This window comes from Caretta caretta, chromosome 6, assembly GCF_965140235.1.
Source record: "Caretta caretta isolate rCarCar2 chromosome 6, rCarCar1.hap1, whole genome shotgun sequence".
NCBI lineage: Eukaryota > Metazoa > Chordata > Testudines > Cheloniidae > Caretta > Caretta caretta.
In genome coordinates, this window is record NC_134211.1 from 7,846,496 (window position 1) to 7,917,626 (window position 71,131).

At 49.7% G+C, this 71,131-nt stretch overlaps 2 protein-coding genes and 1 long non-coding RNA gene across 3 annotated transcripts; 2 read left to right on the forward strand and 1 right to left on the reverse strand.

The window, feature by feature from the left end:
• Positions 1 to 17,584: 17,584 nt before the first annotated feature.
• Positions 17,585 to 56,659, reverse strand: LOC125638250 (uncharacterized). The gene is made up of 13 exons (XM_075129073.1): positions 56,585 to 56,659; positions 54,104 to 54,169; positions 53,401 to 53,943; positions 51,597 to 51,717; positions 51,217 to 51,333; positions 49,908 to 50,875; positions 46,690 to 46,819; positions 46,320 to 46,433; positions 45,138 to 45,942; positions 44,934 to 45,096; positions 35,935 to 36,223; positions 26,068 to 27,429; positions 17,585 to 17,692 (listed from the first exon to the last, which is right to left on the reverse strand). Exons 2-12 carry the CDS (start codon positions 54,167 to 54,169, stop codon positions 26,396 to 26,398), a joined length of 4,350 nt encoding a protein of 1,449 aa, XP_074985174.1. The 5' UTR covers positions 56,585 to 56,659; the 3' UTR covers positions 17,585 to 17,692; positions 26,068 to 26,395.
• On the forward strand, positions 27,978 to 34,402 carry LOC125637872 (uncharacterized). Its single transcript, XR_012669147.1, has 2 exons — positions 27,978 to 29,019; positions 30,441 to 34,402. It is a non-coding gene; the product is annotated as an uncharacterized LOC125637872 (long non-coding RNA).
• On the forward strand, positions 36,072 to 37,956 carry LOC142068329 (uncharacterized). The gene has a single exon (XM_075130127.1). The coding sequence runs from the start codon at positions 36,596 to 36,598 to the stop codon at positions 37,529 to 37,531; it is 936 nt and encodes a 311-aa protein (XP_074986228.1). The 5' UTR covers positions 36,072 to 36,595; the 3' UTR covers positions 37,532 to 37,956.
• Positions 56,660 to 71,131: the final 14,472 nt, after the last annotated feature.

Sequence of the window (71,131 nt, forward strand, 5' to 3'; positions counted from 1 at the left end):
CATGAGATGTGGATGGCATGCAGTCCTTCTGCACCATCTGCTGCCAGCCAAAGATGTAAAAGATAGATGGAGTGGATCAAAACAAGAAATAGACCAGATTTGTTTTGTACTCATTTGTTCCCCCCCTCCCCTGTCTAGGGGACTCATTCCTCTTAGGTCACACTGCAATCACTCACAGAGACGGTGCAGCGAGGTAAATCTAGCCATGTATCAATCAGAGGCCAGGCTAACCTCCTTGTTCCAATAAGAACAATAACTTAGGTGCACCATTTCTTATTGGAACCCTCCGTGAAGTCCTGCTTGAAATACTCCTTGATGTAAAGACACCCCCTTTGTTGATTTTATCTCCCTGAAGCCAACCCTGTAAGCCGTGTCCCCAGTCGCCCCTCCCTGCGTCAGAGCAACGGCAAACAATCGTGCATCTGAGTTGAGAGTGCTGTCCAGAACAGTCACAATGGAGCACTCTGATGGGGCTAAAACATTGTTGCGGGTGGTTCTGGGTACATATTGTCAGGCCCCCGTTCCCTCACTCCCTCCGTGAAAGCAAGGGCAGACAATCGTTTCGCGCCTTTTCTCCTGAGTTACCTGTGCAGACGCCATACCATGGCAAGCATGGAGCCCGCTCAGGTAACCGTCACCGTTTGTCTCCTAGGTGCTGGCAGACGTGGTACGGCATTGCTACACAGTAGCAGCAACCCATTGCCTTCTGGCAGCAGACGGTACAGTACGACTGGTAGCTGTCATCGTCATGTCCGAGGTGCTCCTGGCCACGTCGGCTGGGAGCTCCTGGGCAGACATGGGCGCAGGGACTAAATTTGGTGTGACTTGACTAGGACTTTATTGCCTCTGCAAGCGGTGATCGAAGGGAGGAGGGGAGGGTGGTTAGCTTACAGGAAAGTAGAGTGAACCAAGGGGCTTTAGTCTTTAGTCCTGCAGTCAGTCCTATTGAACTGTCTTATGGTGAGCGGGCAGGCGATACGGATTGCTAGCAGTCCTATTGCATCATCTTCTGCCGGGCAGGCAAGAGATGAGGATGGCTAGCAGTCGTACTGCACCATCTTCTGCTGAGCAGCCATGAGATGTGGATGGCATGCAGTCCTTCTGCACCGTCTGCTGCCAGCCAAAGATGTAAAAGATAGATGGAGTGGATCAAAACAAGAAATAGACCAGATTCGTTTTGTACTCATTTGCCTCCTCCCCCATCTAGGGGACTCATTCCTCTAGGTCACACTGCAGTCACTCACAGAGAAGGTGCAGTGAGGTAAATCTAGCCATGTATCAATCAGAGGCCAGGCTAACCTCCTTGTTCCAATAAGAACAATAACTTAGGTGCACCATTTCTTATTGGAACCCTCCGTAAAGTCCTGCCTGAAATACTCCTTGACGTTTTAGCTCCCTGAAGCCAACCCTATAAGCCGTGTCATCAGTCGCCCCTCCCTCCATCAGACCAACGGCAAACAATCGTTCCGCGCCTTTTTTCTATGCAGACGCCATACCACGGCAAGCATGGAGCCCGCTCAGCTCACTTTGGCAATTAGGAGCACATTAAACACCACACACATTATCCAGCAGTATATGCAGCACCAGAACCTGGCAAAGCGATACCGGGTGAGGAGGCAACGTCAGCGCGGTCATGTTAGTGATCAGGACATGGACACAGATTTCTCTGAAAGCATGGGCCCTGCCAATGCAGGCATCATGGTGCTAATGGGGCAGGTTCATGCTGTGGAACGCCGATTCTGGGCTTGGGAAACAAGCACAGACTGGTGGGACCGCATAGTGTTGCAGGTCTGGGACGATTCCCAGTGGCTGCGAAACTTTCGCATGCGTAAGGGCACTTTCATGGAACTTTGTGACTTGCTTTCCCCTGCTCTGAGGCGCATGAATACCAAGATGAGAGCAGCCCTCACAGTCGAGAAGCGAGTGGCGATAGCCCTGTGGAAGCTTGCAATGCCAGACAGCTACCGGTCAGTTGGGAATCAATTTGGAGTGGGCAAATCTACTGTGGGGGCTGCTGTGATGCAAGTAGCCAACACAATCAAAGATCTGCTGATATCAAGGATACTGACCCTGGGAAATGTGCAGGTCATAGTGGATGGCTTTGCTGCAATGGGATTCTCTAACTGTGGTGGGGCCATAGACGGAACCCATATCCCTATCTTGGCACCGGAGCACCAAGCCGCCGAGTACATAAACCGCAAGGGGTACTTTTCAATAGTTCTGCAAGCTCTGGTGGATCACAAGGGACGTTTCACCAACATCAACGTGGGATGGCCGGGAAAGGTACGTGACGCTCGCATCCTCAGGAACTCTGGTCTGTTTCAAAAGCTGCAGGAAGGGACTTTATTCCCAGACCAGAAAATAACTGTTGGGGATGTTGAAATGCCTATATGTATCCTTGGGGACCCAGCCTACCCCTTAATGCCATGGCTCATGAAGCCGTACACAGGCAGCCTGGACAGTAGTCAGGAGCTGTTCAACTACAGGCTGAGCAAGTGCAGAATGGTGGTAGAATGTGCATTTGGACGTTTAAAGGCGCGCTGGCGCAGTTTACTGACTTGCTTAGACCTCAGCAAAACCAATATTCCCACTGTTATTACTGCTTGCTGTGTGCTCCACAATGTCTGTGAGAGTAAGGGGGAGATGTTTATGGTGGGGTGGGAGGTTGAGGCAAATCGCCTGGCTGCTGGTTACGCGCAGCCAGATACCAGGGCGGTTAGAAGAGCACAGGAGGGCGCGGTACGCATCAGAGAAGCTTTGAAAACCAGTTTCATGACTGGCCAGGCTACGGTGTGAAAGTTCTGTTTGTTTCTCCTTGATGAAACCCCCCGCCCCTTGGTTCACTCTACTTCCCTGTAAGCTAACCACCCTCCCCTCCTCCCTTCGATCACCGCTTGCAGAGGCAATAAAGTCATTGTTGCTTCACATTCATGCATTCTTTATTCATTCATCACACAAATAGGGGGATGACTACCAAGGTAGCCCACGAGGGATGGTGGAGGAGGGAAGGAAAATGCCACACAGCACTTTAAAAGTTTACAACTTTAAAATTTATTGAATGCAAGTCTTCTTTTTTGGGGGCAATCCTCTGTGGCAGAGTGGCTGGTTGGCCGGTGGCCCCCCCCCACCGCGTTCTTGGACATCTGGGTGAGGAGGCTATGGAGCTTGGGGAGGAGGGTGGTTGGTTACACAGGGACTGTAGTGGCAGTCAGTGCTCCAGCTGCCTTTGCTGCAGCTCAACCATACACTGGAGCATACTGGTTTGGTCCTCCAGCAGCCTCAGCATTGAATCCTGCCTCCTCTCATCACGCTGCCACCACATTTGAGCTTCAGCCCTGTCTTCAGCCCGCCACTTACTCTCTTCAGCCCGCCACCTCTCCTCCCGGTCATTTTGTGCTTTCCTGCACTCTGACATTATTTGCCTCCACGCATTCGTCTGTGCTCTGTCAGTGTGGGAGGACAGCATGAGCTCAGAGAACATTTCATCACGAGTGTGTTTTTTTTTCTTTCTAATCTTCACTAGCCTCTGGGAAGGAGAAGACCCTATGATCATTGAACCACATGCAGCTGGTGGAGGAAAAAAAGGGACAGCGGTATTTAAAAAGACACATTTTATAAAACAGTGGCTACACTCTTTCAGGGTAAACCTTGCTGTTAACATTACATACATAGCACATGTGCTTTCGTTACAAGGTCGCATTTTGCCTCCCCCCACCGCGTGGCTACCCCCTCAACCCTCCCTCTTCCCTGTGGCTAACAGCGGGGAACATTTCTGATTAGCCACAGGCAAACAGCCCAGCAGCAATGGGGTCCTCTGAGTGTCCCCTGAAGAAAAGCACTCTATTTCAACCAGATGACCATGAATTATATCTCACTCTCCTGAGGATAACACAGAGAGATAAAGAATGGATGTTGTTTGAACGCCAGCAAACATACACTGCAATGCTTTATTGTACAATGATTCCCGAGTACGTGTTACTGGCCTGGAGTGGTAAAGTGTCCTACCATGAAGGACACAATAAGGCTGCCCTCCCCAGAAACCTTTTGCAAAGGCTTTGGGAGTATATACAGGAGAGCCGCGAATGCCAGGGCAAAGTAATCCTTTCACATGCTTGCTTTTAAACCATGTATAGTATTTTAAAAGGTACACTCACCGGAGGTCCCTTCTCCACCTGCTGGGTCCAGGAGGCAGCCTTGGGTGGGTTCGGGGGGTACTGGCTCCAGGTCCAGGGTGAGAAACAGTTCCTGGCTGTCGGGAAAACCGGTTTCTCCGCTTGCTTGCTGTGAGCTATCTACAACCTCATCATCATCATCATCATCTTCGTCCCCAAAACCTGCTTCCATATTGCCTCCATCTCCATTGAAGGAGTCAAACAACACGGCTGGGGTAGTGGTGGCTGAACCCCCTAAAATGGCATGCAGCTCATCATAGAAGCGGCATGTTTGGGGCTCTGACCCGGAGCGGCCATTCGCCTCTCTGGTTTTCTGGTAGGCTTGCCTCAGCTCCTTCAGTTTCACGCAGCACTGCTTCGGGTCCCTGTTATGGCCTCTGTCCTTCATGCCCTGGGAGATTTTGACAAAGGTTTTGGCATTTCGAAAACTGGAACGGAGTTCTGATAGCACGGATTCCTCTCCCCTTACACCGATCAGATCCCGTACCTCCCGTTCGGTCTATGCTGGAGCTCTTTTGCGATTCTGGGACTCCATCATGGTCACCTGTGCTGATGAGCTCTGCATGGTCACCTGCAGCTTGCCACGCTGGCCAAACAGGAAATGAGATTCAAAAGTTCGCGCTTCTTTTCCTGTCTACCTGGCCAGTGCATCTGAGTTGAGAGTGCTGTCCAGAGCGGTCAAAATGGAGCACTCTGGGATAGCTCCCAGAGGCCAATACCGTCGAATTGTGTCCACAGTACCCCAAATTCGAGCCGGCAAGGCCGATTTAAGCGCTAATCCACTTGTCAGGGGTGGAGTAAGGAAATCAATTTTAAGAGCCCTTTAAGTCGAAATAAAGGGCTTCATCGTGTGGACGGGTGCAGGTTTACATCGATTTAATGCTGCTAAATTCGACCTAAAGTCCTAGTGTAGACCAGGGCTTACTCAGCCACTTTTACTGAAAATTTCGACACCAACATCTTGGTGCGTCATCATATGCTGTTCCAGCAGATGAGCAGGGGTCAGTGCATTCATTACCTGCGCTGATTTGTGTTACACAATGCTTGCAGAGCATGTTGGAAAGATTTTAAGCTATTAACAGTTCTGTCTGTTCGATGCAGAAGTAATCATTCCCACTAGAAAGCTAGGCCAAAATACTCACTGTGGGCAGATTCTACCACCCCTCTACCCCCACATTCTGTAGTTCTCTTCCTCTGCAGGTAGATCCATTGGAATGATTTTTTTCTTTTTTCTTTTCTTTTTTTTTTACAGAAACGATCTGTCAAATCTGACATGATTTCATTAAATGTTTTGTTTGTCATGGGTGCACAGGCTTGGTGCTCTGGAATGGCTCTGAATGAAGTTCAGACAGGACCCTCTTGCAGCATGACAACTCCTCAGGGCACACTCTCACTTGGCTTCAGCACCTCCTTGGATCTCTTCCAACCTTGGAGCATTCAGCACCCCTGTTTGTGCCATGAGCTCCCCACACTGGGGAAGTCTTACATGCCCCCAAAAGGGCCATGTACCCCAACTTCACAGTCAGCAGTGACTCTCAGCCAGCTAGGTAAAACAGAAGGGTTTATAGTCGTCTGGAACACAGTGTAGAACAGATCTTGTTAGCACAGAAAGCAGGAAGGTTCAGCAAAGTCCATCCATTAAATCGTCAGCTTCAGACTTGTCATAGCCACAGGAACTCAAACTTTGTACAGTTTGACTTGTGCAGCAGGCAGGCTGCCCTGGGGTTCTGGCCAGAGAGAAGGACTCCCCCACACGGCACTCACCCAAGCCCAGACTCCATTCATCCCACCTGCAGAACCAGATTGCAGTATCCAGCCTGACTCATAAAAGACCTCCCCCGTCAGCCTCTGCTTGAACCAAAGCCCATCAGAAGAAAGACTTACAAAAAGCAATAAAATGGCAGTAGGAGGCAAACCTAAGCCCCTCCAGACAAGGTTGACAGGATTAAGGAAACTCCCCTAACCTCATTTGCATCAAAGATGGGACAGGGAGGCATCTCCGTTAGCATACAGCATGGAGAACAGAGATTCCAAGGCAAGAACCGCACTGAACTCTGGGACCAGGAAAGCAGGGAAGCACTGCAACCTGGGGATCTCTGCTCCAGATGTGAATGAATCCATGCCTGCACACACCCGCTTATCAGACCAATTCCAGCAATAAATCCTCTATTGGTATCCAAAATACTGAAGCTGCCTAATTGCATTATGAGCTCCCTGGAAGGAGCACCACCAACAGACAGGAACGATCAGTTCCTATTGTCTAGCCTGAACAAAACAACTTTGGTATACTCCCTTGAATCATCAGTTTACCCAGACAAATTTAGTGTTATTTCCCTGCAAAAACCCAGACTCACTCTCAAGTATGGGCTCTGATGCCTGGATCCAAATTTTGTATCAGTTCCATTCGGACTTCATCTTCTCCTGACTGGTTGTGCTGGGGGCTCTGCCTGTCTCCAGCACTCCGGACACCACCTGGGAACCCTGATTGAGTCACGCTTCACGGAATGGTGAGAACCCACCCCTCTCTTTCTCTCGGTACAGCCTTCTGACCATGACTTGTGGGATCAGTTATAGTTTGCTAAACCTAACTTTCCGAATCAAATTTAAGTTAGATTTAATATTATAACTGTTTTGTTTGGCTTCTCAAACATGTCAGAAACAAACCAGGAGCTTGATGGTTTGTTTCTGACATGTATCCTGAACAAAGGGCAGGTTGAATTAGGGTTTATCCAACCTGTAACAAAACCCTCCCCTCTCAGAAAGGAAATAATTTAACAAATTACCATTGATACAGTCTTCGGTATCTACATATTGACATAGCACCTTTCTGTCAGGATGGTTTTCACACCAACTCCAATTTGATCTTACAAAACATTGCATAGGAGATGGGAGTTTTCCGGCCATGAGCAGACAGCATCCCCTCCCCATACTACAGTAAAAGCTGTCTTCCAAGATGGCTGTGTTTGCCAATGATTTTCCAGTCATACCCCACACTGATATCTAGGTCTGCTATTTGGGAAGCTTTTTGTTGTTCTGGAGTCCACTCCTGCAAACCCCCCATTCACTGATCCAACAGTTGAGCCAGGAGTACTTGCATTTCTGCAAGTTATGGGGACAGTGAGGAAACAAGCATTTCTTCCTATCACGCCCATCCCCCTGTGGCACCAATTCCTTGCTCTCTGCTTGGGGCAGTGTTTGCCGTTCCCATCTCAACAAGGCCATCTAGCCATGTGCCCAGCCCTGTGTGGGATTGAGAAATCGTAGCTCTGCAGTGCTGCTAACCACACAGCAAGTTGCCCCTCAGGATTCCTGACTCTAAAGAGCCATTTCAGAGACGCATGCTCTGTCCTGATCATAAACATCCTCCCATCCAAACCATGCTGAAAACATTGTATCGATTTTTCCACTGCCAGGAGCTCCCTTGGGCTCGTGCCATCATTTCTCTCTGGCAAACTTGGACTTTAAATAATCAGAGCCTGGTGTGATGGGTTCTCTCATCGGGACCCCCTTGGGACTGTCACTGAGTATGCTGAGATACCACTGAGCTTAACCTTTCTGCCAACCTGGGCACCCCTCAACTCTGTCTTGCTGAGCCACACCCGCCAGGCCTCTTCCAGCACAGACTCAGGGACTGGGCCACACCCCTCTGCAGAATACAGACACTGAGATCAACTCTGGGAAGACTCAGTTAAAGGGACGTGCCTGAGCACCCCAATGCACAGCTTTTCTGGGAGCCTGAACTCCAGATAAATTTGTGTCAGACTGTATAAAGTTTCATACAGCATAAGTTCATATTATTCGCCCTCTTTCTTGAAGTAAAGAGAGATATGCACAGAGTGCCTCCCAGGTAACAATTATTTAAACTGGGTTTATTAATAAACAAGAGTGGTTTTATTAAGTATAAAAGGTAGGATTTAAGTGATCATAAGAGGTAACAAACAGAACAAAGAAAGTTACTAAGCAAAATAAAACAAACACGCAAGGCTAAGCTTAATACACTAAGAAACTGGTTACATGTAATCTCATCCTCAAATCATAGAATCATAGAATATCAGGGTTGGAAGGGACCTCAGGAGGTCATCTAGTCCAACCCCCTGCTCAAAGCAGGACCAATCCCCAACTAAATCATCCCAGCCAGGGCTTTGTCAAGCCTGACCTTAAAAATATCTAAGGAAGGAGATTCCACCACCTCCCTAGGTGTTCTAATAAGCTTCTTTCACAGACTAGACTCATTTCTAGTCTGGGCCCAATCCTTCCCCCTGTTCAGTCTCTGTTAATTCCAGCAGACATCTTAGGTGGTAAGCAGGGTTATCCTCCTCACTCCTTCTCTGTCCTGCTTCACACCCTTATATAGATTTGGCAAAAGGCAGAAATCCTTTGTCTCTTTGTTTAAACTTTTCTCACGCCTCATGGAAAAATATAAAATCCAAGGCTGGGAGGTCTGGAGAGACAGTCCAACCTGGTGCAGAGCAGAGGCCCAGGGAGTAGAGCTGGAGATGGTGTTTTTTAAACACTGATGGTTGCATGCCCCGGTCTATCACATTACTGTAATCGAGCCAAGAGGTGGTGAATAGATGTGGAACCCTTCTACCAGGTGGAGCCAGCACCAGCCAGGGCCAGGTTCAATATCTAAGGATTCCTTTCCATCAATACAACACAGAACTGACTCGAGCTCTCACCCAGTAACCTGGGAAATTTACACACTGGGCACCTCTGAAAGGCAATACTTCCCCATGGGCAAGCACCCAGTCTGAGTGTAGAAAAGAAACTTTTAATAAAAGGAGGGAAGTAACCTGGAATTAATTTGGGAAAACACCACAGACAGGGTTCATAAACATAAACCATGAGTAAAAGCCCCACCCCAAGTATGTTGGGCAGAGTCTTTTTCCCCTCAGGTTCTTAAGTCCAGCAACCCAAAAGTCCCCTTCCCATGCCTGACCCTTCTCTTGACCCCACTCACAGTTGCTGTCTTTGGTCAGTGCAGACCCAGAGTTCAGAGGTGCATCTGCAGAGTTCACCTCCCACCCTGGGTGTGGGGTAAAGAGGCATCTTACTCACTCTGCTGGCTGCTCGCTGGCCACCTGCTCACTGCTCTCCACCGCCGCCCTGCTGGCTTCCCCTCTCCGCCGCCACCCTGCTGGCTGCTCATCGCACCTCTTTGGCACCACCCTGCTGGCCACCTACTCCCTGCTCCCCCGGGGCAGTCTCTTAGTGCTTTTCGCTCTGTGTAATCCGGGCCGAAACACAGTCTTGCCACAAGTGATTTTACTTCTGATTAAGCAAATTAAAAACAACACAGTTGAACAGTGGGAAGAAATAGGGTGACCCAGTCTTACCACAAACCCTTTAGAACATGCAACCTACTGGTTGAGAGTCCTGTCCCCCCATCTCTTACTTTCATTGGGCTCTGACATTCAAGCCCTTGTCTGACTGAGGTTCTTTCACTGAGAGTGACTCCCTCCCTTGGGACAGGTTAAGCACGGTCCTGCTTTTCTGTATTCCCACAATAATTACAATAGTGGTGACCATATTTCACTACCCCTGCATTCAGTACTAACATAATTTGTGACCCAACACCAGCCAAGTTGATTACAGTGAGTAAAACACCACTCCATCAGCTGAATATCTAGCAAATCTAAGCAAAGCAGGAGCAAAGTGTATTTACATAAACATACCCAGGGTCTCTCCCCCATCCCCAGCCAGCTGTCAGCATCCTGGGAAATGCCCAATTTAGGTAGCTGTCTGGGGAAGTCAAAGTGCCGCAGACTGGCTGAGTACCACCCTGGAGGGAGGGACTCAGACTGGCCTGGAGACTACTGTGTGCCCTGATTCAAGGGATTTGGGTTTGATTCCTGGCTCTGTCCAAGACCCTTTCTCTCTGTGCCTACTTGGTGCCATGGCAGAAAGGAAGCGCTTCTGTGGATCTCAACAGCAGGAGGAGATCTCATCCCTTCCTGCTGCCAAAGTACCAGCCCCAGCCTCGCAAGTCAGAGGGGAATATTTATTGCATGAGGATCTTTATTTAATCTTTGTTGGTAGAGGATCTATGACACACACAGCTGCATAGATCTCAATCCACCACTGCTTGTGGAGTCAGTTTCCCGCTCCCTGGGGATACCCACAGTTGTGAGGAACCTGCCCTTAGCGTGAAGCAGCTGTGGCCATGCTGGCCGGGGGTCAGCTCCCTGACTCTCCAAGCCACGGGCAACACACGCCCTCCCCTCTCAGCCCAAGAAGGCTCTGCTGTCTCTCCTCAGCTTAGGGAGAAGCACAATCCTTCGAGCCTCCCCCGGGAGTGCCCAGCCCCTGGTCCCCTGGACACTCACCAAATCACCAGGCCTGCAGTTCCCATAGCAACAGTACACCCAGCGCACTGGTTACCCCTTGAAGTACAGCTCCGTGTGACACACAGCATCTACAGTCTTTTATAGAGGAAGCCGTTCTAAGTATAACGAAGGGCAGAGAGTCAAAGGGTAGCAAACAGGACACAACGGGTGACAGGTGCACTAAAATCCTAACATGTTCCACAGCTTAAGTGCAACTAACAAGATCCCCCCTTGGCTAAGAAGGTAGTGCTGTCCCCAAAGTCCTCTGCCAGCATGGTTGAAACCCTCTTTCCATGAATCAACACTGGCAACTTGTCTTCCCAAATGAAGGATGCCAGGGTGTCTTTCTGCACCCCCGGATATACCAGCTCTGACCTTTGCTCTCCACCTGAAAACATGGTCTTCCCACATATCACACACACACACTTTACCTCTTCTTGTTAATTTTCCTTGTGTAGTCATAAGAACATAAGAATGGCCATACTGGGTCAGACCAAAGGTCCATCCAGCCCAGTATCTTGTTTCCCAATGCCAGGTGTGGAAGTGCTTCTTTTAATATCCTGAGGTTTGTGCTTCTGGTTCAAAAGGATCCCACCGCTCTGCCACCATGTCAGGGTTCCCTCCCCACTCTGAACTCTGGGGTACGGATGTGGGAACTCACATGAAAGACCCCCAAGCTTATTTCTACCAGCTTAGATTAAAAACTTCTCCAAGGCACAAATCCTTCCTTGTCTTTGGATGAATACTGCTGCCACCACCAAGTGAGTTAGACAAAGATTCAGGAAAAGGACCACTTGGAGTTCCTGTTTCCCCAAAATATCCCCCCAAGCCCCTTCACCCCCTTTCCTGGGGAGGCTTGAGAATAATCTACCAACCAGATAGGTAAACAAGGTGAGCACAAACCAGACCCTTGGGTTTTTAGGACACTAAAAACCAATCAGATTCTTAAAAAAACAAAAACAGAACTTTATTATAAAGAAAAAGAAGTAAAAGAAGCACTTCTGTAAAATCAGGATGGAAGGTAATTTTACAGGGTAATACGATACAAAACACAGAGGATTCCTGTCTAGGCAAAACTTTAAAGTTACAAAAACAGAGATAAACCTCCCTCTTAGCACAGGGAAAATTCACAAGCTAAAAAAAAGATACTCTAACGCATTTCCTTGCTATTACTTACTATTTCAAGATATAATTTTAGATGTATCATTCAGTAGGATATGGATTACTTGCTTGGTCTCAATCTTTGTCTCCTGAGAGAACAACAACAGCCCAAAACAAAAACCTTCCTCCAAAGATTTGAAAGTATCTTCTCTCCTTATTGGTCCTTTTGGTCAGGTGTCAACCAGGTTATCTGAGCTTCTTAACCTTTTACAGGTAAAGGAGGGATTTTATGCTACCCTTAGCTGTATGTTTATGACATAAACATTTGAAAATGAGAAACTGACCAATTTTAAAACCCTCTGGCCACGAAATTTCTCAAAATGGACTGGGAATGTGGTAGGCCCTAGCGATAAGTGTCTCCCACCTCCTGACTGGAGAAGTGTGTCTCAAGGCATGCTGCCTCTAAGATAACTGCCTTTAACAACAAGGCCTAGAGAGCATAATACCCAGGACATATACCAGGGCCCCAGGAAGGAGCTATATTCCATCACCGCAGCCCAGCCCACATCCCACTGGTGGGGTTCCCCCACCCGCAACCCAGACAGCTCCGAGGCAGCACAGGGAAATCCCTGCAGTTAGTATTCCCTGGTGGTTGCAGCATGACTACTGGTCCTTTGTTGTTTCAATCTTGGGGCAGAGCATCCTCTGCTAGGAGATTAGAGGAATGTAAATTATCAAGGAAGTAGCAGGCTACTGTTTCTGCCGATTCCCATCTTGCAGGCAATACTGGGACAGGATTTCAGAAGAGAAGGTTTATGGCGGACCCTCAGCAGCCATCCTGGCCAGACGGAGCTCTCCTGATACAAGAGGAGGTGGAGGGTTGAGCTAGACAGCTCCAGAACTTGTCCCCTTTTGCAGGGTTAAAAATGGACAAGTGGCTTCCTATTGTACTGTGAGCCATCCAGGCCGCTGCCTCCTGACACCCCTCACCCCCACCCCGCAGGGTCTGCAGCCCATATGCCCCCAAAGGGTCTCCAGGAACATTTCCCCATGTTGCCCCCAGCAGAGAATGGGGCTAAAATCAGGGAGTGTACTCTGTACAGAGCCCTCCCAGATAGAGCTGGGCAAATAATAGAATGAGGGGGAGGGGGTTCCCTGGCAATTCCAGGAAAAACAAACAGGAAAATTTTCAGTTCAGGTCATACTGAACATGAAGTTTTCCAGCTAATTGAAGACTTTTTGATCCTCCCAAAATCATTCAATGTCAGGCTTTTGTTAAAGCAAAGGAAACGATTCCCAAAAACGGCCAGAGAAGGAGGAAGAGGGGGTGGCTCAGGGGTAATGCCACATGTCCTGAACATCGGAAGGGACTGGGGGAGGGGAAGGGATATTATCATCTGGAGAGGAATGTCTGTGGAATGTCATCTGAGGAATGTCATCACCTGCTGAACATCAGGAGATACTGGGGAGTGTTGCAGGGGCTGAATATCTGAAGATGCCTGAAGTGATGATCTAGTGAGCCCCCAGAGAGTCCCTATGGGCTTTGGCAAGCTGAGAGTTCCTGCTCATCACACATATTGTCTGGACTCTTATCAGACCATGTGGGATGGCTCCGGGGTGGAACCTGTGCCAGTTCATCACTGTATAAGCAGGAAAACCTCAAATAGGAGTAGAGAGGTTATTTTACCCCTATATTTGGCACTGCTGCCACCTCTGCTGGAATCCTGTGCCTAGTTCCGGTACCCAAAATTCAAGAAAGAAATTGATAAATTGCAGAGGACAGAAAAAACCCATAAGAATGATTGAACTGATAGACTCAAGGAGCTCAATCTATTCAGCTTAACAAAGAGAAGGTTGTGGGGTGACTTGATCCTAGTCTATAAGTATTTACATGGGGAACAAATATTTAATAATGGGCTCTTCAATCTAGCAGACAAAGGTTTAACATGATCCAATGGCTGGAAGCTGAATCTAGACAAATTCAGACTGGAAATAAGACATACATTTTTAACAAGAAGATGTGAGTCATTACCCGGTAGACCAACTTGAAAAGGGTCAGACTGGATTCTTTATCACTGACCGTTTTAAAATCAGAATTGGACGCTTTTCTAAAAGCTCTGCTCTAGGAATTATTTCAAGGAAGTTCTCAGGCCTGTTACACAGGAGGTCAGGCTGGATGATCACAATGATCTCTTCTGGCCTTGGAATCTAGGGATCTATGAACAAAACCACGGCTCTACAATACAGCTCCAGCACCCTTCTAGCTCGGGTGCTTCTCCACCTTGTTTCATTCCCAGGTATGGTTCCAGTTGGAGACATCAGCGGGTTTAACCCTCCATCCTTCCCCAGAGTTCAGCCCTCTCTGGCCCTCTGGCTTCAGCCGTCCTGCCGAGAGAACCAGCACCCTCCTGCTGCTGCTCTCAGCCTTCAGCCCTCTCCGGCCATGGATCTGTGGTCTGGGGCTGCATAGGGCCCTGGGGGACAGGGCCGCTCTGCGTTCCCGAGCTTCTGCTGTCCTGCCCCCTAGCACTGTTCTGGAGAGGGATCCCTGCTCTGCGCTGGCTCAGCAGGGCCTAGGGGCAGGGTGTCGGGGAGTAGGTCTGTGAGGGGATGCTGGGATGTGAGGGGGTGGGAGATGCTGGGCAGTGCGGGAGGTTTGTGTATTTTGGGATGCTGGGCAGTGGGGGGGGGGGTCTGTGTGAGGCGCAGTGTAGTTGTGATGGTGGGACTGTGGGGAAGGGTACTGGGCAGTGGGGGAGATCTTTGCATGTTAGGGTGCTGGGCAGTGGGGGGTCTGTGGGGGGTGCTGGGCAGAGGTGGTGGGGCTGAGGGTGTGGGGGGGTGCTGGGCAGGGGTGACGGTGTTCAGGGCACTGTGCATTTGTGGGGGGGGTGCTGGGCATAGTGGGTCTAGGGGTGCTGGGTGGGAGGGCTGTGTGGCATGGCATGGACCCACCCCCACGGGGAAGGGGCACACTGGCAGCACAGGGCTGCGGCTTGTAAACAGTGCTCTTGAACTGGATGAAGCAGGGTTGCCCCCGCCGTGCCGTGCCCCATTGTCCTACTAAGACATCCCAGAATGACGTTTGCTTTTTTTGCAACAGCGTTACACTGTTGACTCATATTTAGCTTGTGGTGCACTATTACCCCCCAGATCCCTTTCCGCAGTACTCCTTCCAAGGCAGTTATTTCCCATTCAGTATGTGTGCATCTGATTGCTCCTTCCTAAGTGGAGTACATTGCATTTGTCCTTATTGAATTTCATCCTATTGACAATGTTGAGACCCATATCTTATCAGGACAATACTGATTAACAACTTGTGAGGTTTTGAATTATACCTTACAAGGCATACTTCGTACAAAGATTATAACAATAATATGGAGGGTGTGAATACAGGAACGTATTCTGTCACAGCCTCATTACCACATGCAGCAGGGAGTTCCTCAGTTTAAAGCTGCAGGGCAGAGACATTGATTTTTTTCCTTTTCAATCAGTTTTAGAAGTTCTCAAGCAGCAAATTTTGATGATTAGCGATGGAAATATTTTGCCAGCAGCTTGCGCGTGTGTGATGAATTCAACATTTACCAATAAAAATCCAGTCCTTCCAAGCATAATTATAAAGCTCCACTTCTTGAATCTCAACCTCTATTGCCATTAAATAATTGTCTGACCTTCACCTATGGCCTGACTCCCAACACATACAAATTCCCACAACCGTGATTATTTAAACTGATAAAAATGGGGGAGGGAAGGATGCTTAAAACAAGTAACTTTCCACATCAAAATTTAAATCAATAGAACTCTTAAAAAAAAATGCCTATAAACTAACTTTAATGTTCTCCATCAAAATGATAAAAAAGTAAGCAGAATTCTGCCCAGCATAATTTGAGTAACAATTAGCTCGAGTTGACACTAGGATCTCTTTTAATGGTTGGGGGATGGGCAGTGGCCGGTCTTTCTGCGTCTTGGGGGTGGCAAACACAAGGAGGCGGAAGTGGATCTAGAGCAACTAAGAGGGAGGCAAAGCCGGGGGGCGTTGGCGTCTGGGGGGCTACTGTTTTGGGGCATCGGAAGCAGGGGGGTTGCCAGCGGTTGCGCTCCGGGTCGGGCCAGCCCCCTCGCCCTCCATCATCTGCTTGTACTGGCGCTGGAAGAAACCGAACTGGAAGGAGACAAAGAGGGGAGATGGTGAGAGACAGACAGAGACAGGCTCATGGCGGAGGATGGGGAGAGACAGGCTGTGGGAACCTCCAAAGGAAAGATCCTTGCCCCTTCTCCACCAGCTGGGAGAGCTACAGGCCCCACCCCCAGGGTGATGGGCGGTGGGGGAGAGGTCCAAGCGCTGCCCCACTCACCTTGTAGAGGGCTGCAGTGATGAGAACCAGCAGGACCAGGCCCCTCACGCTGCTGCCCACGATGATGGGCAGGTAGTTAAGACCTCGGAGCGCTCCACCAACGTCTGCACCTGGGGGAGAGGAGCTGTGAGATGGGGACCCAGGAGTCCTGAAATTATCAAACCAAACCCCACTTCCTCCCAGAGCAGGGACAGAACCCACGAGTCCTGGCTCCCAGCTCTAACCACTAGCCAATGCTCTCTCTATCCCGGGCACAGTCACTCTGGTACCTGGCACTGGACGAATCCCTCCTTCTGGGTGTATTTCTTCTCCTCGTATTCAATCCGGGCCTCGTTCACGAGACTCACTTTCTGCTGCTGAGTCTGGAACAGAGAAATTCACCGTCCCTGACCAGAAATGACACAAACCAGCCCGGAGCATCAACCCAGAGGGACCCAGAGCAATTTACGGGCTGTTCACACAGTGGCAATCCCTTGCCCGGGACTGAGATGCAGCCACCCTCAGGGGTGAGGCGTGGGGGCTGTTCACATGTTGGGGGATCCCTCACCTGGTGCTGAGAGGCAGAGGCAGCTCTCGTACCTGGGAGACCCACTGGAAGCTGATGTTCCCTTTGATCATGAACTCCAGCGGCTGGTGCATTTCCAGGGAGGTGATTCTGCACCGGATCTTCTTACAGGTGGCCACGGAGAAGTCCTGGGTGCAGAAGGATATCGCCGGGTGAGGCAGGGGGCGTGCAGGGGCTCAGCATGGTCATGAGGCTCTGGGTCTGTCTATAGCACGGGGCCCTGTCCCTCCCCCAGCCCAGCCCCACATGCACGGTCTGTGTTAGCGCAGAGGGGAAGGGGCTGGTGGGATCCGCACTGGCCTGTACTCACCAGCAGGGGGCGCTCGCTCATCCGCTTCACAAAGTCCTTCGAACCCGGGGTTCCAGCCTCACTTACGCACTGAGCCAGCTGGGGCTGGGGAGGGAGAGAGACACGGTGTTAACAGGGGCAGGAATGGGCCATGGGACCTTTCACCTCTACAGGGCCCCAGCACAGGGGGCTGGCTGGCTGGCTCAGGAGCTGGGGAAGGGGCAGCGGTGAATGTAACCTGGTAAGGGCCGGTGTGATGTACTGATAAGAAAAAAGCCGGGCTGGTCCGGTCCGGTCTGCTGTACCAGAAAGCTATTTATAGCCGGCACGGCATACCGGAAAGACACCGTACCGCCCCCAGCTCCTCCATGGAGCTAAGCCTCCTCCAGCTCGTCACATACAGCAGCAGCCTTGCGGAAGGAGATGCAGCTCTGTGGAAGCGTAGGGGGCTGGGAGGGGCAGCGGGGAAAGGCGTAGATGCCGATAGCTCCTCCGGATGCTGTACCGCTCCCAGCCCCCTCTCCCCCCAGGTAACGGGGATGGGGAGGGGAAAAGCGTGGGGATCCTGGGCTGGGGACAGGACAGAGTCACAGGGAGGGTCATGTGGGGAGGTGACATGCCCCCACCCCCAATACTGGGAAAAATTAATTTTACTTTCACCACTGGGAAGGGGTCTTCCCCCCCCCAGGCAGCCTGTCCCAGCAGGGGGCGCTGTAGGGCCGAGCAGGCATCACTGGGCCCATCTCACACACACAAGGGCAGGGAGAGGCAGGTACCTTGGAGGGGACGACCTCAGAGGCGTCCCACACCCGGACCCCGCTCAGCTCCACGGGGAACTGGATCGTGACCGAGAGGGGGACACTTCGCTGCCGCAGGTTCTTGACCTGAAATAAAAACAGACTCGTCATAGGGCACTGCAGGAAGAGAACCCAGGAGCCCTGATCCCCAGCCCCCACTCTAACCCTCAGACCCCACTCCCCTGCCAGAGCTGGGGATAGAACCCAGGAGTCCTGGCTCCCTGCTGCCGGCCTCACCTCGTACTGATGTGTCTCTGGCACACTTGCCCCTGCCTCCTCAGTGGACAAGTTGATGTACTTGATTGAGTCCTTGAGGCTTGGGGAAGCACAGGATGGAAAGAAGGAGAGAGACGAGAGTGTGATGGATGGGGCTAGAGAGCGGCAATAGGTTGGGGCACTGTGCTGCAGGGAAGGGCTCAGTAGGGGGCGCTGTGCTGCAAGAAACAGGGTGAGGACCCAGTAGGGGGCGCTCTCCCTTTGCAGTCAGCACTGACACCTATGACCAAGTCCAGCGCTAGGGAGCTCTGTGCTGCAGGGCACAGGGGGACCAGCAGGGGGCGCTCTCCCCTCTGTCTCCGCACTAACCTACCTCGTGAGGATGATGAAGATGCCATTCTGCAATATCAAGTTGGGAGTAAGAGGAACCGTGATGGCTGGTTGTATCGACAGCCTGACCGGTTCTGGAAAGCAGTATTGTCCGTGCCATACTGGTGCAATGAGAATCACAGAAGCTGAGTCTTGTCTGAGCTTCATTAAAGTTCTTGGAATCAGTGGAATTGATGGTTAAGCATAATGAAGGCCAAAGATCCTGAGGTTGGGGGTGAGTAAAAATATTCACGTGCCTAAGAAGGAATCTGGCACCTCTTTTCTGTTCTCATGGCAGTGGGCATCAGAGAGGAGGGAGTCTGCCAAAGGATCATGGTAAGCTCCCAGATGGCCTCATGAATAAGCAAAACCACTCTAGCAGGCCCAGCAATATGTCAAATATGAACTAACTTATATGGATTGCCATTAACCAATTCTACCTGTGCACCTAGGGCTGCCCTTTTCATAAGTTTCTGGTGCACCTTATAATTGTCAGGAACCGGGAGGATGATTCAGAGACAGTGGCCTCTGTGATGCCGGCAGGCCAGGTGCCAGCCCATGACAAGGCCCCTAAGTCTCAACTGAACACTGACCTGGAAATGAATCTGGCTCACCTGTACGAACTTTTAAACACAAGGCCAAAATTAGGATGGAGTGAACACCCGAGCATGCCGATCGGCAGTTCAGAGCCCTAAGGTGGAAACCAGACGTGGCATTTTCCCGACACGCCGACCACACTGTGAAACATTGGGATGCCTGGATATCAGGAGCAAGCATTAAATCTCTGGAAGATCTGTCTCTCCTAATGCAAATGGAGCCGTTCTTAGAGGATGTTCCTGAGGAGATAGAAAGGTACATCCTAGATGGGAAGCCCAAAACTGCAATTGAGGCGGGGGAGATCAGAGCCAAATGGGTGGAGGTGGTGGAGAAGAAGAAAGCTAGTAGCAGTTGGAGCGGATACCAGAAGGGGCAACCCGACCAGACACCCCACCATCTGGGTCAGCCCAAGGCCCCACCTTGCAAGGAGGAGCCTCTCCCAGAAAAGTTTCCCAGAATCAGCTGGGTAAAAATGTCCCCGGATTCTAAGTCAACGTAGTCCTTGAAATGTGAAAAATACTGTTGAGTTCTCCATGTAATTGGTAGTAAAATTAGAGGTGCGTGTATCTTATTAACTCTGTTTCCTAAACCTCCAGGAGGAAATCCCAGTCAGTGTGGACCTGACCTGAACCAGGCTGGCCAGCACCGTCTGTGATTTGGGGGGCATGTGATAAATGAAGGGGGGAGGGGTAGCTCCCTTTTATGGACACCCAGCCAGCCAGTTAGCTATAAAATCCATGTTAGTAGCTGTTTTCTACTTGCTTTACCTGTGAAGGGTTAAAAAAGCCCATAGGTAAAAAGGAAGGGAGTGAGCAACTGACCAAAAGAGCCAATGGGAGGGCTAGAACTTTTTAAAATGGGGGGGGGGAGGGAGAAACTTTCCCTTTGTCAGTGGTAAAGCTATGCTGTAAAAAGCTGTGAACCAGGTATGAAAATCACCAGATCATACCTAGAACTACTCAATTTGAAACCCCAGATATGTAAGTAGATCAGGAAATGTCTAGGAAGGCGCAATTAGATTCTCTCTTTTATTTCTGTAAGGCTTGTGGACTCCTCTGTGCTAACCCCCAAAATCCTTTTGTTTTGCTGGTAACCATTAAGCTGGACCTCAAAAAAAAAAAAAAAACAATTCTTGATGCTTAATTATTAGATTTGCTCTTTTTAAATCTAGCAATAGCCTAAGTTCCAGGTGTATTTTCTTTCTTTTGGTTTTTAATAAAATTTACCTTTGTTAATAACAGGATTGGGTTTTTTGTGTCCTAAGAGGTTTGTGCAGATGTTGTTTCATTTGCTGGTGACAACAGCTAATTTCATTTGTTTTCTCTCTCAGCTCTTCCCCGGAGGGGTGGGGAAGAGGGCATGAGGGTACCCCACAGGGAGGAATTCCCCAGTGCACCTTCCTAGGTTCAAAGCGTTTTTTTGTATTTGGGTGGTGGCAGCATCTACCCATCCAAGGTCAGAGAGAAGCTGTAACCTTGGGAGTTTAATACCAGCCTGGAGTGCCAGTATCCATTTTTAGAATCCTTGTGGGCCCTCACCTTCTGCACTCGAAGTGCCAGGGTGGGGAATCAGCCTTGACAGAGGGCCTGAGCTTCACAAACTGTTAATTCCCCCTTTGAAAAATTGCCATTTATAGTTGTGACAGCGAGGACGTGTGGCCTCCCTCTGAGGCTGACAGGGAGGGACGCCCATGCATTCCTACAGCGGGATAAAGCAGTGCTGTCCTGTCTTGTACAGTAGCACAAGCTGCTTAAAAAACACATACGTGCGAAGAGCTTTCCACTTTGATTTATCATCAATAGGCACAGGTGCTTTTAACTTGAGCTGTTTGACCCCATCTTCCCCTCAGTCCATTTCAGTGTCTCCCAGGACACTGCATTTCTGATGCTTGCAGATGAACCTATGCTTTCAATTTTCACTGGCTCCCGTTGTGAGGCCTGGGAGTGTCAGTTCAAAGTTTTCTTCACTGCAGATGTGTGTTTCCAAAGCAGTAAGAACACCGAAATATCACTTTTAATCGGCGGACCACAAAGGTGGGTTTCATAATTGCTATTTTATTTTAAAACCTCAGAAACAGATGCAAAATTATTTTCCCAAGGTCACACAGTGAGTGAATGCACAATGGGGCCATAATTAAGGATATTTCTCATGGCAGTTTTTAGGGGGAAAATCTGATGTGAAGAGGGCAAAGTTACAGAAATGTTACTTTAAACTATGTCCCTAGTGCCAAATAGTGCTTTGCATTTCAAGGCTGCTTCATGGAGCAGCTAGTCCTGAAACCCCCAAAGGGAGAGGCAATTCTTGATGAAGTGGCGCACAGTATCTGGTCCAAAAGATTAAAGAGTATGATGGCTCAGTGATAGCAACCATGATGTAATTAAATTTCACAACCTTGTTGGGGGGGGGAAAATACCAAAGAAACCCACCACAATAGCACTTAACTTCCAAAAGGGGAACTACACAAAAATGAGGAGGAAATGGAAATAAAAATAAAGAGTGAAATGCCTGCAAGCTGCATGTAAACTATTTAAAACGCCATAAGAGGCCCAAACTAAACATATTCCCCAAATAAAAAAAAACAGGGAAAAACGTGACCACTGCTAAAGAGCAGAGTAAAAAGGGTTCTTAGAGGCCAAACAGCATCCTTTAAAAATTGGAACTCAAATCCTACTGAAGAAAATAGAAAGGAACAAAAACTCTGGCAAATCAAGTGTAAAAGTATAAGCAGGAAGGCCAAAAATGAATTTGAAGGCTAACAAGCAAAACACTAACAGCAAAAAGTTGTTTAGAAGTAGGAAGGCTGCCAAACAATCAGTGGGGCCACTGGACCATCAGGGTGCTAAGGGAGCACCCAATTAGCTTCTCCGCAATGGCCAGAAGACAAGGCCATTGCGGAGAAGCTAATTATATGTATTGGTCTTCACAGCTGAGGATGTGAGGGAGATTCCCATACCTGATCCAATCTTGTTAGGTGACAAATCTGAGGAACTGTCCCAGATTGAGATGTCAGAGTTTTTGGAATAAATTGATTAATTAAACAGTAATAAGTCCCCAGGACCAGATGCGATCCACCCAAGAGTTCTGGAGCAACTTATATAGGAAATCCCAGAACTACTAACTGTGGTACATAACCTATTATGACGTCCCAGGACTTGACCTCAGGCTTACACATCCCCAAACAGCTGTCACATCCTGGCTTCCACCCAATGGCTATTGACGTCAAGTGGGCTGAAAAGCTACTGGGGTTATAGGCATCACCCACGAGCGCTCTGACTGGAGTACTGCCCAGCTCCGCTGATTGGTCCTACTACGCTATTTAAGCCAGGAGGCGGAACAGGACATTTGTCTGAGCAACAAGGTCGTTTCCTGTTGTGGCTGCATTGGACCCTGCTTGTGCCTATCTCCTGCACTCATCCCTGCTCCTGGCTTCACTCTTGTTCCCACCATGCTCCTGCTCTGTGCTTGATCCTTGTGTCTCCTCCTGCCCTTATGCCTCACCTCCAATCCTCAGTGACCCGTCCTGGCTTTGACCCCATCCTCTGACTCCTGATCCTGGCTCTGGAATTTGGTATCCAACCTTGGCTCTGACCTTCAGCTTCAATTCCTAGTTCTGACTCTGGCTTGACCCCTGGCTCTGGTAACTGGTAGTTGACTGGTGCTGACCCTTGGCTTCGTTCCCCAACCTGGATGCCTGCTCCACCCACTAGATCTCACTCCTGCTCTTCTAGGCCAGGCCATGTACACTCCACTCCATGACACCTATCCATTAAATCAGCCTCTGTAGCAGAAGACTGGAGGATAGCTAATTTAACATTTTTATTTTATTTTTTTAAAAGAAAAGGCTCTAGAGGTGATCCAGGCAATTACAGGCTGGTAAGCCTAACTTCAGTACCAGACACACTGGTCAAAACTATAGTAAAGCACAGAATTATCAGACACACACATGAGCGTGAATTGATGGGGAAGAGTCAACGTGGTTTTTGTAAAGGGAAATCATGCCTCACCAATCTATTAGAATTCTTTGAGGGAGTCACCAAGCATGTGGACAAGGGTGACCCAGTTGATATAGTGTACAGTAACTCCTCACTTAAAGTCGTCCTGGTTAACGTTGTTACATTGCTGATCAATTAGAGACCATGCTCATTTAAAGTTGCACAATGCTCCCTTATAACGTCATTTGGCAGCTGCCTGCTTTGTCCACTGCTTGCAGGAAGAGCAGCCCGTTGCAGCGAGCTGGTGGGGGCTTGAAACCAGGGTGGACCGACAGCCCCCCTAAATTCCCTGTGCAGCAGCCACCCAGCATGCTATCCATTGCCAGCAGTTCAGCTGTCCCTCCCCCGGACTGCCATGTGCTGCTCCTGCCCTCTGCCTTGGAGCTGCTCCCAGGAGCCTCCTACCTGCTTTGTGGGGGGGGGAAGGGGGGGGAGGAAAGAGGGATGCTAAAGTCAGGATGTGTCCCCTCCCTGCTACTTTACCCCATTTCCACAGAGGGGGGCGGGGGGGGGGAGGGAGAGACACAACAAGGCTCAGGACAGAGGGAGCTTGCTGGTAGTAGCTGCTGTCTCAACTTTCTGATCTACTTAAAAAGGCAATGTACTTAGAGTGGCATCAGCATACTTAAAGGGGCAATGTGCATCTCTCTCACACACAGGGTGTGTGTCTCTGTCTCTCTCTGCCATGCTGTCTCCCCTCCCTTGTAGGGTGTGAGGCTACATTAACAACAGTGTGTTAACCCTTGAGAGCTCAGCCGAGTGCTAGCTCATCATTGAGCAGTAAGGCATTCCCTGGGAAATATCCACCCTCTGACTTCACCACCTCAACCAAGCTTCACAATCATCATTGCTGTGCACAGTATTAACTTGTTTGTTTGTTTAAAACTTTTATATACAGTATTTTGTCTGACCAAAAAAAAAATTCCCTGAACCTAACTCCCCCTATTTATATTAATTCTTATAGGGAACTTGGATTCGCTTAACATCGTTTCGTGTAAAGTAGCATTTTTCAGAAACATAACTACAGCGTTAAGCAAGGAGTTACTGTACTTGGACTTTCAGAAAGCCTTTGACAAGTTCCCACACCAAAGGCTGTTAAGCAAACTAAGCAGTCATGGGACAAGAGGGAAGGTCCTCTCCTGGATCAGTAAGTGATTAAAAGACAGGAAACAAAGGGTAAACATAAATGGTCAGTTTTCCCAGTGGAGAGAGGTTAAACAACAGGGTCCCCCAAAGATCTGTCCTGGGACCAGTGCTATTCAACATATTCATAAATGATCTGGAAAAAAAGACGAAACATTGAGGGGGCAAAGTTTGCAGAGGATACAAAGTTATTCAAGGTAGTCAAGTCCAAAACCGACTCTGAAGGGATCTCAAAAAGCTGGGTGACTGAGGAACAAAATGGCAGATTGAATTCAATGTTGGCAAGTGCAAAGTAACATGCACATTGGAAAACAGAATCCCCAACTGTATGTACAAAGTGATGGAGTGTGCACCCCAAAACAGATCACCAGTCTCCATAATGGGACACTCTGACGCACCCCAAGACAACAATCCCAAAACACAAGGAAATGGCTGCAAGACATGCAGGTAGGTGAACAATCAAACCATGTAACAACCATCACCCAGTGAAGTTAGGCGGGCAGACAGACAGACACACGAACATTGAGTTCAGGGAAAAGGAACCAGAAAACTAAAAGAAGGCAGGAAGCAATTATCAGGAAGACCCCCTGTCATAAATATAAAGGGAAGGGTAAACACCTTTAAAATCCCTCCTGGCCAGAGGAAAAATCCTCTCACCTGTAAAGGGTTAAGAAGCTTGGATAACCTCCCTGGCACCTGACCAAAATGACCAATGAGGAGACAAGATATTTTCAAAGCTGGGGAGAGGGAGAAACAAAGGCTCTGTGTGTGTGTGTGATGCAGGAACAGGAATGGAGTCTTAGAACTTAGTAAGTAATCTAGCTAGGTATGCATTAGATTATGATTCCTTTAAATGGCTGAGAAAGTAAGCTGTGCTGAATGGAACAGATATTCCTGGTTTTGTGTCTTTTTGTAACTTACGGTTTTGCCTAGAGGGATTCTCTATGTTTTAAATCTAATTACTCTGTAAGGTATTTACCATCCTGATTTTACAGAGGCGATTCTTTTTACTTCTATTAAAAGTCTTCTTGTAAGGAAATTGAATGCCTTTTCATTGTTCTTAAGATCCAAGGGTTTGGGTCTGTGGTCACCTATGCAAATTGGTGAGGATTTTTATCAAACCTTTCCCAGGAAGGGGGGTGCAAGGTTTTGGGTGAGGATTTTGGGGAGAAAGATGCTTCCAAATGGCTCTTTCCCAATAATGAACCCGGTGAGATGTTTGGTGGTGGCAGCGAAAGTCCAAGGGCAAAAGGTAAAATAGTTTGTACCTTGGGGAATTTTTAACCTAAGCTGGTAAAAGTCAGCTTAGGAGGTTTTCATGCAGGTCCCCACATCTGTACCCTAGAGTTCAGAGTGGGGAAGGAACCTTGACACCCGCCCTCCCCCGCATAAACACACAGGGTCCATATTAACTATTACCACTCAAGAAAGAGATCTTGGAGTCATCAGGGCTAGTTCTCAGTCACAGTCGAAGGTGTAAAACAGCCTTAAGGATTAGTAACTGCGACTGGCAACAATTTCCTACCTCTGCACCAGAAGATGGGAAAGGCGAGAGGTAGCAAATACTGGTAGCAAATTCCTACAGATAACAGTTTCTCATACCCTATAAGAAAAGGAGTACTTGTGGCACCTTAGAGACTAACCAATTTATTTGAGCATGAGCTTTCGAGAGCTACAGCTCACTTCATCGGATGCATACTGTGGAAACTGCAGAAGACATTATATACACAGAGACCATGAAACAATACCTCCTCCCACCCCACGCTCCTGCTGGTAATAGCTTATCTAAAGTGATCATCAAGTTGGGCCATTTCCAGCACAAATCCAGGTTCTCTCACCCTCCACCCCCCCACACACAAACTCACTCTCCTGCTGGTAATAGCCCATCCAAAGTGACGGCACCCCATATGGTACAGATCAATACTGCACAGGAATTGACCCACAACAGGGACAAGATTGGCCTCACAGACACACTTGATCTCTACCCCCACCCACCTTTACGATAGCATGAAGAAAAGAATTACATTCTACCAGGAAAAAAAAAAAAAAAAACACAACTTCACGTTCAAGCTGAATTTTTAACAACCCAGACTGGACAAGAACAAAATGGCTCTTGCAAAAATAAGAGATAGAAAAGAAACTCACTATCCGTCCCACTCCTCCGCCGCACCAGAAGTCCTGTTCTGAGCTCTGAATGACGCTTACCTCCACATTTATTTCTCAGGCCTGTCTCTGCTGTGGATCTTCTGATGAATAACAAGGTACATCCTGGGATTAAAGCTCTTCCATCAGTTGGGGCGTTTATAGGTAGCCCCCCACGTGCATTCTCTGGTACCTACTAAGCTCCGAGCTGAGACAGAAGCTCTGGTTACAGTTGGCGCATTTATAGCGTCTCTCCACTGCATGGGTTCTCTGTCTAAAGAGCCCAGAGTGATCACAGTAGCGTCTCCCAGAATTGGGTCACCTGTCGGGTTTACTCCTGAGCGTGGGTCCTCAGATGCCTGCTAAAATTTGGCCAGCCACTAAAGCTCTTCCCACAGTGGGGACATTTATAGGGTCTCTCTCCTGTGTGGATCCTCCGGTGGACAACAAGGCTGGAACTCACACTGAAGCTCTTCCCACACTCATCGCATCTATAGGGCCGCTCCCCGGTGTGGGTTCTCAGATGCTGGGCATGGGTGGAGCTCTGACTAAAGCCCTTCCCGCAATGGACACACTTGTAGGGTCGCGCGCCTGTGTGGATGCGCTCATGCCGGGTCAGGACAGAGGGATCGCTGAAACACTTCCCGCAGTGGGCGCATTTGTGGGGTTTCTCCCCCGTGTGGATCCGCTCATGCTGGATCAGGACTGAGAGAACGGCAAAGGCCTTCGCGCACTGGAGGCATTTGTAAGGTCGTTCCCCTGTGTGGATCCTCATGTGTCGAATGAGCATGGAGCGGCGGCCAAAAGTCTTCTCGCGCTCGGGGCATTTATAGGGTCTCTCACCTGTGTGAACCCGCTGATGATTGGTCAGCGAGGAGCTGTGGCAGAATACTTTCCCACAGATAGGGCATTTGTAGGGTTTCAAGCCTGTGTGGATCCTCTCGTGCTCTAGGAGCTTGGAGCTCTCAGAGAAGCTCTTCCCACACTCATCACACCTGTAGGGCCTCTCGCCCGTGTGGGTCCTGGAATGCTTCATCAGGGTCGCGCTGTGCCCGAAGCTCTTCCCACACTGGGCACACGTGTAGGGTCGCTCCCCCGTGTGGCTCCTCTGATGGCGAAGGAGGTTGGAGCTGTCGGCAAAGCTCTTCCCGCACTGGAGGCATTTGTAGGGTCGCTCCCCCGTGTGGGTTCGCTGGTGCCTCCTTAGGGTCGAGCTCTGCTTAAAGCTTTTCCTGCAGACAGAACATTTATGGGGATTTTCTTCCATGAGGACAGGGGTCGTCTCTACGCGGGGATTGGGGGGCGGGGGGTTTCCTCTCTGCTGCCGACCAGCCCCGCGCTGCGCCAGGCTGGTGTCTCTCCCGGCTCAGGGCTTTGGGGTCTCCCCGCGAGGGGCTGTGCGGCTCCGGGCTCCAAGTCCCGGCCTGACGGGGATCCCCTTCTTTGTTCTCACCTTCGGGGCAGGAGGAAAGCGCCGCACAGCTGATCTAGAAACCCCCCTGCGACTGCTGCCCCAGGGCGGGCTCGGCTGGGGGGGCCCTGCTGGGCTGCTCCAGAGCTGGCTGGGGGCGGGGGGGTCTCTCCGGTCCCAGCCGCGTTTCGGCTCCGAGCCCCCCGCCCCTGCCACCACTTCCTCCAGGCAGCGATTTCCTGCCTCGGCCTCTCCCCGGCGCCCCCACTCACCGCCCGCCCGCCCGGCCGAGCCGAGCCGAGCCGAGCCCTCCCGGGGCCCGCGGGCTGCACACTGGGACTCGCCCCCTCACGGCGCTGCGAGCCACGCTCGGAACCCAGGCGTCCGGGGCGCTGCTGCGCTCCCACCCTGCTCCCGACCTGCCCTATCACAGCCCCGTTATGGCACCACGTGCCCCGGGAAAGGGCGGAGTTCGGATTAACCCTTCCCTGCCCACACGGTCGGCGCAAGGCTCTGGCGAGGGTGGGAAATAGCGATCGCCGAGGCATTAGCGAGCTGCCCCGGCATGCTTGGCCGCCACCCGGGGGGGCACGGGCGGGCAGCCAGCCCTTGTGGAGGGGAGCCCCGGCCGGGATCTCATCCAAGGCCTCAGCCCGATGGATGTTCCAGCCCCAATGGACACAGTCCCACAGGGATCCCTTAGCCCAAGGACAGTGCAGCTGGATGGAACGTTGGAGCCCCGCCCTGAAGGTTCTGTGGCAGCTGGGCAGAATGTTGGGTTCCTGAGGGTTCCGAAGCCACTGGATGGAATGTTGCTGTCCTGCAGGTTCTGAGGCAGTGGATGAGTGAGAAGCAGACAACAGGTTTCATGGGCCGGGATTTCATGCCTGAGCATTTGCTCTGGTGGGGGGTACCAGGGATGGGGGCTTTCCAAAAGGGCGGAGCTACTGAACCCAGGTCAGAAATTATTTTAAGGGACAACAAATTAAAAATAGAGGGAGGTGAGTGAAAGTCACAGTTTCAAAAACAAGGATTCAGAGGGGGGCACTGAGCAAGGAATCCCGGACAGTGCCCACTGCTCCTCAAAGCCATCCGGGGAGCCAGTGGACATGGCCCTGAGGAGCTCTGCCTGGAGATGTGATTTAAGGGAGGATTGGAAGTAGGCCCCATAGTTCGAGAGCACCTCCCTGTCCAGCTCCCTCCTCCTGGTATGGTGGATGGTCATCTTGGCCAGCGCCAGGTGGAGGTCCACAACATAGGGTACTGAGGTGTGGTTTTTTTTCCTGTGTGCCATGGAGATGCGTGCCCCATGAGACAGCCAGTATTTTTCCAGCCCAAAGGGTCAAGATATAAAAGGAGAGAACAAAGGCTCCTCCCCACCTCTTTCCTAGCCCATCTCTGGACTGATGAATTCTAACAAGGGAAGTTTGAACAAAAGGACTGAGGCCCCCCCAAACTACTTGGGCAATCCAGAAAGATTTACAGAAAACCAGCAGATTTAACATCCCTGCTCTCTTTTGGACTACATGCTATATAATTCAACAGTAATGTCCTTTATCTGTTTAACCTTTTAATAACTCTCATTTCTTTTTCTTAGTTAACAAACCTCTAGACTTCGCTTACTAAAGGATTGGCTATCGGCATGGTTTTTTATTTATGATATGAAGTATCATTTGATCTGGGTACGTGGCTGGGCCCCTGGGGCTGGAAGAACCCGATGTGTGGTGAATTTGGTTTTAATAAGCTTTCATCACAAACTCCAGTTTGTCTGATGATGAGACAGCTGGGCTCTGTGTGGTGAATAGGGCCGGGGCAAGTCCCCGTCTGCAGCCCCAGGCCCAGGAGGGGATTGCCCCAGCTGGGTGGTGAGCGAAGGCGCCAGGGAGACGCAGGCTCAGCGAGGGGGACTCGCAGGAGGGAGAGAAACATCAGCAGAGGCAGGCAATAGCTGCCTGGAGGAAGTGGGGGTCGGGGGTGTCATAAATATAAAGGGAAGGGTAAACCCCTTTAAAATCCCTCCTGGCCAGAGGAAAAATCCTCTCACCTGTAAAGGGTTAAGAAGCTAAAGGTAACCTTGCTGGCACCTGACCAAAATGACTAACGAGGAGACAAGATACTTTCAAAAGCAGGGAGGAGGGCGAAAAACAAAGGGTCTGTGTCTATCTTTATGCTGCTTTTGCCGGGGACAGAACAGGAATGGAGTCTTAGAACTTTTAGTAAGTAATCTAGCTAGGTATGTGTTAGATTATGATTTCTTTAAATGGCTGAGAAAATAACTGTGCTGAATAGAATGACTATTCCTGTCTGTGTGTCTTTTTTGTAACTTAAGGTTTTGCCTAGAGGGATTCTCTATGTTTTGAATCTAATTACCCTGTAAGGTATCTACCATCCTGATTTTACAGAGGTGATTCCTTTACTTCTATTAAAAGTCTTCTTGCAAGAAAACTGAATGCTTTTTCATTGTTCTAAGATCCAAGGGTTTGGGTCTGTGGTCACCTATGCAAATTGGTGAGGATTTTTACCAAACCTTCCCCAGGAAGTGGGGTGCAAGGGTTGGGAGGATTTTGGGGGGAAAGACGTGTCCAAACTACATTTCCCAGTAAACCCAGATAAAGTTTGGTGGTGGCAGTGGAAATCCAAGGGCAAAGGGTAAAATTAATTTGTACCTTGGGGAAGTTTTAACCTAAGCTGGTAAAAGTAAGCTTAGGAGGTTTTCATGCAGGTCCCCACATCTGTACCCTAGAGTTCAGAGTGGGGAAGGAACCTTGACAGGGGAGAGGTCGGGATCAGATTCAAACAGGGACTGGAGACACACCCTGCCAGCTCCAGAGCAGCAAGGAGAGGGAGTTTGGGGAGCTGAATCCCAGGGGTCTCCCACCCATCCAGCCGGCTCTAGGGCAGCAGTGAAAGAGGAAAGATTTGGCTGTATTCATCTGCTGCTCAGCTGTGGTTTATTCTCTTCCAGGAGCTGAGGAGGAGAGCCCCCCAGGAGGAGATGCCAGCGAGAGTCAGGGCAGAGCAGGACAGCCGCCGGCAGACCCCCGCTCAGCATGGAGGAGACTTCAGCCAAACCAAAGCCAACCCTATCACCATGGGAGAAAAAGCCCACAGATGTTCAGAATGTGGACAAATCTTTAGCTGGAGATCGAACCTTCACAGGCACCAGAGGATCCACACGGGGGATCGACCTACAACTGCCCTCAGTGTGGGAAGAGCTTTGCCGACAGCTCCAACCTCCTTCACCATCAGAGGAGTCACATAGTGGAGCAACCCTACATGTGTGCCCAGTGCAAGAAGAGCTTCAGTCAGAGTGCGACCCTAATCAGGCACCACAGAACCCACATGGTTCGAGAAGCCCTATGGGTGTGGCGAATGTGGGAAGAGCTTCGCTCAGACCTCCAACCTCCTCGAGCATCAGAGGATCCGTATAGGCATGAACCCCTACAAATGCCCCGACTGCGGGAGAGTGTTCTGCCACAGCTCCTCACTGGCAGATCATCAGAGGGTCCACACCGGTGAGCGACCCTACTACAAATGTGTCATCTGCGGGACGAGCTTCACGCAGCACCAGCGGACCCACACGGGGGAGCGACCCTATACATGCGATGAATGTGGGAAGAGCTTCAGTGTTTTCTCCAGGCTTGTTATGCACCAGAGGATCCACACAGGGGAGTGACCCTATAAATGTCCCAACTGTGGGAAGCACTTTAGTGACTGGCCAAATTTCCCAAGACCGCTGAAGACACATACCCAGGATGGGACCGAGAAATAAATTTGGAAGAAAGCTTTATTTGGAGCTCAGACCCTGGTGGTGAGAGCAGGGCTCTTGGATTATCAGGACTCCTGGGTTCTATTCCCAGTTCTAGTAAGGGAGCGGGGTTTAATGGGATAGAACAGCGGGAGGGATGAACGTTGGGACTCCTGGGTTTTATTCCCTGCACTGGGAGAGAAGTGGGGTCTAGTGTGTTAAAACAGGGGGCCAGGAGTCAAGACACTTGGATTCTGTTCCCTGCTGTGGGAGTGGGGTCTAGTGGGTTAGAGGAAGAGCTGGGAGTCAGGATGGCTGGGCTCCATTCCCAGCTCTGAGAGGATGTGGGGTCTACTGGTTAGAGTGGGGAGGGTGTTTTATAAACACCATTGCCAGGATACCGATGAGCCCCAATGTCCTGTGGCCAGGCAAAAGGCAAACACGATCCCAGGATGTATCAGGCAAGATCCTTCCAGTAGAGGTTCTTCTCGTCCCAAACCATCTTTGAAGACCCGGGGAGCAACGCAGCGTCGCCATTCATTCCCGTTCTAGAAAACCATCCAAGACCAATGGCTGTCCAGCCTCCTTTGGAAAACCTCTGGTGAAGGAGCTTCCACCACTTCCCTAGGCAGTTTCGCGTTTTCATATCTTGTTCTCTTGATGCCACCTCTGGTTGTTGAGCTGCTTCTTTCCAGAACTTGTGCTTGTCCAATCTTTGTGATTTCTTCACTGCTTTGTGCAACACCTTTTCTTCTTCCACTTTCCCAGCAGCCTTGGCTTGCTTACACTTTTCCTGCAACGTTCTTGTTTTGTTACTTATCCAGTTTTTCCTTGTGTGCTTATACCTTCCAATAACTTCCTCCGCTGTATTTTGTATAGCTTCCTTGAATGGTTCCCATTCAGTCTGTAGTGAGATTTCCTCATCATCACAAATTAATACTCTGAAATACCCCCCCAAGCATGGCCTTGTGTGCCTCCCTCGTGGAGTTTTCCTTTATCAAAATCAAATTTGGCTCCAGCTGCACCCATCTTTTTCTTGGGCTTTCGCTTAATCATTCCCATGAGTAGTTTGTGATCCTGGCCACACTCTATAGACTCTAACATCCAACAGTGGCCATGTGGGCCTTTCACTGATAAGAATCAGGTCAGTCAGGTTTTTGGTTTGACCAGCTGGTGAATGTTAGGGGGCTTATTCCTTCACCCACTTACTTCCCTGGTCCTTCTCGCATGAACAGAGAGCAACAATACCCGAAGTCCAAAGGTGCAAACAATTCGATGTTTATTGGGGTGAACTTCCAGCAAGCATGATTCCAGTTTCCTTCCTTAGTATCCTCCTTCCCAGCTCTGACACCACAGAGCCTTACGCCTGTGTCCCTGTTCCCATTCCTACCCTTAGCCAAACATGATTCCAACTTCCTTACTCCCATTCCCTGTTCCCATCTCCCCCTTTAGCAAAACATGATTCCAATTTTCTTACCCCCATTCCCTGTTCCCATCTCACACACCCACATGCCCACCCACACCCAGTCACTTCCTCATTGACTACAGATTATATAGTAAAACTTGAGTTCTGCTTAGCTATACCTTAACCAATCATTTTCCTGAAATTTAACTAACCAATCCTAACATATTGTAACATGATTATGTAACCAATTATATCCCACCACCTCAATTAGTTTACACCCAGCAAAATTAATTATACAGCAGACAGGAACAATCACAGAACCAGACAGAGATTATACAAACAAAGAATAGCAAAGTGGGAACTATAATGACAAAACAATACAGAAGTGAGGATTTCACATCCCAGCTATTGATAAGTGAGTTCTTGCCAGACAGGATGCTATCAAACTAAGTTTCCTTTTACATTTTCTAGGCACTTCCCTTTCTCTGGAGGTGATAGGAATACAATCCTGTCCTGATAGTGCCTAACAGCCCAATAGCACCTTATTTCAATGTGACTAGTTTGGAATGTGAGGATGTGACCATTCGCTTCCCAGCTTATGGCTGCCTCTGCTGCTTAGCCAAAGGCCTGAGCCTAAGCACAGGGCCACAAACTGTCACAGTAAGAGAAGGCCCTTACACTGGCAGACAGTGGTTTTGATTCTTTCTTTTATACCTCTATCACTAGCCAAGTGATAAGAATACACCTAAACTCTTAGAGTATAGGCCTTTACAGACAGGCCTGAATATCTATATCCTAACAGTGAATTCCAAGTAGCTGTGTGCATAACTCTGGGAGGAAGCCAAGCACGGCCAAGCATCAGGTTGTGTATCTCACAGCAAGTTCTTAACCTTTCCCCATTATCGTTTGCTCTCTCAACGCCATGTAGTCCAACACTATTCATTTGTTTATCATGTCCGCTAACAATTGTGATGGTTCTCTCAGCATATCCAGGATTGTAAATCACCTTGTTACCCGCCTGCCTCTGGTTAGAGGGAGTCTTGCCTGTGGTAGCTGGGGGTTAACTCCCTATCACCACCATCCTTCACCCACCAAACACTCTCCTCTGGACTATGCCAGCCGTGTCTTTACCTTGCAGGTAAAGAAGTGGTTCACTAGTCTCCTTGAAGCATTCCCAGTGTGACATACAGCCCCTGACACTGGAGCAGTGTACCCCCATTTACGAGTCTGACCTTACCTCACCGCTCGCATAGCACTGGTGAGCACTTATAATAAAACAAAAGGTTTATTTAGGGAAAAGATAGACATTCCGCTAGAAACGAGAGAGAGGTGGTCACAATACAAAACCAAATCATAAATCATGAACTAGAGCCTGTTGGGAACAAAGGCATATTTACGCAGAAGCCTGCTGTGGATTTTAAGAGTTTGTTCTGATAACAGCAGAAGCAGAGCTATGTATATGTAAGAAACTGCAGAGCAATCATGGTTGTGAGCACAAGAAAAGATACAGTGCCTTAAAAGCTAAAAAAGACTGGTTTGAACTAAAACTAAATTTGTACTGATGGGGGAGGAGAGTTGACGTGGAAATGAGAGACTAATACACATCTATAAGAAAAGAATAAAAATGGTAGATAAGTTTGTGTAACAAAGGGAGGTTGAAGCTGCATTGTCTGATGCTGCAAGTGACTGCACTCGTCCTAAGGAGCTTCCCACTTGTAAGTAGTTGATCACAACTTGCTGAGTGTTTTGCCTGAATAAATATTTGTTAGCCCCATCTGCTGAGTACTAATAGTTGCCTTTCCTACCTAATGCATACCCCTTCTGCTGAGCATTCATTGACCCCAGAGTGAAATGATGTAGTGGCCATAGTCCAGTTCCAATGAACAAATTTCCTAAGCAGTTGGCGGGGTGGGGAGCAGTAAGTATAAATACATGACACATTTCTGCCTCCTCAGCTATCCACCCCAAGTACGATAAGACCCCTGATCCTCCCCGGCCACCCCCTAGGCACCACCTAAGCCAGCTGTGTGATATGCAGGTGGCTCACCTCCAAACTGTGCCTTGGAAACAGCTGTAGAGGCTTGTGCTCCACACTCTTCACTTCCTCACCCTTGTGTCCTGCCCCAGCAACATGTGGTGGGACCTCTTATTACCTGTGGAGGGTGAAGCACTTTGGTGGGCAAAGTGCATATTTCATGCTGGTCCCCTGGCCCAGCAGGGATATTATTTGGCAGCTCCTTCACAGAGCCATGAGCATGGGTGTGTGCCTGGTGCTGTTCACCACCTCCCCCAACAGCTGCCCTTTCTGTGGCAAGAGGGAGACCAAGTATATGGCACACATATACATTGAATTTGCCAGGTTGCAGTCTCTTCTCTGGTTCCTCCAAAATCTTCTCCTGAAGTTCTGGCTGCACTTTCCCCCCACACCTCCTGATCTAGGCACACCCCATCTGTAGCCCCATGAAGTCGCAAGACCTCCTTGTCAGCCTCCTCCTGGTGCTGTCCAAGGTGGCTGACCACCATACCAGGAGGAGTTAGCTGGATGGGGAGGTGCTCTATGACTGTGAGGCCTACTTCTGATCCCCCCTTCAGTAACATATCTGGGCAGAGTTCCACATCAACTGGCTCACTGGATGCCACTGAGGAGCATTGAGCGCTGTCCAGGGGTCTCTGCTTGGTGCCCCGACTGGAGCTATGTTTTTGAACCTATGACATTCACTTCTGTCCCTTTTTTTTCTTTCTTTCTTTCCATTTGTTGTCCCTCAAAATCGTTTGAGAGCTGGGTCCAGTAGCGCCTCCCCTTAGGCTGGAGGAGAGGGGCTTTAGATGTGGGTGGGCGTGCACCATCCCCTCCTCAGAGCCCCAATAGGAACCCCCCCACAAGCCCCCCCAGGTCAAAGTCTCGGGCAACATGAAACCCCTTCCTGTGGAATCAAGTTTGCTTCTCACTCAACACTGCCTCAGAACCCTGAGGGCCCCCAACATTCCATCCAGCTGCTTCAGAACCCCCAGAGGCCCAACGTTCTGTGCAGCTGCTTTGGAACCTTCAGACTCCCCAAGATTCTGCCCAGCTGCCACAGAACCTTCAGGGTCCCAACATCTCGCCCAGCTGCACTGTCCTTGGGCTAAGGGATCCCTGTGGGACTGTGTCCATTGGGGCTGGAACATCCATCGGGCTGAGGCCTTGGATGAGATCCCGGCCGGGGCTCCCCTCCACAAGGGCTGGCTGCCCGCCAGTGCCCCCCCGGGTGGCGGCCAAGCATGCCGGGGCAGCTCGCTAATGCCTCGGCGATCGCTATTTCCCACCCTCGCCAGAGCCTTGCGCCGACCGTGTGGGCAGGGAAGGGTTAATCCGAACTCCGCCCTTTCCCGGGGCACGTGGTGCCATAACGGGGCTGTGATAGGGCAGGTCGGGAGCAGGGTGGGAGCGCAGCAGCGCCCCGGACGCCTGGGTTCCGAGCGTGGCTCGCAGCGCCGTGAGGGGGCGAGTCCCAGTGTGCAGCCCGCGGGCCCCGGGAGGGCTCGGCTCGGCTCGGCCGGCCGGGCGGGCGGTGAGTGGGGGCGCCGGGGAGAGGCCGAGGCAGGAAATCGCTGCCTGGAGGAAGTGGTGGCAGGGGCGGGGGGCTCGGAGCCGAAACGCGGCTGGGACCGGAGAGACCCCCCCGCCCCCAGCCAGCTCTGGAGCAGCCCAGCAGGGCCCCCCCAGCCGAGCCCGCCCTGGGGCAGCAGTCGCAGGGGGGTTTCTAGATCAGCTGTGCGGCGCTTTCCTCCTGCCCCGAAGGTGAGAACAAAGAAGGGGATCCCCGTCAGGCCGGGACTTGGAGCCCGGAGCCGCACAGCCCCTCGCGGGGAGACCCCAAAGCCCTGAGCCGGGAGAGACACCAGCCTGGCGCAGCGCGGGGCTGGTCGGCAGCAGAGAGGAAACCCCCCGCCCCCCAATCCCCGCGTAGAGACGACCCCTGTCCTCATGGAAGAAAATCCCCATAAATGTTCTGTCTGCAGGAAAAGCTTTAAGCAGAGCTCGACCCTAAGGAGGCACCAGCGAACCCACACGGGGGAGCGACCCTACAAATGCCTCCAGTGCGGGAAGAGCTTTGCCGACAGCTCCAACCTCCTTCGCCATCAGAGGAGCCACACGGGGGAGCGACCCTACACGTGTGCCCAGTGTGGGAAGAGCTTCGGGCACAGCGCGACCCTGATGAAGCATTCCAGGACCCACACGGGCGAGAGGCCCTACAGGTGTGATGAGTGTGGGAAGAGCTTCTCTGAGAGCTCCAAGCTCCTAGAGCACGAGAGGATCCACACAGGCTTGAAACCCTACAAATGCCCTATCTGTGGGAAAGTATTCTGCCACAGCTCCTCGCTGACCAATCATCAGCGGGTTCACACAGGTGAGAGACCCTATAAATGCCCCGAGTGCGAGAAGACTTTTGGCCGCCGCTCCATGCTCATTCGACACATGAGGATCCACACAGGGGAACGACCTTACAAATGCCTCCAGTGCGCGAAGGCCTTTGCCGTTCTCTCAGTCCTGATCCAGCATGAGCGGATCCACACGGGGGAGAAACCCCACAAATGCGCCCACTGCGGGAAGTGTTTCAGCGATCCCTCTGTCCTGACCCGGCATGAGCGCATCCACACAGGCGCGCGACCCTACAAGTGTGTCCATTGCGGGAAGGGCTTTAGTCAGAGCTCCACCCATGCCCAGCATCTGAGAACCCACACCGGGGAGCGGCCCTATAGATGCGATGAGTGTGGGAAGAGCTTCAGTGTGAGTTCCAGCCTTGTTGTCCACCGGAGGATCCACACAGGAGAGAGACCCTATAAATGTCCCCACTGTGGGAAGAGCTTTAGTGGCTGGCCAAATTTTAGCAGGCATCTGAGGACCCACGCTCAGGAGTAAACCCGACAGGTGACCCAATTCTGGGAGACGCTACTGTGATCACTCTGGGCTCTTTAGACAGAGAACCCATGCAGTGGAGAGACGCTATAAATGCGCCAACTGTAACCAGAGCTTCTGTCTCAGCTCGGAGCTTAGTAGGTACCAGAGAATGCACGTGGGGGGCTACCTATAAACGCCCCAACTGATGGAAGAGCTTTAATCCCAGGATGTACCTTGTTATTCATCAGAAGATCCACAGCAGAGACAGGCCTGAGAAATAAATGTGGAGGTACGCGTCATTCAGAGCTCAGAACAGGACTTCTGGTATGGCGGAGGAGTGGGGCCTCCGAGTGGGGCGGATAGTGAGTTTCTTTTCTACCTCTTATTTTTGGAAGAGCCATTGTGTTGATCTTGTGCAATCTGAGTCAATAAAAATTCAACTGGAACGTGAAGTTGTTTTCTTTTCTGGTAGAATGTCACTTTTCTTCACACTATCATAAAGGGGGGGAGAATCAAGTGTGTCCGTGAGGCCAATCTTGTCCCCTTGGGGGTCAGTTCCTGTGTACCATCGCTCAGAACCATATGGGGTTAGCAGTGCCCTAGAATTGCCTGGTCTACGCTACAGAGTTAGGTCGATGCGAGGCAGCTTGCGTCTACCTAGCTTTGTAAGCGTCTGTGCTAAAACGTAGCTCCCACTGACTTAACTCCACCTCCCTGAGAGGCATAGTGCTTAGGTTGATGTCGTTAGGTTGACACAGTGTCAGTGTAGACACTGAATGCTTACCTCAACTGTTGCTGCCTTTCAGAAACCATCCCCCAATGCCTGACCCTGGCAGTTAAATTGGTGCAATCACCTCTAGTGAGGATGTGCCCAGTTGACGCAAGAAGCATAGCGTAGACATGTAAAAGCGATTCAGTTACTGCACTGGCTGTACGTCTACTTAACTTGGGTCGGCCTAATTTTGTAGTGTAGATTTGCCCTGTGTCAAACATTCCACACTGCTACCCCCTTCTGCCAGGTCCCAGTCCGGATCCAATGCACAAATGTCTTCACTAAGGTACAGGCTGGGAGAGGAATGGGGTGTCTTACTACAGGGAAAGATCAAATACACACATGAGGGAATCCCCTTCACTATTCCTTGTAAATCCAGCGCTTCTTTACAGCTGGGATTTTGGGTACTTAACTCCCTGAGGGTCCTTTGAAAATCCCAGTATGCATCATCACCTCTAAGAAACAGCAGGTGGGAAATTTAAAGATAATCCTCAGGAGACATTATTCCCTCATGAAACGGGATCTGTTACCTGTAAAGTGTGTTCTTTCAGGCTTATTGCATCACAGTACATGAACAAACACACACACACACACCATTCAGATGTTGCAACCAGCACAATGGATCTCACCTCAATGAAGCAGCTGGAATTCGTTTTCAAAACCCCGCTACTTACGTCATGACTCAACTACCTCCCAAGTTCTTTTGTACCTCGAGATCACGTACCTTAACTTTGTGTTTCCTGGTTTTCAGAGGTTTAGGTTCAACCACTGTGAAAGGGGACGGGGCACCATTGGGCAACTTTAACTCTGCATTAATCAAGTTGTGGGGCATTTAAATAAGGGATGGGCATATAGGTCCCTTCTTGAGGCCCGTGAGGGTGCAGGGATAGGCACTAAGTCAGCCTCTCTGGGCCACTTCCTACCTCCTTTTTCCTGCTCCAGGATGCATGATGTCCTCATAAGCACCAGTTTGCAGGTTGCCTACCCGCCTCCAACTCGTACAGGTTGCTGCACCTGTTTCTAGCCAGGGCCTGGCTGCATCCTGTCCTGGAGGAGGTCCTTCTCCCTGCCCTGTCCAGCCCCCATAGAGCCGCTCGCTCCCTTTTAAACCCCGCCTCCAATTGGAGCATGCTCAGCAAGGGTGGACGGGTGGGGCCTCCTGAGTCTGGAGCGTCTCTTACATCCTCTGATGTCCAGTGAGGGATTTATACACCCTGTCACATCCCAGAAGGACGTTCGCTTTTGTTTGGAACAGCATTACCTTGTTGACTCATATTTAACTTGTGATCCACTATGACCCATAGATCCTTCTCTGCAGTGCTCTTTCCTAGTCACTTCCCATTTTGTATGTGTGCAACTGATTGCTCCTTCCTACGTGGAGTGCTTTGCATTTGTCCTTACTGTATATCATCCTTTTTATTTCAGACCAATTCTCCAGATCATTTTGAATTCTAATCCTATCCTCCTAAGCACTTGCAACCCCTCCCAGCTTGGTATCGTCCGCAAACTTTACAAGTGTGCTCTCAGTACCATTATCCAAGTCACTAATGAAAATATTGAATAATTGTGAGACCCAAGACCGACCTCTACTTAGTTTTGGAAAAAGGAGATGCTGATGATATTGATGGTATATGGCTCAGGATACAGGCAAAGGACTCCACATCTATGGAACACAACACAGGGCATAAGATACAGGCAAGGCTATATACGCTGTGCGGGAAAAGGGCTAATGCAGTCCTTGAATGTACAAAGAGGAGAAGTGAGTAGGAGGAGGGAGGTGACTTGACCTCTCTATACAGCAACGGGCAGAGCTGCAGCACCAGATTTGTGCTGCCGTAGCACGTGTAGTGTAGACGTACATCCAGTCTCTTCCCAACGGACGGCAGGACAAGGAGCTTGCTTAGAGATGCTTCAGATTTACCCCACAACCTTCCAGATACAAAGCAATGTGTTCCCTAGTGAGGAGCCAGGGGGGAGGGGGCTTGTGTTGTGAGCTGTGGTATACCAGCTGTCCCCAGAACAACCCAAAACATACATAAACCTGCTGTTTTGTATTAGGCACAGCTGCCTTCACAGGGCACAGTCAAGTTTAATTGACAGCACGCAGGGTTAATCAGGTAAAGTAATGAGCATTTGGTTCAATCAGGGAAGGATAAGTAAAGGCAGCTTCTCATTGCCCTGTAGTCCTCTCCCCTTCAGTGTCCCCTAAAAGCCCCACACTTCTGGGACACCGTCCTTATGAAACCCACCAGCCAAGGACCCATGCATGCTGCAGAGAGCACTGGGATTTTGTAACGGGTTAGAGGGACTCTCAGGCTTTACCAATTACAAGTCAAACGGGGCATTTTCGGTTTTCCAGTTGACACTCTGCACCCTTCCCAACTACGTTTTTAGGAGTAAATTGTGAAACATCCCGAGCAGCTATTTCACACTGGCCATGCAGCAAGGACTATGTTTTTTAGGGTATGGGGGGGCAGGGTTGTTTTGTTTTGTTTTTCAGACACTCTCAGCAGACTGTGGGATGCAGGTATGGGCAGGAGTAGGACTTGAATGACCAGTTGGGGGTACCTGCCACACAGGAAAATCCCTGTGTGCCCAGCCACCCGCAGGAACCCCGGGATAAACTGAGCAGCTAGACCTAGAAGCTGTGAGTTAAGATGCACAACTTGGTAACTCATTATTAACCAAATGCTTTGTGTACATGAGCTGTATCGTTAGCCAATAGCACACTAGCCAGTTAGTGCATGGTAGAAAGCTGCCATGCGGGTGGGGCATGACTGATTTAGTCCTGCTGAAAAGTGTGAAAGGGGGTCAAGTTTATTAATTTGCTGACGCACCAGTTAGATTTAAAGCTGAAATACAATAAACTAGATCAGTTGAATAGGGTATGTGGCCAATATTAGAATGGAATCTAATAGGATAATCCCTTCCTCGTGAATGCAAAGAATGCTAGTTCAGTAATTTAACACTAGGTTCTCCTCAGGTCATCACTGAACTTGAACAGTGTCTCTCCAATCAGGACAAGGGCTATTCTTAACCCATCAACAATTTATGAATCCACCTAGAACCACCCTAGTGTAGAACCAACACTTCACCAATCCAGTGTAGACACAACCACTGTTCTGGGGAGGTACTGAATACACAATACAGTCTTGCAAGCATTGAGGCTCAGCAGTCATTATCAATGAACGATAGAAGTCAACAAGATTTCTTATGACATCAGGCATCGGTTCTTTAGCACCTGACACCTTATGGCAGTTCCAAGGAGGTACTTATCTTTAAGGCACTTTGAAGAGCGTGATCACTGCTACTTGAATGGACTGTCCAAAAGAGACAAGTTTAGACTGTTAAAAGCAATTGCTTAAAGTTATTGTTTTAAATCTCTCGCAGGGCTTATAAAGGAGAGTGCTTATAGCATTAGTGAAAATCTACAGTGTGGTTACGTGATGTCTCCCTAGAGAATGCTGATTTACTCAGTACAACTTTCAGTTATTTATGTTAAAGAACAGAAGGGGAAATATAATCTTTGAAATGAAATCTCACCCCTTCTTCTTATCCTGTTAACCCTGGATTAGGGGGAGAATGCTTTCCGTACGTCTGGGGATACTGCAGCTTCTTCGTGGGTTCAGTCAACCCTGGGCTCCTCCCACATGGTGACCTCAGTTTTATAGACCTTGACTCCCGTCCTTGATGGAGGGGGCCTCCCTGTAATTTCTACTGGCCATTTGCCAACAGAGTGCTCAGATTTTCAGCTCAGTTTCTCTGCTGCCTCCATGGGTAACCAGTAGGTGGCGGTCGTGTACAACAAAAGCCTTCAACCCTCTTCCTATCAGTCTTTTTATGTTTGATTCATTTCAAGGATTGTATTTCATATCCGCCCGCCTCATTTCTTGCATTGCAGTGTAGTTGTAGCTGGGTTGGTCCCAGGATACTAGAGAAACAAGGTGGGTGAAGGGATATCTTTTATTGGACCCACTTAAGACTAAACCCCATTGAATTATTGTTCTAAGCAGAAAACTTTTGGGGGAAATAGATACTGTTTAATACTGTTGATGCGGTGCAAAGGAACTTTGTCCGTATCACTTTTCACAGCCGACTTAGCGCCTCATTGCCACCCTTCCTTCTACGCTGCTGCGAATTCTGCGCCAGCAAGTCTGCTGTGAAAAGTGATATTTGTATGTTTGTTAATTTCACTTTTCACCGCCTCCCTGCAGGAAGGCAGTGCCGCGGCCGGCAGCAGCAGAGAAATAAGAGTGGCCATGTTTCTCTAGTATCCTGGGACCAAACACGGTTACAACGACATTGCAGGCAATAAATGAGGCGGGGGGATATGAAATACAATCCTTGAAATGAATCAAACAAAAAAGAGACTGATAGGAAAAGGGTTGAAGGCTTTTGTTGTACAGGACCACCACCTATTGGATACCCATGGAAACAGCAGAGAAACTGAGCTGAAATCTGAGCTCTAGGTTGGCATTAAATGGCCAGTAGAAATAAAAAATAAAAGTTTTCCCCCTCACCCACCTTGTGATGTTGTTTATTGGAATTTCACCCTTTTTAAGCAATTTCTTTTAATAATTCAAGGCTGTACCCTGGTGAAGTGGTTATACCTTTCAATCTTCCATTGCGTGCTATCCAATGCCTATCGCTTCTGGAGTGCAGCCATCATTTACCAAGAAAACAAACAAAATCCATTGTAGTCTTCTAAATTTGGTGGATAAATTCCATACATTCTTTGATTGTATATATGCATTTCATACTGTTTAGTTCTCACAATAGCAGAAAAGACATTATCCACATAGAGAGAGTTTATCTGATTCACAGAGCAGACAAGTGTGCAGCCTCTAACTTTGGGGTGGAAGACATATTGATAGGACAAAACAGATCATCCATGGTATATTTGATTGATAAGCACAACAGACGTATAGTTTTTCATCCCAAATGCAAACGTGTGCTTTTGGTTTCTTGGGGTAACAGACAGCTTGCCCGATTAGACCGTCAGTCTCATAGCCAGCTTCGCCACCCATCGTTTGATCCACTTCCAGTGTGACATGGGAAAGCAGGGTATCACCCTAGTTGGTGACTTTTTGGAGGTCTTTTTAGCTATATTGGGAGTGAGAAAGAGGTTTTATCCATATGCCAACACTGATTGAGATTCTTGTTTAGGCAATTAACGATAATCTCATCCAGCCATTTTAGGTTCTATTTTTGGGAAGAAGTGGAACTCCAGACCTTGGCTAATGTGGAGACAAGTGTCTTAGACCAAAGAATTCTCAAACTGGGGGTTGCAAGGTTATTACATGGGGGTCACGAGTCAGGGGCTGTGTCAGCCTCTTCCCAGTGGGCAGGCTGAGGTGGGCTAGACCAATGGTGCACCAACTGGGAGCTGCGCCTGAGATTCTCTGGTGAGGGGCGCAAAGAAATTTTGTCAATATCACTTTTCACAGCAGACTTAGGACCCTATTGCACTGCTGCTGGCAGCCGCACTGCCTTCAGAGCAGGGAGGCTGTGAAAAGTGAAATGAACAAACGTACAAATCTCACTTTTCACCGCAGACTGGCTGAGGCAGACTTCACAGCAGCGCCCTCCCAGTGTTAATCAGTAACTATTTTACAAAATAACTCTTCTGCGTAGAACAGTGATTCAATGAAAATGTGTTTTAATTTTAAAGCGGTGAGAAAAGGTCAATTCATTTTAAACAATACGGTTATAAATTTAACATTGAAAATAGTGTTAATTTAAAAGATGTGGTTTTAATTTATAACGGGGGTTGCACTCAGAGGCTTGCTGTGTGAAAGGGTTCTCCAACACAATAAGTTTGAGAAACACTCTCTTAGACAAAGTGTCTCACATGATATGAACCATTTTCTTATTATCCAGATGGATCTTATTTGGGGATGAACAGAGGTAGATAGCTTTGCTAATTTTTGAGGACCAGGAGGAAGTCATAGGTACTAATCGTTCAAGACATATTTGTTCTCTATAAACCTGAAAATGCTCACCTGTTACCTTTAAACTTCTGTCCATAAGCACTCATCTACATGGGGAATTTTACCAGCGCAAATATACCTGGATAATTATACCACCATAAATCCCTGTGTGGACACAACCAGGCTCTCTCTGCTTTTGGTTCCTGCCAATCCCTTTTAAACACCTAATCATCTTACCTTGAAATTTCCATTAACCATCTCGCCCCAGTGAAAGATCTCTTCCTTCCTTCCTTGACCAGATCCTTCCCCCTCCCAAATCTCAAACCTGTCACCATAAATAAGCTGCTACTACCCACCCATGAACGTTGAACCTTGTAATTTTTAATATATATGAGTGGAGAACCGCCCTGCTCCAAGAAAAGGAAGTACCATGCCAATGTTTTCTATCTTGTGTGGAGTCCCTATTGCGATGCTAGATCGCATTTCATCTGAACTTACATTTATGGCATTGGGTTTCTCCTCCATGTGGCAATTGGCCAAGTGTTGAACAAGGTTTGATTTGACAAGCTTTTCCAACACTTGCTGCGTTTCTGAGGGCTCCGGTGCCAGTGTGTAACTCGATGCTGGGAAAGGGTGATCTTCTAATGAAAGCTTTTCCTACACCAGGGACATTTATAGGGCTTCTCCCCAGTGTGAATCTTCACCCAGTGTGAACCTTCACGTGCTTAGTCAGGTTTGATTTCTGACCAAAGCCTTGCCCGCATTCAGTGCGCTCATGAGGTTTTTTCCCCATGTGGATCTTCTGGTGCTGGACAAGCCCCAATCTCCAGTTGAAGTTCTTCCCATAGTCCAGGCATTCGTAGGGTCTTTCACCTGTGTGCGTCCTCTGATGCACCAGGAGGTTGAACCTCTGGGTGAACCTTACCCCGCACTGGAGACATCTGTGGGGCGCCCCCCCATGTGGGTCATTTGGTGCTTCCTAAGGTACGAGCTCCGAGCAAACAGTTTTCCACAATCGGGGCATTTATAGGATTTCTCTTCTATGTGACACTTCATCAAGTGTTGAACAAGGTACGATTTGAGAGCGAAGCTTTGCCCGCATGCGGTACATTTGTGAGGACTCTCTTCCTGGTGTCTTAACTGATGCTGGGAAAGGCTGTACTTCTGACGAAAGCTTTTCCCACACTGGGCACATGTGTAGGGTCTCTCCCCAGTGTGGACCTTCAGGTGTCTGGTCAGGGTTGATTTCTGCACAAAACTTTGCCCACATTCGGTACATTTGTGAGGTCTCTCTTGCCGGTGCATTAACTGATGCTGGGAAAGGTTGCACTTCTCACTAAAGCTTTTCCCACACTGGGGACATGTGTAGGGTCTCTCCCCAGTGTGAACCTTCAGGTGTCTAGTCAAGTTTGATTTCTGCACAAAGCTTTGCCCACATTCCCTGCACTGATGAGGTTTTTTCCCCACGTGGGATCGCTGGTGATGGAGAAACGCTGAGTTCCCCCTGAAACTTTTCCCGCAGTCGGGGCATTTATGGGGTTTCTGTCCCATGTAGGTTGTCTGAGGATTATGATCATTACACTCAGCAGGTCTCTCCGCCCTCATGGGGTCTCCCTGCTGCCATCCTGCTCCACCAGGGTCTTCCCACTCAGGGCTCCAGGACATCCCATTCGGCTCTGTTCCTGCAGGCTCTTCTAGCTGGGGATTCTCCTCCTTTTTCGCGGCACCTGCTAGGACAGAGAGAGAATCCAGCTGGGGTTCGTTCCCTGTGCCAGGGAGAGAGGGGGGGCACAGGGGTTTGTCACTGAGCAGAAAACTTGATGGGCAGGAAGCAAATGCCCCAAACCCTTCCCTGAGGGGAGAGGAGGAGCCAGTTCTGCCCCAGGGGCCCAGCTGAGCCCTCTGAGAAAAGCTAGAGGAGGGGAGGGCTCCGGCCGGGGGTGGGATCTGGGAGCGTCACCTGAGGACAAGGACCTGCTGGGGACGATACTGACAGAGACAAGATAGAACTGAAGGGGAGATGGGGAGATCCTGGCAGCTTTGCTGGGATCCCAGCTTTTCCCTTCCCTCCCGGACGGTCTCCGAGCCAGTGTCGCTCATCCCTCACCTGTGCGGGTGCCTCTCAGGGTCTCCCTTTCCTCTGAGCCCTGGAGATCCGGGACCCTCGGCTCTTCCCCTCGCTCCATCCAGGAGGTCATGGCCGGGTCAGGGACGGGGAATCCTGCTCAGGGGAAGGAAACAGGCGAGATAGCACTCAGTGAAATCTCCCCCGAGGCCTCCCCCGGAAAACTGCCCCTTGATTTTAACCCCAGCCTCGCTTTCTGCTCGGGGGGAAGCAGGATCTGAATTGTGGGGTGACGGGCTCTGTGCTGCTGCGTCTGGGGCATCCAGAGGCCAGTGCCCCAAAGGCACCACAGGGGCTTCAGAACCTCCCTTCCCTCGCAGCTGCTAACCCCTGAGGGGAAGCTGCTCCTCACCCCGCGAGATCAGAGGCTCTTCTTTATTCTCCTCCTTCACCTCCCTGCAGATCTCGCCCTGCTCTGGGACCAGCACTGCCGGCTCTGCCCTGGAGGAACACGCAGCCTCCGCCTCCCACATCACCGGCTCCTGGAACAACAAAGACCCCCGCTCAGCACCTGCTGGACCCACTTGCTCCCCGTCAGCCAACGAACCACCCGGTCCTAGAAGAGAATGGCCTCATGTCCCATTCCCCACCCCCCTGAGCCAGCCAGTCCCCCTGCCCTGGGGCTGGATGGGAGCTGGTGACGCTGGTGGGAGCGTGCCCAGGATCTGCTCTGTTGGGTAACCGGGGCACATGCAAACACAGTGTGTTTCAATACAGCCAGAGGCAAGATCATGCCACCGGGAACAAAGAATACAGGCCTTACTGACCCCACGAGGGACTGTCTCATGGAAAGCACTGCTTCGGACAGGGATTCTGGTGTCATTGTCGACAGACCACTGGACATGACTTCCCGGTGAGATGCAGTGGGGAAAAAGGGCCAAGCCATCCTTGGCTGTTTAAACAGGAGCAGCGAGGAGGGAGGAGATTTGACCTCTTTGTGTGGCTTTGGGGAGACCGATATTGGAACACAACATCCATCTCTGGTGTCCCCATTTTTAAAAGGACGTTGACAAACTGGAGAGGGTGCAGAGAAGAGCCACAAAAATGATTCAGGGGCTAGAAATGATGCCTTACAGGGCGGGACTTGGCTCACTCTGTTTAGTTTATCAGAAAGGTAGGGGGTGACTTGATTTTGGTGTATTAGCATCTTCACAGGGAGAAAATTCATCAAAATTTAGGTTCTACTTTCACACACACACACACACACACATATACTTACCCACAATGCATTATTAGCCGGTGGAACTCATTTCCACTAGATATCACTGAGGCCTGGAGCTCAGTGAGGGATCGGCCAGCAACATGGATAATGAGAACCTCCCTAGGTACATTATTAGCTCAAGTAAAAAATGGTTTTGGGAGGAATCTGCTTCTGGGCACAACCCAATAATTAGCTGACAGGATTAGGAAGACACTTGGACTCGGGGCAAATTGTGCCACCTTTGTCTGCTACTGGGTTTCTTTCATGTGCCTATGAAGGGCCTAACTAGTGGCCACTGGCCACCAGTGTGGCTTGTTCCTATGGGGACTGAACAACGTCATGGCAGAGGGTGAAAGAAGAGAGCGCTGATTTTGGCGAGGGGCAAAGAAAAGAGACTCATGGTCTACATCAAAACCTGACATCGACCTGGCCATATCGCTCGGGGTTGTGAAAAATGTCTTGAATTCTGTGCAGAATTCTTCTGCCAACCTAGCTACCGTCTCTCGAGGGGGCGGATTTGCTACAGGGGACGGAAAACCCCCTTCCATTGCCGTCGTGTCTGCGCTACACCAGCGGACCCGCAGCCCTGGCGTTGTGTAGTGTAGTGTAGACATAGCCCCAGGCTCTTCCCAGCGGACGGCAGCTGAGGGGTCACAGCAGGCCCCAGCACAACCAAAGAAATACAGAAACTCGCTGGTCTAGGCACAGCTGCCTTCCCAGGGCACACTCGCGCTTAGTTAACAGCACGCAGGGTTGATCAGGGAAAGTAGTGATCAGCCTATTGGGAAGGAAAGGAATGGCCACTTCTCTGTGCCCTGCAATCTCCTCCCCTAAAAGCCCCACGCTTCTGGGACACCGTCCTGCTCAATCCCTGTGAAACCGACTGGCCGACGCCCCATTTACACTGCAGAGAGAACTGGGGTTTTGTGATTGGTCTAAGGCACACAGTATTAGGGCCCAACCAGCTCCGAGGCAAACGGGGCGTTTTTTGGTTTCCGGTTCACACCCAGCACTCGGCCCCGCGGTGTTTGTAGGAGTAAATGGTGAAATATCCTGGGCTACTAGTCCACACTGGCCAAGGAGCAGCTCCCTACAACATGGACGTTATTTATTTCAGACACTCACAGTGGACTGTGGGATGCAGAGCTAGGGGAGGAAGTAGGACGTGAATCATCAGTTACACTGGTACAGTTACAGGAACCGGCCACACAGGAAAACCGCCGTGTGCCCAACCACTTACTGGAACCATGCGATAGACTGAGCAGCTCGATACTGAAGCCATAGGCTCAGACGGGATGGTTGGTAACCCACTGTTCACCATGCGCTTTGTGACAGTGAGTTGCATTTTTATCCCATCGTGCTACTCGCCAGTTAGGAACATGGTAGCAAGCTGCTGTCCGGATGGGGCACGACTGATTTACTCCTACTCAGCTGCCACCTTTAAACTTCCCCCAGTGAGGGTTGGTCAGCACAGGGTATTTTACAGGTGTCTGTATACAAGTCTAATGATAACTCTGTAACTTCCTGTGTGGACACACTTATGCTGGAATAAGAGTGTTCACTGGGGAAGTTATAACCGGTATTACCAGAGTGGCATAATTATACGAGTAAACCTCCTGGGGTTAGACATGCCCTGAGACGTGTTTAAAAGATACAAACACATGCACACAGAAACACACTCGTATTCCCACTCCTGCATCATCCCACGTTTCAAATGGTCCGTACCTCCACTACCAGTCTCTCTCTGCCCTAGTTTTCTACCACTAGTGCCCTTGTGATCACTTCCCTCCAGCGTCCAATCATCTAACCTTGAAATTCCCACCAACTATTCCCCCTCCCCCCAGCGAAAGATCTCTTCCTTCCTCCCAAACATAGGTGCTGACCCCGGAGCACCCATGGGAAAAGTTAGCCGGTGCTTAGCACCCACCGGCAGCCAAGCTGCCCCCTTCCTCCCCCCAGCGCTTCCTGCCCACCTGCAGCCCGCTGATCAACTCCTCCCCCTCCCTCCCAGCGCCTCCCGGCCTCTGCGATCAGCTGTTCCGTGGCATGCAGGAGGCACAGGGAGGGAGGGGGAGGAGAGGGGACAGTGCACACTCAGGGGAGGGGGCAGAACTGTGCGGGAAGAGGTAGGGGTGGGGCAGGAGGAGGCGGAAGGGTGGGGTGGGGGCAGGGCCGGGGGTTGAGCACCCCCGGGGAAAATTGGAAGCTGGCACCCATGCTCCCAAATCTCACACTTGTCATCAGCGATAAGCCGCTACTACCCACCCAGGCTCTTTAAGCCACTCCAAGCAAAGGAAGTACCGCACCAGTGTTTTCTACCGTGTGTGGAGTCCCTATCACAATGCTAGAGCTACTGAATCTGAAGTTACATTTGCTGCATCAGGTTTCTCTCCCATGTGGCGTTTCATCAAGTGTTGAACCAGGTTCGATTTCTGAGTGAAGCTTTTCCCACATTTGGTACATTGGTAGGGTCTCTCCCCAGCGTGGATCCTCAGGTGTCTAGTCAGGTTTGATTTCTGCCCAAAGCCTTGCCCGCATTCAGTGCACTCGTGAGGTTTTTCCCCCGTGTGGATCTTCTGGTGCTTGACAAGCCCCGATCTCCTGTTGAAGCTCTTGTCACAGTGGGGGCATTTGTAGGGTCTCTCATTCACGTGGGTCCTCTGATGCGTTAGGAGGCTGAACCTCTGGGTGAACCCTACCCCGCACTGGGGGCATCGGTAGGGGCGCTCCCCCGTGTGGGTCGTCTGGTGCTTCCTCAGGTCTGAGCTCCAAGCAAACTGCTTCCCACAGTGGAGGCATTTATAGGGTTTCTGTCCCATGTGGCGTTTCACCAAGTGTCGAACAAGGTACGATTTGAGAGTGAAGCTTTGCCCACATGCGGTACAGGTGTGCGGTCTCTCTTGCTGGTGCGTCATCTGATGCTGGGACAGGCTGTACTTCTGGCTAAAGCTTTTCCCACACTGGGCACATGTGTAGGGTCTCTCCCCAGTGTGGATTCTCAGATGCCTAGTCAGGGTGGATTTCTGCCCAAAGCTTTGTCCACATTCCCTGCACTGATGAGGTTTTTCCCCCGTGTGGGATCGCTGGTGATGGAGAAGCGCCGAGTTCCACCTGAAACTTTTCCCGCAGTCGGGGCATTTATGGAGTTTCTGTCCCACGTGGGTTCCCTGAGGCTGGGGATCATCACACCCAGCAGCTCTCTCCTCCCCTGCGGGGTCTCTCTGCAGCCATGCTGCCCCACAGACGTCTCCCTGCTCGGGGCTCTGGGACGCCCCAGGTGACTCCGCTCCCACAGGTCCTTCCCGTTGGGGATTCCCCTCGTCTGTCCTGGCACCTGCTGGGAGAGAGAGAGAATCCAGCCAGGGTTCGTTCCCTGTGCCGGGGAGAGAAGGGGCAGCAAATGGGATTGTCATTGAGCAGAAAACCTGATCGGCAGGAAGCGAAACCCCCAAACCCTTCCCTGAGGGGAGAGGAGGGGCCGGGGCTTCCCCAGCATCCCAGCTGAGCCCTCAGAGAAAGGCTGGAGGAGGGATGGGTCCTGCCAGGGGTGGATCCAGGAGTGGCACCTGCCATGAGGCCCCTGCTGAGCGAGACGAGACAGAACTGGGGGGCTCCCACTGGCTTTACTGGGATCCCATCTGTTCCCTTCATTCTGAGCCAGTGTCACTCATTCCTCACCTGTACGGGCACCTCTCAGGGTCTCCCTTTCCTCAGAGCCCTGGAGATCCGGGACCCTCGGCTCTTCTTCTCGCTCCATCCGGGAGACCATGGCCAGGTTGGGGATGGTGAATCCTTCTGGTGGGGAGGAAACGGGCGAGACGCACTTGGTGAAATCTCCTCCTAGGGCTTTGTATGGAGAACGTGGCCAGATTGTAACCCCAGCCCTGCTCTCTGCTAGGAAGATGAAGCATCACCATTTGGAGGGTGACCGTCTCTGTGCTGCTGGGCCTGGGGGCTCCACAAGCCACTTCCCCAGAAATGTAATGCCCCCGATGCAGCATGACGACTTCAGTAACTCCTGCCAACCCCCACCCGCAGCTCCCGAAGCAGCTCCTCACCCAGCAAAACGAGAGTCTCTTCCTTATTCTCCTCCTTAACCTCCCTGCAGATCTCGCCCTGTCCTGGATCCAGCTCTGCCTCAGAGGAACACACAGTCTCCTCCTTCCATGTCACCAGCTCCTGGAACAACAAGGGCTGCAGATCAGCATGTTACAGTTCAGTTTAGCCATCCCACAACCAGGCTCAATCAGGCTTCGTTAGTCAGAGCCCCAAAAGCATAGCACAGAAAGGCAAAGGTTAATACATCGCCAATCCGATCTGGAAGACCGTTTCTGCAGTGATCCAGATTGTCCTGAAATAATTGGCTTACCTCTGATCATATTTATCCCTGAGTTGTTTACAACAAAGAGAAAGTTCTACACATCCCATGATAGTAACGAAGGTTGACATACCAGGTTTCTTATCTCGTTTTGAACATAGTTCTCTTAGAGACTCGTGCCTTGGTACTGAACAGATGTTGATTAAGCATCAACAAAACTATCCATCTTATCCTGTCTCTTTGGTATGTCTCTGTACCGGACACTGAAATTGCAACACTTCATATGTGCCCTCAGTTAACCAATCTTAGCAATCAGGGATGCTGAAAAGCACCCTGGGAAGAGCTTATTATGAATACAATTCATAGTCACATAAAGCATTAACACATGCTATTGATAGAGATTGGCATTATATGATATTGGTTAACACAGAGACCTCATCGATATTGGTTAACACAGAGACCTCATCGGGGGAGGGATAGCTCAGTGGTTTGGGGGGAGGGATAGCTCAGTGCTTTGGGCATTGGCCTGCTAAACCCAGAGTTGTGAGTTCAATCCTTGAGGTGGCCATTTAGGGATCTGGGGCAAAAACTGGGGATTGGTCCTACTTTGAGCAGGGGGTTGGACTAGATGACCTCCTGAGGTCCCTTCCAACCCTAACCTTCTATGATTTTCTCTTATCTAGCTCCATTGAGGAGTTGCCAGACACAGAGGTGTCTTGTAACAGCCAGACTCAGATACCCAGAGGCTTCTGGGTTTTGCAAGCCTCAGATATCTTCATTCTGACAGGTTCTGCTAAGCTTCTAAACCTCCAAAGAACAGAGGCACAGAGATTGCAACCGTTTAGCTCCCATGAGGTTTCCACAGCAAAGCGGAAATGGGAGTACAAGTATAAAGAATTTGGAGAGTACAGTTCATGGATGTACAACATATACTATTCCTTCTTTGCTGTGCATGGCCACCTTAGACAATCGTACTATAGGAGTAAAGCAATTCACATTTTGTTAATCTGTCTGCCAGCTGATTTCACACTCCTCAGCAGAAGTCCATTCCTTTGATGGAAATTGGCACTAAAGAATTAGTACAGCAGTTTTGCAAGCAGCGGTCTCTCCCTTCACCTATGGCCTAGACTCTGCTTCAGTTTGGTCACCAAGTGCTGCAGCCCTAGCCAGACCCACTCCTTCCCCGCCAGCCTGCAAACCGTCCGATGGGAACTCCTGCCCCGGAGACAGAGAGGAGAAAGGCCTCTCATGCCGTTCCCCACCCCCATGAGCCACCCCATCCCCCCATCTTGCGGGTGAATCAGAGCCAGTGCCCCTTAAAGGGGAAAGGCCCCATGGCCCGTTCTCCACTTCCAGCGCCAGCCAGTCTCCTGCCCCGGGGCCAGATCAGAGCCAGCACCTCCCCGCAAGGTGAAAGGTCCCCATCCCATTCCCCGACCCCCTTCAGCCAACCAGTCCCCCCCGCCTCATGGGTGGATGGGAGCTGGCGCCCCCTAGATGGGAAAGGCCCCGTGTCCCACTCCGGAATTATTTCACATCCTTACCTCCTGCTGCGGCCATATTCTGGGCTCTTGCTTGGCTAACTGGAAACCCTCCGCCAGGGCCACAGCCTGCTCCCCGGTCTGGGGGTGACACCCCCCCACCCAGCTCTGGATCTCCTGGGGCAGGATACTCAGGAACTGCTCCAGCACCAGCAGCTCCAGCATCTGCTCCTTGGAGCACCGCTCCGGCCTCAGCCACGCCCGGGAGAGGAGGCAGAGGTGGCCGTACGCCTCCCGGGGCCCCTCAGCCTCCTGGTAGCAGAAACCTCTGAAGCGCAGACGATGCATCTCCATGTCGATGGGTCCGTGGGCATCCGGCTCCTCCACTTCCTCTTTGGGAACCAGGCCACATCCCGGTGGGGGCTGGAACTGGAGCCTGAGAACAGCTGGGGGAGCCACCTGGGCAGCCATGGCCCGTCTCTGAGCCAGGGCACAGCCGTATCTCCCTGGGGAGCACCTGGCATCAGCAATGGACCCTCTGCAGCACCCTCTGTACAGGTGGGGCACGTCCAAGGGGGGGGTGAGATTAGCCCAGGGGATGATCACCTTTATGAAGAGGGGAGAGAAATTAGAGCCACAGAAGGAACGAGACACACAGGAACCACCCCTCCCAGCCCCAGTGTTGTGGGGAAAGACACGGACCCAGTGCAGGTGACCTCAAGGTTGGTGGCTCTTGATCTCCCATCACCTACATATTTCTACACACCTGGGTCTCCTCCTGGCCATGTGAAGTGAAAATCAATCCAAAAAGGATCAGGACTTGTAGCCTCATCTACAGATAGATAGGTAGATATATTCTAGATAAATAGATAGATTCATTACTTAAGAATCCCCAGTTATCACTTTGAGGGTTGACAGGTTTTTGCCCCAAGATCAGGCCCAGTATTATTTAAATTATTATATAGCTGTGAACCCCACTGTACACAGCTGCAACACTCACGCTATAGGAACGCTTCTATATTTACAAATATCAGTTTATTAATACATTTAGCACAGTCACAAACACCCCAACTCAGTAAGGTAGGTAGAGATATTACAGAATGTACCTCTGCACATCCACATACTCACATCATCCCTTGCAGAACAACTGGAAATGTTAGTAATGAGGAAGATGATGGCCATCAACTTCCCCATCATCTCCAGTGGCCAACTCAAGGACTACATCTCTTCTCCTACTGCCCCGAGGCGGGGATGAAACTTTTATAATATGATACGCTGACGACACTATGTTTGATGCATATTTAGAGGGGTATTTCCCTTTTTCCTTATTTGTATATCCTTACCTTTCTAATTTTGGACTGTCTTTCTTCTATGGGTTAGTATATCAATAATCTCAACTTATTATAATATATGTCAATTCATTGCCATGGCCTTTTAGTGGTTAGGTATCTGCGGATGTAGCTCATGTACCTTTATGTACATCAATTCGTTGCCATGACACTTCTGTGGTTGGATCATGTACCTGTGGTCAGAACTTCCCCTTAAACTCTATTTTCAGCTCCTCAGATACTTGGGGTTTTCCACTGGGCCGTTTATCTGCGCAAAGTTTAGCTCTTCAAAGTTCATAGACCTCAAGCCTTATGCTAACTTGCTGAAGCTCATGTCTTCCAGGATTCAGGCCTGTAGGTTCCTTGCGTTACTGCTACATACATAGGTGCTGGAGCCCCCACGGAAAAAAATTAGCCAGGAGGCACTGGAGGGGGGAGGAGTGGGGACGGGGCGCACTTGGGGAGGCGGTGGAACTGGATGGGAAGAGGTGGGGTGGGGGCGGAGTGGGGGCAGGAAGAGGAGGGGTGGGATGGAGTGTTGGGGGAAGGGGCGGAGTGGGGGCCAGAGCGGCAGGTCCAACAGGCTAGGGAAGGCTGTGCCCCACCCATGCTCCTCCCCGAAGCTACCCCCTCCTTGCCCTTCCCCCTTGGCCCCAGCCCAGACAGGTTGCTCCTCTTCAGTACTGCTGAGGCTGGAGCTAGGGCGGCTGGGACTTGGGGCCACCTGGCACTGGGGCCGGGCCACCTGATGCTGTGGGGGGGAGGGCTGGGGATAAGGGAGGGGCTGGCAGCCACAGGGGGGCTCAGGGCTCCTGCAGGGGAAGGGGATGGGGCCGTGGGGGAGGCAGCTGGGGGCTAGCATCCACCAGCCAGCACCTGCCACCCATGAGTGGGGGTGGGCCCTGGGGCAGAGCGGGGGAGTCAAGTACCTCCAGGGAAAGGAGGAAGCAGGCCGCTGTGGCTGAACATAATGCCAAGCAGTGAATCTATAAAGGCAAGCTGGCCCACTGGGCTACAGACTCCTTACCCGTGTCTTGTTCCTAGATCAGCAGTTCTCAAATTTTTGTACTGGTGATCCCTTTCACACAGCAAGCCTCTGATTGTGACCCCCTCATTTATAAATTTAAAACACTTTTTTATATTTAAACGCTATTATAAATCATGGCGGTGAAGTGGAGTTTGGGGTGGAGGCTGACAGCTCGCAACCCCCATGTAATAACCTTGTGACCCCCTGAGGGGTCAGGGACCCCAGTTTGAGAACCCCTGTCCTAGATCCTGATACACAGATCTAATTACAAGCCCCCCATGCCTTCCCAGAGTTCAGGACAGAAACCAGGAGTCCTGGCTCCCAGCCCTTGCCCCAGACCCCACTCCCCTCCCAGAGCTGGGGATAGAACCCAGGAGTCCTGGCTCCCAGCCCTTGCCCCAGACCCCACTCCCCTCCCAGAGCTGGGGATAGAACCCAGGAGTCCTGGCTCCCAGCCTCCCCTGCTCTAACCCTCCAGCCCCCACTCCCCTCCCAGCGCTGGGGATAGAACCCAGGAGTCCTGGCTCCCAGCCTCCCCTGCTCTAACCCTCCAGCCCCCACTCCCCTCCCAGCGCTGGGGATAGAACCCAGGAGTCCGGGCTCCCAGCCCCCCCTGCTCTAACCCCTAGACCCCTGGGGACCCAACTCAGCGTGTCTAATATCTGTGCGCTGCCCTGGAGCTGGCTGGGTTCAGCTCACAGACCCACCCCCGGTGCTTTCCCTGCAGCTGGCTGGGAGCGGGGAGGGTATTTCTCCGTCCCAGCCACGGTTTGGCTCCGATCCCCTCGCCCCTGGCGCCGCTTCCTCCAAGCAGCGAGTTTCTGCCTCTGCTGCCCTTTCTCTCCCTCCCTGGAGCTGCCTCTCCCCGCGTCTCCCCCGCGCCCCCACTCACCGCCCGGCCGGGGCGCCGCAGACGGAGGCTCGCCCCTGTGCAGCGGGAGTGACTCCGAATCCAGGCAAGGAGCAGGGGGCTGGACAGGAAGGAACTAAGGTCCCTGCACTATTTACCACCGCCCCTTACAGCATCGCTCTGGGAAGTGGCCGGGCTCAGAGCTCATTGGTTTTAACCCTCTTAATTCTCCAGCGCCCCAGGGGGACTCCAATCAGGGAAAGAACCAGGGAAATCCTGAGCCTCCTCCCTGCTCCATTATCAAGCCAGACCTCCCTGTCTCGCTGGATCAGGCCAAAGCTAGGCCCCCTAGCCAGTATCCTGCCCCCAGCTCTGCCCAAAGCCAGCGGCAGCAGGGGACGGTGCGAGAAACACAGTCGCCAACTTGCAGGCAGTAAATAAGCACCCCGACTTTCACAAGAAGCCAAAAATCAAGCTAATCCCACTTCAAAACAAACCGATCCCTAAGAACCCCAACACTCTATGTGGCTAGATCCCCCGGGCCTGCAGTCTGGGACGGTGGTGGGCCCGCTGTGCACCCCTGATTCTCCCCCACTTGCCCCTGCCGGGAGCCAAACAACAAAAAAGAAGCAACCAGCTACAACAAGGCAAAAACTCGCCAACAAGCAACTCACAAGCCCATTAAGCCCCAAACAAGCCCAATTTCTGTGTTTCCCCTCCCCTCCCCCCCGGGTTTGGCATGTCTGGCAAGAAACTCCTCGTGGACACTTTGGGAAGAGTTCCCCACCCCGGGGCAAATTCTTTCATAGATCTGTAGAGCTGAACTGAAGTCACCAGTGATCATCTAGGCCGACCTCCTGAAGAGCTCGGGCCAAAGAATTTCACCCAGGCACCCCTGTACTGAGCTCAATCGCTTCTGTTTTGGCCAAAGTATCTTCCAGACCAGCCTCCTGTCTGGTCTGGATGCCATCAAAGGACTCTGAATACACCACACCCCTGGGGAGTGTGTTCCAATGGATTAATCATCCACACGGGTAAAAACTGGCACCCAGAGGCGCCAGAATGGGGCGGGGGTGGGAGGGGGCGGATCAAGGGGTCATGGCCCTCCTACTTTTCACCACAGGCCTGGCTCCCTGCCCCTTTTCTCCCTGTGTCCCCAGCCAGGCCAGAAACTGGAGCCCAGCCTGGGTAAGAGTGGTCTGGGAAGCCCAGGCAGCTGTGGGGAGCCCAGGCCCCTCCACGTGCCTGGGTGGGGGGGCCTGAGAGCAGCCCCCGGACCTGCCCCCCAGACCCCATTCCCAGGGCAGATGGAAGATCTGCGGCTCCCCACAGCTCTTACCATGGCCCAGCGGTGGCTCTTTGGCCCCCAAGGCCCCATCCCCAGCCAGGCTAGAAGCCAGAGCCAAGTCGGAGTAAGAGCCATGTGGTCAGCTATGGGGAGCTGCAGACTCTCCATCTGCCCTGGGTGGGGGGACCCGGGGGGGTGGAGACACAGGCCGGGGGCTGCTCTCAGGCCCCCTGAACCCCGGGTAGGTGGAGGGACCCAGGCTCCCAGACCCAACTACAGCTCCCAGCTTGGTCAGGGGTGGGGCCTCAGGGGGAAGAGGAGGGGCAGGGGTGGGACCATGGAGTGGGGGGGGGGGGTCTCATGGCCCTCCCACATTTAGGAAGAATCCTTGTGTCTAATTGGAGTTTGTTTGGGCTTAACTTCCTCCCATTCGTTCTTGTTCTGCCTTTCTCCTCTAGGGTGAAAGGGCCTTTTCATACCTGGTGTTTTCTCCCCGTGAAAGTACAGATTGTTGGGGTTCACTTTCGAATATTGATGAGATGTCAAATAACCCAGCCTCAATCAGCTTTATTAGTCAGAGACAAAAGAGCCCCACCCAGAAAGGAAAGCGTTAACCCTTTATCACACTGATCTGGGAAGCAGAGACTCATCTTCTCCAGCAACATCCAATCTTCTCCCAAATTATCACTTTAACCCTCCTTGTGTATATACCTCAGGTGTTTACAACAAAGAAAGGCTTAACCCAGTTTTAATCAGTTTCTTATCTTGTTTTGAACACAGGTCTCCAGACGTCAGCAAACCCAGCCACATCCTGCACCAGCCCTAGGTGAGCCTGCATGGTGGTCAAGCATCAGCAGAATCATCTCCCGCCTTCCCAAGCTGTACAGATGGCACCCAGCACACGAGCACATTTGGCAAACTTCAGCACAACATACATTTAGTCTCGGACAGGTCCCACGTGCACAAGGAACTGGGATTACACACAGTTCACTGCAGGCTTGGCCTCAGTGAAAACCAGGCTGGGAATTTGATTCACAGTTACACACTGTTTGCATAAGTATAAAGAATATAAAGCCAGATAGATAGATAGATAGAGGTGTACAGGGATAGATAGATAGATAGATAGATAGATAGATAGAGAGGGGTGTACAGGGATAGAGGGGGGGTATAGGGATAGAGAGATAGACAAAGAGCTAGATAGATAGAGAGAGAGTGGTGTATAGGGATAGATAGATAGATTAGATAGAGAGGGGTGTATAGGGATGGAGGGAGAGAGAGAGAGAGAGAGAGGGGTGTATAGGGATAGAGAGATGGGGGGTGTATAGGGATAGAGAGAGAAGGGGGTGTATAGGGATAGAGAGAGAGAGAGGCGAGAGATAGAGGGGTGTATAGGGTTAAATAGATAGATTAGATAGATGGAGTGTATAGGGATAGATAGATAGATAGATAGATAGATAGATAGATAGATAGATAGATAGATAGGGGTGTATAGGGATGGGGGGGTATAGGGACAGAGAGATAGAGCGCTAGATAGAGAGAGAGAGTGGTGTATAGGGATAGATAGATAGATTAGATAGAGAGGGGTGTATACGGATGGATAGATAGAGAGAGAGCTAGATAGAGGGGGGGTGTATAGGGATAGATAGAGAGAGAGGGGTGTATAGGGAGAGAGAGAGAGAGGCGAGAGACAGAGGGGTGTAGAGGGATGGATAGATAGATAGATAGATAGATAAGATAGGGTTGTATAGGGATAGATAGATAGATAGATAGATAGATTAGATAGATAGGGGTGTATAGGGATAGATAGATAGGCAGGCAGGCAGGCAAACATTACACATAGTAATCAAGCGACCTCTCAGTCTTCTTTCTGATAAGCCAAGCAGACTGAATTCTTTAATTTACCATCATTGCGGTCTAGCAGAGGATCCATACAAACCTCTCATCTGTGGTCAGTCGGCTTGTGTTGTGTGTGCTCTCCCTGTGCCGTCCCAGCTCGACGCTGATAGCTGATAGCACTGCCCCGTGTGGTTAAGCACTGAAGGCCGGAATGTCCTTGCCACCGTAACACTGTTCGGGCTGCCCAATGCTTCTGTCCTTGGAATAAGTGTTATTACCACTGACAGCAGATCAGGCAGCCTGCCCATTCAACAGACCTCAATGATCCTTTTACAGAAAGACCAGAAGCTTGGTTTGGCGGCGAAGACGCTCAGCCAGACTTATTGTCAACAAAGCACAGCATTCGGTCCCCGGATTAGTTGACAGGTACACTAACACATGGATGCTTGTTCCAATGGACTCGGTTTAGTTAGTGGCGGGAATTTCTGCTGCCCCCTAGGCTGGACAAAGGGTTACGGTGAGGTACCCCGCAACTGGAATAAGCATACTGTGCACCATCTTACATGTCTCATGACATCTGTTTGCTACCTCCCCTTGTTCCTACTATCCTGGACAAAACGTTTGTTATTTTGTCAAGCCGCCTTATCTTGTACTAGATGGGAATGTATTTGTACTTGCTGAAATATGTTTATGTAACTATCTAGGGCCTCGTACACTAGCAACAACTTTGCCAAGTTCATGTACTGAACAGTGAACTTGTAAGCATCTGCTTTAATAGATGGCCTGACTTTGGTTTCTAGACTCTGGTTCGAACTTCAGACCAGGCCCAGTGCTCCAGGCTGGCTCGCTCTCTCGACTACATCAGCCTTGGCAGTTCTAGCGACAGGGCTCGGCCTTAATTCTATCCTGTGGCAGCGAATTCCACAGGGTCTATCCGCAGTGTGGGGACATTTATTTTTATTCTTTTTAATCAGTACTATTAAAAATAATTTAGGTTTTTGGTGTGAGGTGGAAGTTGGCCCGGGGCTGACAACACAGCTCCTGTCTCTCTCACAAACACCCTATTTAGAGAAACTTTGCAATGACCTGAGAATTCAAACAAGTCAGGCAAAGGACACTGAGAGGCTGGTTTTATCAGAAGTACTACAAGAGCGCTTCAAGGCCCCAACCAAGATCAGGGCTGTCGTGCTGGGCACTGCATAGACAAATTGTGAGAGACAGGCTCTGCCCCAAACAGCACATTATTATTCTCTCATTATAGGTAGGGAAACTGAGACCCAGAGAGATGCAGCACCACCCCCACCATAAACCAATAGACCTCACTCCTGTCCCAGAGCTGGAACCAGAACCCAGGAGTCCTGACTCCCAGCCCCTTCTCCTTGCTTTAATCCACGAGACCCCCCCATCCCACTCCAGAGCCAAGGATAGACCCCAGAAGTTCCAGTTCTTAGCCCCACCTGCTCTAACCATCTAGACCACACTCCAGCTCCAGAGACAGGGATGGAACCCAGGAGTCCTGGTTCATAGCCCCCTCCCGCAGGATGCTCTGAGTCCAGTGTAGTGCATCGGATCTGGAGAGGCAATGGGGTGGGCATGATGAGGGGCTGGTGCAAAGGGGGCATCAGGCTGGGACGGAGGTTGACCTAGTCGCTCTCGCCAGGGCTGACCAACCCCACTGTAGCAGAGAGAGAGCCTGGAGCACTGGGCCTGGTGCGTGACCTGAGGCCTGAACCACAGGTGGTGAACCAAAGTCAGACCACGCCATGAACCAAAGCAGAGATAGATTAAGATTTACTGGGGTTCTGGGCACAAAGAACATTTGGGCCCCCCATGCTTTGGGGGCCCAGGGCCACCGGAATCAGGGGGGGCCATGCCCCCCCTTTTTTAACATGGGCATAGACGCCGAGGGCAGGCACAGGGTGCTATGCGGCAGAGGAGGTGATAAGGTGAGCAGCTCCCCCATAGCAAATCGCAGCCCCTGCCGGTGGCATCGGTCTCTTCCCAGTCGGTGGGCCTTAGCCCCCCCTCACCGCAGGGCCCCTCCTCTCCTCCCCCCCGAGGCCCTGCTCCCCGGCCAGGCCAGAAGCTGGAACCAGGCAGTAGCGAAAGCCGCCCAGGGAGCCCGGGCCACGGTGGGGAGCCCCAGACGCTCCACTTGCCCTGGGCGGCACGCCCTCAGGGATGGAGACACAGGCTGGGGGCTGCTCTCGGGCACCCCACCCAGGGCAGGTGGAGGGTCCGGGCGGGGCTCCCCACAGTGGCCCGCGCTCCCTGGGCAGCGCTTAGCCCAGCTCTGGCCCGGGGTGGGGTCCTGGGGAAAAGAGGAGGAGCGGGGGGGGGCAAGGCCATAGTTCCAATGCTGGTGTCCCCCGCCCCCTTCCCCTACACAGGCTCTGGCGCTCCTGCGGGGGCCCCCAAATTGCCTGGGACCCCTGGACACATTAATCTGCCTCTGACCAAAGTCGGGCCAGGTATTAAAGCAGATTCTTACAAGTTCACTGTCTGGTACATGAACTTGGCCCCTGAGTTCCCGAAAAGCTGCGTGGCCACTGTCTCTTAAGCCCCACGCAGGGGCTCAGGGCTGCGGCGGGGAGAGATGGCCCTCCCCCAGCGCAGACCTGCCATGCTGGGGAGAGGCGCTCCCCCCCCTGGCCCAGCCCAGCCCAGCCCAGCTGGGGAGAAGCTCCTCTCCCCCGGCCCCAAGCTGCTGCGGCGAGAGAGGGCTGGGGGGAGTCCTCTCTCCACACCACAGCCCTGGGGCAGCCTGGACCCCAAACCTCTCATCCCCGGCCCCACTCCAGAGCCTGCACTCCCCGCACCCTAACCCTCTGCCCCAGCCCTGAGCCCCCTCCTGCACCCCGAACCCCTCATCCCCGGCCCCACCCCAGAGCCCGCACCCCTAGCCAGAGCCCTCATCCCCCCAACCCTCTGCCCCAGCCCTGAGCCCACTCCTGCACCCCAAACCCCTCATCCCCGGCCCCACCCCAGAGCCTGCACCCCTAGCCAGAGCCCTCATCCCCCCCACACCCCAACTCTCTGCCCCAGCCCTGAGCCCCCTCCTGCACCCCGAACCCCTCATCCCCGGCCCCACCCCAGAGCCCGCACCCCTAGCCAGAGCCCTCATCCCCCCACACCCCAACCCTCTGCCCCAGCCCTGAGCCCCCTCCTGCACCCTGAACCCCTCATCCCCGGCCCCACCCCAGAGCCCGCACCCCTAGCCAGAGCCCTCACCCCCCCCACACCCAACCCTCTGCCCCAGCCCTGAGCCCCCTCCTGCACCCTGAACCCCTCATCCCTGGTCCCACCCCAGAGCCCGCACCCCTAGTCAGAGCCCTCATCCCCCCACACCCCAACTCTCTGCCTCAGCCCTGAGCCCCCTCCTGCACCCTGAACCCCTCATCCATGGCCCCACCCCAGAGCCTGCACCCCCAGCCAGAGCGCTCACCCCCATCCCCCGCACCCCAACCCTCTGCCCCAGCTCTGAGCCCCCTCCCACACTCTGAACCCCTCGGCCCCACCCCGACCACATGAATTTTGTTACGTGGACCGATATGAAGGTGACGTGTCACACATCACCTCCATATTGGTGCACATAGCAAAATTCAATCCGCACATGGGCGTAAGAAATTAGAGGGAACGCTGCTTGGCACAGACACTGTTAGCCTTGGTAAAACACATTGAATATGTAAACACATTCCAGCAGGCCAGTACAAGTTCACTGCAACCTAGCCCCTGATAAGATGGTTTGACAGAAGTAATGAAGAGGGATGTTTTGTCTGAAACAGCAGGAGAAAGGTAACAAACATGGATTAGTAAATCAGATGAAGGAGAAAACCGTGGGGTTAACAGAGCACCTTAGGAGACAGGAGATGCGACATGATCACAGAGGAGTGGGATAAAGAAGAATTTCCAAGTGCAAAACGGAGAGGAAGCAGGTTAACACCTAAAATTGATGCTTTAGCACATGGAGTTGTCCAGAAAGGGTTAACTGCAGCAGAGAAGGGCCCTCCTGCAATCCAGTCGGCATGTAGACGAAAAGCAACAGACACTGAGGGAACAAATTCAGGTTTTGCAAGAGCACATGGCCGCTACTCTCTTCCCAGAATCAGTATAAAAGCCAAGGGTACGGGTTCCCGGCTGCTTTAACCCTGAGTCCCACTCCTTCCTCAGAGCTAATCGTATAATCTTTCTCAAATATTTCTACATACCAGTTCAATTTTCCTTTATATCCTCTCTGTTTGCTCACCTCGCGGCGGCTGCCTGTACTTTAAGATACCTGGACAGAAGTTACTTAATCTCTCCTGGCTCAGGTCTCCCTCCCTCCCTCTTCCCCTACTTCTGCTCCCTTCTGTCCTCTGTTTTAAAAGTTATGGTTATTACAGAAACCTCCATTTCTGAAAAAGACAAAGCACCTCAAAACAAAACAAAACGAAAAGAAAACAAGGTAAAAACTTACTTTAAATAAACCCAGTAAATTAACCATTTTAACCCTTCAGGAATGCCACAGCTGGAATTACTCTCAACTTTCTTGAAGATATGGTTCCCAAGCAACAGAAATGCAGACTCTGCTTCTAATCCTAACCACTGACCACTATTTGAAACGTGTTTTCCTTATTTCCACGGAGTTTTTTTAAAATGAAGTAATATAAAGTAATGGAAAATGCCTTAAATTACTAAATTAACACAATAAAGTGTGCGAATAACTTAATATGAATTGTTATCAATTCTTATGAAAAGTTGTAAATAAAAGATAACTTGCTTATATAGATATTGTTGCCTGGTTTTTAGGTTATGTATTAACTATATTGATTACTTAAGAATTTTTAGTTATTACTTTGAGGGTTGCCAGGTTTTTGCCCCAAGTTCAGGCCCAGTATTATTTAAATTATTATATAATTGGGAACCCTGATATGCACAGTTGCAACACTCCCATTATAGGAACTCTTTTATCTTTACAAATATAGTTTATTAATATATTTAGCACAGTCACAAACACCCCAGCTTAGTAAGATAGATAGAGATAATACAGGTTTCAGAGTAGCAGCCATGTTAGTCTGTATTCGCAAAAAGAAAAGGAGGACTTGTGGCACCTTAGAGACTAACCAATTGATTTGAGCATAAGCTTTCGTGAGCTTCATCCGATGAAGTGAGCTGTAGCTCACGAAAGCTTACGCTCAAATAAATTTGTTAGTCTCTAAGGTGCCACAAGTCCTCCTGTTCTTTTTAGAGATACTACAGAATGTACATTTGCCCATTTTTTGTAGAACCTGAAATGTTCGCCAATATATATATATATATTGTTACCGTTACCTTTTTTATTATTACCAGTGGCCATTATTTTGGCACTTTCCAAGGGCTACATTTTTTTTTACTGCCCCGAGGCTGGGATGCCCCTTCTATCATATGTTACACTGATGCCGCTATGTTTGATGTATATTTAGTAGGGGATTTTTTTTTATTTGTATTTTTTTACCTTACTAATGTTGGAGTGGTTCTTTTTATAGGTTAGTATATTCATGATTTGAACTTATCATTACAAGGGCTGTCAATTAGTCGCAGTTAACTCACGTGATTAACTCAAAAAAATTAATCACGATTACAAAAATGAATCGCAGTTTAATCGCATTGTTAAACAATACAATACCAGTTGACATTTAGCCAATTTTGGGATGTTTTTTCTACATTTTCAAACATATTGATTTCACTTACAACACAAAATACAAAGTGTCCAGTGCTCACTTTATATTATTATTTTTTATTACAAATATTTGCGCTGTAAAAATGATAAACAAGAGAAATAGTATTTTTCAGTTCACCTCCTACAAGTACTGTAGTGCAATCTCTTTCTCGTGAAAGTGCAACCCTTTGGTGATTAGGTATTACATTTGTTATTTCTCTTGTAATTGGATATTTTGTTTTTTCCCAAGTTCCAAGTTGTGGTGTACCTAGTAAGTTTAAAAGGGTATGAACTTAGGAAAGCCCCTATGGCAACCTGCTTTAACGCATCCTCTATGGTCGTAGCCATACATGGATCTTATGCTTTATCTTATCACCATTTATTTTGGTGAAAGGTCCCAAATATACATATGCTAACTTTGCCTTAGCTCAACATAAAGGATGTGGCCTGCAGGTCCCTGGTGTTACAGCCAAAATATACTTTAATATGAACCTATAAACCTATTATAATAAAACAAATAATTAAACCCATAAGAAATGAAGAAACGTATAAGAAAAGATATATAGGCAAGCAAGCAGGCTAGCCTTCCTACGTACCTGTTACGTAGGTCAGTTCGTTGCCAGGACACTTCTGCGGTTGACTCATGTACCTGGGGTCAGAACTTCCCCTTAAACGCTATTTTTAGCTCCTCAAACACTTATATTTTTTCCCTTGGGCCGTTTATCTGTGCAAAGGTTATTTGTTCACAGTTTATAGGCCTTAAGCCTTATGCTAACTTGCTGAAGCTAATGTCTTCCAGGATACAGGCCTGTAGGTTGCCTGCATTACTGCTGAACGTAATGCAAAGCAGAATATAATGCAAAGCAGTAAATATAATAAAGGCAAGCTAGCCCACTGGGCTACAGTAGCAGTAAATATAACAAAGGGAAACTGGGCTACAGGCCCCCCCTTTGATAGGGTGAATGTCACTGAACCCTATCACAGAAGATGAGGACTTTACCCTTAACACACGAGGTGAATGGGAATTGCCACCTTCTCAATTAGTATAGGTGTAAATGTGCCTTTGGGGTTTGGCAAAAATTTGACCCGTGACCCTGCACTTTAATTGGCCATAAAAATAGTTTTGATAGTACAATACTAGAATACTGGCCATTTTTATTCTACATTACCCTTTGCATACAAGCCTATTGCTTGGTTGGCCTGGCAGGCTACCGACGACCAGGACGACAGATTGTGTAGGTACCTTCCTTTTGGCCACCCCACGGTGTGTCCACCTTAAACATATTGTATCTGCCAATGTACTGATACCCCTTTCCAGAGCAATAGGCCAGCGGTGGAATTTCCCCATTTGAGTGATAAATTACCAGAGGAGATACATTGCAGTGTTTATTGGAGACGTTGTTTTTAAGGTGACCGACTGCGTGGATAACTGCCCAGTGACCTAACACATTCTCACCTGGACTGAACACAGGCAAAGAGGCTGGGAACAAGGTTTTGCCGTGATAATTTTAGTTAAATAAGAGTTTTAATTAGGGTACAGCGTTATAGACCCCAGACCCGAACTGCTTTCAGTGGCACTTTTGACAACAATTAAACAAGTGGCCTTTTCTGTTTTCCGTTTTAAAAACAGCAACTAACAATACACTTTAGCTATTGCTAATTCTTGATGAAATGTGGGGCCTTTTTCAATTTTAAAATGATAGGATGGTGTTCTATATATATACTGTTGGCAGAACTGATTTATGCCATACTATACCCATTGCTACACCTGGTATAGATGTAGGCACTTTGGAGTTATTGATTTGAAGATAAACGCTTTTCCAGGTTACTAAATGTGACATGGTTACATTCACTAGCTTACAGCTGAGGGTTGCACGGTCACCGGTTATGTCCCTTTACAATATGTCCTTTTTAGATACATACTGTGTATATATATATGACACCTACAGTTTAGGCAATACATTTAATAATGGTCCTGTTTAGTTGGTTTTTTTTAGGGCTGTCGATTAATCGCAGTTAACTCATGCAATTAACTCAAAAATGTTAATCACAGTTTTAATCGCACTGTTAAACAATACAATACCAATTGAAATTTATTAAATAGTTTAGATGTCTTTCTACATTTGCAAGTATATTGATTTCTATTATAACACAGAATACAAAGTGTCCAGTGCTCACTTTATGTTATTATTTTTATTACAAATATTTGCACTGTAAAAATGATAAACAAAAGAAATAGTCTTTTTCAATTCACCTCATTCAAGTACTATAGTGCAATCTCTTTATCCTGAAAGTGTAACTTACAAATGTAGATTTTTTTTTTGTTAGATAACTGCACTCAAAAACAAAACAGTGTAAAACTTTAGAGCCTACAAGTCCGCTCAGTCCTACTTCTTGCTCAGCCAATTGCTAAGACAGACAAGTCTCGGATGATGACCCAGCATTTGTTCCAGTATAGACATATGCACCCCACTTTGTTTGGGGGATAGTTTTGATTATTATTCCAACACCATGTTACTTTAGCTAGAACTTGATTTTATATATTTATTGAGTTTGATTATAATAACAAAACAATATTAATTATTAATTATATCATATTATAACAAGGTAGAATTTTACATTAATATTACGGTGGCTTGCCCAATGAACTTTTTAATTTTAAATTGGGTTTTGCCAAACAACTGGCCACATTGCCTGACAAACTTCAAATTAAAGTTGTATATTTATAAATCGTTAGTTGCAATTAAATTATTTGTTGACTAACATACCTATATTTATGACTGACTTTTGCAAAGATAGAACCATTACTGGTGTCTTATAGGGACACACCCATGGGGTTAAACCCTAATTATAAATAGTGTGGTACCAAAAAGAAAAATGTTTTACTGTTAATTATTAATTATTATTATGCACATTTTTGAGTGCAAAAATGTCGTTGCAACAAAAACTCTCTCAGAACCATAATTGAGTCATGTGACACAAAACACAGCACTCACAGACAAGTAATTTCAACAAACCATACCACCAATGGTTAAACGTTGTTCAGAGCAGGTCTAGGAAACCTAAGGGTTGAAATCAGTAATCGTTTCGGGTTTACACCTTGGTTTGCCTGTAAAAGAGATCTAATGATTTAGTTAGGAGCCAAAATGGGGTGGTTTTTTTTTTTTTTTTGCATCTTTAGACCCTAGCTTAAAACATAAGTGGGTAAGAGAGAAAAATATTAACATATATTAAAAGATTAACTTTATTTGTTTAGGGTATGTAAAGCGAAAATTACAAGTGATAAATCGAATATTTTATTTTGGTGAATTACGACTTGTAACCATAACTGTGATTTAGGTTGTGAGTAGTAAAGGTGGCTGCATTTTGCTTCGATACTTCCTGTGTAAAGCAGAAAGCTTATATGTTGCTGGCTTCCTTTTACCGTGCTGGGTATGTCTGAAATCACAACTGACGTGATACCTATTTTTGGAATCACGATGCACAGCAACTGATTTAAGCCCCAAAGCTTTGTGACTGCAATTTGGCTAATACAAATAGGCAAGTAACAAAACAATAATTAATTTCACCCAAGGGGTGTTACCCTCACTTCTTTTCCTACTGCCTCCCACTTACAGGTAAGCAAGTAAGCAAGCCTTTGCTTTACCTTGTACACGTACATTAGACATAGCCCAATGAATCGAAAAGGTGCTGAATGAGATGTTTTACGGGTTTTTAACTTTAATATTATTTTGTCAGAAGCAATTTACGTTGCCCACTTCCTTTTTTGTTTTTTCAAAACGCTCAGAAGCATTTTCCCTACAGTTTTCACAGCAACATGTTAGCTGCTCATCAAAGGTTCAGTGACTTTTTGTTTCCTGTTGGCTTAGAAATCCTAAATGAAAAGCAAAGTGACGGTCAGCCTGACAGAGTACGAGATATGAGTTACAGTCTGTATGACTGGGGCGGGGCGGGGGGAGTGAGCTTTCAGTGCTTTCTGGGAAGTAACAATTGTTGTAGTTTTTTATGTTTTATTTAAACCATTCCTATGCGATTCAGTTTCCTGGATTGTTAACACCCTGCTTTGTAAGCTCATACTTACAGCTGCACTTAGACAGTTTTCATTTTTATTACCCCTGATAAGCTTTAGCTGTTTGTGATACTTGTAAGTACAGTTTTTTGTACTTTTCCTGACTATACCATACCACATACAATCAAACCCCGCCGACTAGAGGTGCTTAAAATATTCTGGCTATGTTGCATTCGTACGAAACCACGATTTGAGGACTTCAATAGCTCAGACATAGGTGAGAGGTTTTTCGCAGGAGTGGGTGGGTGAGATTCTGTGGCCTGCGTTGTGCAGGAGGTCAGACTAGGTGATCATAATGGTCCCTTCTGACCTTAGTATCTATGAATCTATGAAACCTCCTTTCTGAATTTTAATGTATTTTCATGCTATATTTTGATTGACCACAACTGGGTTCCCAGAAATCTCAGGTAACTTTACTTTACTTACCTTCAACTTCTACTTCAAATGAGCTTAATTAAATTCTACTAACTAGTTTAATTAGCACTTTACACTACACATATGTAGAGGCGTTCCTTCTTAAATAATTAACCCCTTAACCGGTTTCAACAATTACTTAAACAAGTCCCAAGTATCAGCAGAGGGGAGGGGATTCTGCTTCTCTCTTCCCTCAATGGCTAATGTGCTCTTAGGTGATTGAGAGTAGTAGGCTCAGTCATAAAACTAATTCCTCACTCAAGGTCCTGGACCTAACATTCCCAGGCTCGCTATATGGCACTAAGAACAATTGGAAATGAAAATCTGCCTATTGGTCTTATGGGGGAATGTGAAGACCAAAGGCCAGACCAAAGGGGCATGAATGTGTGGATGGCCATGCAAGATGGCCATATAACCGTGTTTAGCCCACTGGGTCATCTTGAGCTTATGCATCACCCTTTTCCTGGGTGATGAGTAAACAGCCTCCCCACAAAAAAGACAAAAGAAGGGGAACATAAGAGAAAGAGAGAGACTGTAGCATGAGACCTGGCTCAAGGCTTGAAGCCTGAACCAAAGTCAGCAAAAGTTGTGCTATGAGCAAAGCTCAGGCCATGTTAAAAAGCAGACGCTTGCCTGAACGTTCACTGTTCAGTACATGAACTTGGCACAGGTGCTGCTGGCATTGCTCAAACACACCGAATATGTAAACACATTCCAGCGGGTTACACAAGTACACCCTAACCTACCACAAGATTATTTTTATTTGGCATATGCAGTCTGGTCAAGCCAAGCCACAGCGTTCTTATCAATGATGTTCAAGGCAAGAAGATCTCCAGGAAATTGAGTCATTTTGGAGGACAATGGATCAGCGTTCCCGATGCGTCCCCTGTAACTACCCAGCTGCAACTGGTCTGCTGGTTGGAGAAACGGGCAATCCAACTAGCAGACTGAGTTCAAGGATTACCACAAATCTTGGTCAACTGGTCAAACAGGTTCCGGACGATGATCTTCTAGTCATAGGTCCAGCACTTAAGATCCTCTAGCACAAGATAAGATGATGTGACAGAAGTGATGAATTGTCTGAAACATCAGGAGTAAAGTACAAAGACAGAAGTGGTGAAGAGGGTTGTTTTGTCTGAAATATCAGGAGAAAGGTACAAGGGGAGGTAACAGCCTTGTCATGAAACATGTCAGGTGGTACATAAATTGTTTATTGCCGATTGTTTGTCTCTGTCTATAAATGTTGGGGTACCTCGCCTTAACACTTTGTCCGGCTGACGGGGGAGAGGAAAGTCCTGTTGCTGA

Coding starts and splice junctions, on each gene's coding strand:
- LOC125638250 (XM_075129073.1), bottom strand. CDS start 54,169: ATGAGGCTACAAGTCCTGATCCTTTTTGGATTGATTTTCACTTCACAT. Junction 51,334..51,596: donor AGAGACTCTCGTTTTGCTGG/GTGAGGAGCTGC, acceptor CCTCCCCACCAG/AAGGATTCACCATCCCCAAC. Junction 27,430..35,934: donor GGCGCAAGGCTCTGGCGAGG/GTGGGAAATAGC, acceptor CAAAGCCCTGAG/CCGGGAGAGACACCAGCCTG.
- LOC142068329 (XM_075130127.1), top strand. CDS start 36,596: ATGGAAGAAAATCCCCATAAATGTTCTGTCTGCAGGAAAAGCTTTAAG.